Source organism: Astatotilapia calliptera, chromosome 2 (genome assembly GCF_964374335.1).
Source record: "Astatotilapia calliptera chromosome 2, fAstCal68.1, whole genome shotgun sequence".
Classification (NCBI taxonomy): Eukaryota; Metazoa; Chordata; class Actinopteri; order Cichliformes; family Cichlidae; genus Astatotilapia; species Astatotilapia calliptera.
In genome coordinates, this window is record NC_137423.1 from 6,712,526 (window position 1) to 6,784,614 (window position 72,089).

A 72,089-nucleotide genomic window follows, 5' to 3' on the forward strand; every position below is an offset into this window, starting at 1 on the left:
TGGTGTGAGTTGTTCTTAGCAGCTCACCCGTGTACACGTTTGATAAAGAAAGTAACTTTGTCTCATTGTGTCTTTATTTCTCCTGGGTCTTTTACAGAGTTTTCCCCCAACACATACAGTACGGGAAGTCTTCTTATGCTGTAATTAACACAACCAGAAACTGTTTTTTTTTTCTTAATTGGTGAGTCGTGTGACTGAACATGTTCATTGCCTCATCTGTCACGTTCAGGGATTTGGCTCTGGCTGAGTTTCAGCTGCTAGTGAAAAATTACTGAAAAGATAAATAATGAAGTGAACGCTACACTGAAGGGGTAAAGTGCAAATGCTGAACCTTTAATCATTTCGTCCTCACCGTCCTTATGCCCATCTGTTGTTTCATTGCAGTTAAGTACTGCAACAACTTGTTAATTAAAGACTTTTTTCTAAAGAGAAACTACGGCTTTTGTTTTGACCTCACTAATGAGACTTGCAGTATCCTTTTCAGAAAAGTCCAAGAAGTTGCACTTTGTAACTTTGCTATAAATTATTGTCAGTTATCAGCTCTACTTGGATTTTGCTGATTTTTAACAAACACTACTACCAAGTTCAGATATTAAATATTACCACCATTCATTCTATATTTATTGAATGGTGCTTTTTCTTTTCTTTACTATTGTATGTTTTGCATCTTATCTTACCATACCTTATTTGTTATTTTTTCTGTATTTTTAGTTTAAATCTGTTTTATCTATTTTATATTTTTTCTTAATTTGTACTTAGTGTACTCTTATCCTGCTTTCATTTTCAAGTTTTACTTTACAGTTTGATTTGATTTTATTACTCCTTGTTTTATGTCTTATTATTGGCTTATTAATCTGCATTATAGCTGTGTTATAGGTGCTATGCAAATCAAGTCTGTCTGACTGACTGCACCCAGGTTTGTTATATTTAGTCGCAGTGTGGCTTAGTGTGGCTTGGAATGACATTATATATGCGTGTGAGTACCCACAGAGACAATGGGTTTGACAAGGTAAAAAGAACATTAATATAGAACTCTTGTTTGAAATCACATTGGTTTAGAAAGTAGAAAGAGCAGAAGAAGCAGTTTAGTCCCGACAACCTCTGATTTTTAAACAAATGGTGCTAACTGGTAAGTCATCATTACTGTGATATGTACAGTAAACACATTGCAAATGACTGCCTGAAGTGGAATCAAAACAGAAAGTTATTTTGTTTACATGCACAAAGCAGTCACACTTAGCAAACTCGGATGTTTGACCTTGAAAAGAATGATTTCTTTTCTTTTTTCCCACTGGGCACAGCATATTAAATGTGTAATGCCTGTCATCAGAATACTAATTAAAGCAGAAGGACACATGGTCTGTATAGCTATTATGAACATGTCATTACTTGCTTATTAATCACGAGTCATAAAGTCCATAAAGTCTTTGTGATTGCCACAGTGAACACTGTTATCACACATTTTTCTCATATAGCGCAGACATATTACCAACATATTAGTGACAAATGTCTTTGTGTGGCTTAAACTTAACATTAAATGTATAATGTTAATGTTTCCTATAAGAGGGAATTCAGTTTTTTTAAGCATTACTGTTTGATGTTGCTGTATGCAGCTACATCTCTTTTCTACTGCTCCAATTGTAGGCTGCCACAGTAAAATCATTTTACCCTGTCCACAGCATCCTCTTGTATCAAACTAACCTCTCTATATGTCACATAATGACATATAATCAGCCTACGTATGTGAAGATAAAACCCTTGATTTATACATCTAGCAAACAAATTACAGAGATATTATACAGTCTCCAGCATTAAGGGAATTATCCATCCAGCTAGTGACTTTTGTCCTCCAGGGACCAGCATGGGAGTTTGTGGTTGTGAACTTGTCCTATGCAGACCCTTGCAAACCACTGCCCCTTCCACCAGGGGGCAGTGTGCAAGACTGTTTTTTCTGTTGCTCATTTAGCTTAACACTAGTCATGTGAAGCAAAGTGAAGTGTCGTGAAAGTGAAACTGTGATTTGGGAGAAGTATTCAACCCATACCTCCTATGCAAAGTGGGTTTTAGATGTCTACAAGCAAGGTATGCTGTGGTTGCAAAAACCTTCACTCATTGTAGGCAAAGTGAAGTGCAAATCCTATGCATTGCTAGTAAAATGCATAGACTGTATCTGAAAGATGGACTGAGCTACAGTGATGCCACACCTTTTTGGTTATTGTCCAGAGCTGTTAAATCAAGCTAAAATACTTGATTGGCAGAGTGCATCACATAGACCAATGCGCTGATTAGTGCTAATTAGCATAGCAACAAGACAGACTTCTTAAATGGTCTGCTAGCACACTTGGCTGCGCATGAAGACTATTTAGCATTAAGTGTTCCAAAAGGTGCCAGCAATGCTACAAAATCAATGTGAGTGCAGTTCCCTGTTCAACTTGAATTTACGTTGAAGCCAAGCAGGTAGGTAAGTAGTAGCTACAGCTACCAGTGTTAGAACCTGTCTTTCAGTCAAAGTGGCAATAACGCCAACTTTAAGCTTTAATTAAATGAATGAGTTATATTAAAATCCAGTTCCTGTTCAGTGTTTTATTAGCTACAGAGACAAAGATATTCATATGAACATATCTGTTGTTAAGTTTGATATTTTAAAATAAGAGTGGAGCTTAATTAGCTTAATTATTTTAACCTTGAACATTTGCTAAAAACTACCAAAAACTCTTGAGCTCAGGGGAAATACAATGATAGAGGGAGATTTGTCTCCAAGTATGACTTTTTCCTTTTTATGTCATTTATTTTTTTTCTACTGTACTTTGTGTGTGTGTTGGTTTACATACATGACACTAAACTGTACAATTAAACTAGTGATAGCTGGATTTTAACGTTTTAATGAACATTAAGGTTGCATCTTGAAAAGAAGTCTGAATCTGCAGCACACGGCACATCTGAGTCATCAAAGATGATTTCTTGTGATATCTGACCATAAATGTCAAACATCAACCAAAAGCTAGGTTTTCATCTTTTTACTGTTTCTGACTCTGAAGAGAAATAAATATAAAACTTATATTTATCAGCCAGGAAACCTTTGCGAGATGCGTCTTTTATCTTTTGTATGATAAAACTCATATCAGTGTTTACTTTCCGGTTGCGTTGTGTGGCGTCCCCATCAACACAGACACCTTTATTTCTATCCTTTCTTGCATGCTGAAATTTTAAATGCTAAATGAAAAGACAACACATGCAAACATTAGCTTTCCAAAATGAATCTGAGATGAATGGAAATAGGATGTAGAAAAATGGTGACATTTGTTACTCTCGCAAAAGACTTTTCTCTGCATGACTGAACTATACCTCTGAAAATGTCGCCTTTATCATCATATTTCCTTTTTTTCAATTCTATCTCCTATAAGCATTTAGAAAATAAGCATTTATTTGTTGTTTACATCTCAGTGCCCCCATGACTACTGGTGTGTGCAGTCACTTTGCTAATACATTTTGAAATTATCAGCGTGCAAACTTCAATTAGAGAAGTCTTTTCTTAACGTGATTATTTCAAATTAAATGAGCTTCATCAACCAGCAGACAGTGGATAAAAAAAATCTGCATTTCTGCCTTGGAAAACTTTTGAAAGTTTAAGTCTGCTTTTTTTTCTGCTTTCTAAGTTAATCAGAAGATTCAGATAAGCAGAATAATAGATGGTGATGGGATTTTTGTGATTTAAAAAATCATAACTACTTTGGACAAGAAGAAGCAGCTGCTGGTGATTTTACACTACGCTTTCCTTCCAAGCGTATTTCCTCCATCTTTAAGCCCAAAGTCCCTGGCACAGATGTATCAATCCCCTTCCTGATTCTCCCCAACTCCATTTTGATTGTTTCCCTCACACCCATAAAAGTAAGACTTCAATAAGCACCTGGACAGACACAGGAGATTCCCTGGGATTTTAACTCCAATCTCTCTCTAATCACAGCTTCACCTTGGTGTGAAAGCTCTCTTCCAGCTCTCCCCCTCACCAGTCGCTAACAGTATCACACTATCACTTTATTGCTTCTCCATGCTGATCTTACTCGAGGCAAGCTGTACTTTTATCCAGCATCAGTAGCAGATGTCTCTTTGTCTGTCTACCAACAGATTACCCTGGACCTGCTTTTCCTTCCATCTCTCACCCTCCAGTAAACTTCTGACACCAATATCAGCTTCATAATCCACTTTAGGGTGAGTTGCTGGGAGATCTGAGCCATTACACCCCTCAAGCTTCACTATCTAATCCTCCCCGTTTGGATCACCTGGTCTACAATGCACAGGGTTTTGTTTTCTGAGCTCATGCTTTGTCTGCAGGCCGCAGTGATGCTACAGACTGCCCTGCATTTAGCCAAGTTGCTTTGTCTTTTACTCTCCATTAGCACTGTCTGTACACTTGCTTCTTTGCATAATCTCTGTGTAATCTCTTAATTTGCATCTATATTACATGGTCTTGATAGAAAAAATATGTATTTATGATCCCCCAAACAGTGCTTTTTCACAGGCCGAGAGAAACACCAAGAGCTTGGGCTGAGTTTCATTTTTATTAAAGACTCATGGGGACATCTAGTGTTCACAGAGAAAAGGAAACCAAGTCTTTCTGAAATGTTTTATTTCTCATAAAAGAGAAAGAGATCTCACAACCTTATAATTCATTTTAAAAAGATTAAAATTGTTTTAAAAAAGATACACATGTTAAGAAATGTGAAGGTGGAAAAGTAATTCCATCATAACAGATTAATCTTTAATGAGTTAAACCAGAGACAGAATGTATTACCAGATGTCAAAGAATTCATCGAGCTTTGCTTTGTCAGGCTCATAGATGTTTAAATTTTAATACTTGGGTTTAAATTTTTACTTGTGAGGCTGCAGAAACATAATGATCTAATTTCCAATGTTAGAAGCATTATCCACCATGTAACCTATTTATATTTGTTTAGGTCAGTACAGATTGTTACTATTGTCTTTTTGGGATACTGGCTCAATCTAAGGCAGTCAGTTCTCTTTGCTTCTATTCTTGCATCTTTTCTTCAGTCATATATTTCTGTTTCCTTGTTGAAATTAATTCATCTTTTTGAATAGCATTGGTTATTTTGTGTGTCTCTGTAGGCAATCTATCTACATGTCTCTTTGTGGTCATTTCCCATCACATTTGAATCAGTTTGCAGTACTTTGCAGGCAATGTGCAGATATTTTGTGGTCATTGTAAAATGAGGATTCTGGCTTAGGATCCCAAATATGCTCATGTCAGCCATCCAGCCAGCCAGCCATCTGCCTATCCTGCTTCTCCCTGTTTGATTAGATCCCATTAATAAAACCACTCCAAGCAGCTCAGCTACCCAACACATTTTCAAGTCATGAATCACTGCAATCAAAAAACTCACAGCAGACCAAAACTCTCCAAGCACCTATTTACAAACCGCCAACAGTGAAGCTTGGAATTCAAATGGCCACAAAGTGGTGTTTGACACAGCCTGGGGATGACTGAAAAAGCTGGATTTATGTCTCAAAAGAATCAAAGTCCATGAGGGAGACACCCCGGTGAGAGGATGTATCTATGTTCTCTGTCAAGAGTGGCAGAATCACAACAATTTGGCTAGATGGTGCTGGCTGTCAAATTTTCAGTGGCAAAGAGGTCTACAGAAAACTGATTTTACATAGTTTTGTCCACAGCTACAAGACATTATGAGAATTGGATGCAATTTAACAAAAAACCCCAAAACAAAACACTTACCTTTTATCTGCTACAGAAGAAACTTGAAATTTGATTTCAACAAACAATTTGAGTCCTCCTCTTCAATGCACTGTGTAAGCAAGGACTTGCAGTATTATTGCTTTGTGAAGGAAGTGTTTTTAAGAAAAGGGGAAGAGATACAGACAGGTTATCAAATTAAATGGATTACATGAATAAATTGATAGAGATAACAATGCCACACCATTGCTATTGGAGAGTACACTTGTTGCTATAATTTGGGACTTCTTGACGGCTCAGACAGACAAGTTAGATAATTACTGTGCTTTTATTTTATGTAGATCACTTTACTATAACTCCCTTTCACTCGGCTTTAGGCTGGGTACCAATTAGCGAGCATTTCGAGATTCTTCCTCACTTTCTGTGTTCTGACAGGCCAGGCACCTGTCTAGATTAGAGAATTAGCGCAGCTCTGTGTCACCAGCAAGTCTCTAAGATTTTCTGATCAGAGTATCTGAGGTGTTTCTTGCTCCGGGCTCAAAAGAAGACTTTGAAGCAGTAACTTGTAGAAACTTGGGAAGTATTATACTTCACTTCACATTTGTGGATGGATTTTATGTAATACTTGTATTTCATTACCATTCCAGTATTTTGTTATTTTTTTTACGTTACTTACATAATGACAGTGAGTCACTGAACAGACTGGTAAGCGTGAAGATGATGTGAATCATGTATAACACCATTTGCTTTCACTGGCAATGTGTTTCAGATTCTGTATTTCCACAGTATGCTTGCTATGTTGATGACGTAGGTGCATTTACACAAATAAGTCAGCACATTCACATTTCAACTGATGTACGGTCATTTTTGTCATAGCTGCTAAAACAAACCTTATTTGCCGTCTGTGGTCTGATCCAACACCGTAGTTGGTGGTAATAGTAAGAAGGTTCTGTCACTCCTATCCAGTGTTGGGGAGTAACGGAATACATGTACCGCCGTTACGTATTTAAAATACAAAATATCAGTAACTGTATTCTGTTACAGTTACCGTTTAAAAAGGTGGTATTTAGAATACAGTTACATTGTTTAAATAAATGGATTACACGGTGGTATTTCCCTGTTTCATATTGTCGCGGGTCAGGACTGTTTGGGTTTTGTTTGACAGCTATGTTCTGTTGTAACATGTAACAAACAAAAACTGTTGTGAGCTGCCACCCTTATAGCGCCTTTGGGCTTTTTGAGCCTTGACCTGACTTTTAAAAAAATAATTGGAAAAAAGCACTATGCTGCTAAAAAAAAAAAAAAGTACTCAATTTTCCTCTACAAGGGCCTGATATCCACTTACAAGGACATTATGCTGCTACTGTTCTATCAAAATTTTAAATGAATATCCTCATATGTGGCTCTTAGTTTTCCTAAAAACAAAAATAAGGTAAAAAAATAAAATAAAATCTGGTAATTCTTTGTTTTTACATTCATCGGGTCCCAATATGCCCAAATATCAAAGAGAAATTTAAAATGCATGCCGTGGAAGAGTTCAGGTCTTAGGAGGTTGAAACTCTTGAGGAAATTGGATAAGGTGCTAACAAAAGAAGTGGCAGATCCCCAAAAAATATCTACACCTGAGCAGTATCTTAAGTCTTGGCCTCAAACACCATGAAAAAAAGCCTGTTTGCAGAAGCCTCAGCAGGAATGGTCTCAGTGGAAGAGTAGCTGTCAAACTTTTGAAGGAATGGAAACTGGGAGAAAAGGCAGAAGCATTCAAAGTTATACAAGAAATTGACAGAAAATCACTGGTAACGAATTATATGGACTGAATCCAAATGTGAAACTTTTGATTCAAATTGTCATATATGTATGAAAATCAGAGCCCTGACCTCAAAACTATGGAAGCAGTGTGGGATCATCTTGACAGAGAATGGAACAAAAGACAGCCGACATCCAAAGAGCAGCTTTGAATGCCCTTGGACTTTCAACTACTCCTGAAGACTACTTGAAGAGGTTAAAGGCAAGCTTGAATAAGTGAAGTGTGCTGAAGAATAAAGGTGGTGATACCAAGAATTGACTTTCAAGCTTGTTAGAACTGTATAGATTTAGTTTTTAACTTACATAATATATTTCTTTGTACGTTTGCATGTTTCAATAAGCAACCACCCCCATTAGCAAAATAATGAGGGGTGGGTCAAGACTGCACTCTATTTTATTTGTGGTATCCTGTTTTCACTAAGGAGAGCTGAGCATTACTACTGTGCATAAAATGTTGTGGTTACTGAGGTAGATGAAGTGCTATAACTGTATTTAAGTGCTGTATGACCAAAATGTGGCTTGTAGTCTAAAGCACTTTGAGTGCTGGGTAATGCTGGAAAAGCACACTGCAAATTTTGGCATTTGATTTGAGACAATGTCACCTTTTAAATTACTCTGTTATGCAAGGAATGTACAGTGTATAACATCAGTGTCCAGACCCACAGAGATTACAGCACTTCAACACAGTTTTAAAAACACAAAAATTTAACAAAAAAGTTAAACAAATGCTGCAGCAATTTAAAAATTGCATCCAAATGCTGTAGAAACCATATTTTAGTGTAAAATGCTCAATTGTTCTGACGACTGAACGTACGACTCTCTAACATGGAAAACGGGTGTCAGATTAAGAACACCAGTCTTGCTATAAGCAGCCCTTTAACACACCTGTTGTTAAATCAATAGATTGAGGTGGGCAATTCAACTTGTCACTGCAAGAAAAGCACAGGTGTTCTGTTATAACAGTCGATAGAGCCCTGCTCTATTCAAGTGTCTCAGTACGATGTGACAGTGTAACAATAAGCCAAAACACCAGTAGCTTTATTGTCTGCACCTACACTTGTTTTATCTTCACGTGTCTTCACAAGTATTTCATGTGTGTGTTTAACTTATTCAGAATTACTATCACATGCTGAAGAATAGCAAAGGCATTCAAACATTATATCGCTCTGTACTGAACATACATCAAACAACATTTTTCTTCTTTAACAAACTAACCTTCCCAAATAGAAGGTACAAGAATATATTTTCTATAACTGATTTTGCTGCATGTATAAATACTCATATTTGTACAAATTTAGCCTGCATTAGACCAATGTTTCACTCAGACAATCTAACCTTTCCTTTAAGCTCTGTTTTTTAACACGGCAGAACACGTAGGGTGTCAAGTCAAAGTATAAAATAGTTCAGCAAGAAATGTATGCATTAAAATGCATGAGTAATGGCTTTATGCATAACCACAGAATTTATATACAGTATTAATCCTCTTCTGAAGGCATCGGTGTGCTCAAACACGCACAGAATACATTCCAGAAGGTAACAGAGCACAGCCACTTATGAATGTGATCCTGTATTTTTACAGGTAGCTTCAAAAGCAAATTTCACAAAGTGCTGCACTACAACGACAAACGCACGCAATCAACATTACTCGACAAAACATGGCACGGGGATGACAAAAGACATCACAAAGTCTGAGCTTAATGTGTGAGGTTAGGAAGGTTAAAAGAGGCCAGCAGAGCTGAGCAATATTGGAAATGAAAATAAAATCACTTCCCTAAAGCAAACATGTAAATTGAGTAAAACGAAGTTAAAAAGGTAAAGACCCTGAGCTTTTTTTCACACTGTTTTTCTGTTGGTTGAACTGTGAATTGCATCCCCTTTAGGCTGTTTTGTACCGGGTTAACTTAATGGAAGATTCATGTAGTGAGAAGAATCGCTACATCAGAGACCGTAAGGACACATTTCATATATCCCGCTACGTTAGGACCAGTATATGTCTGTGGAAATTATTTTTCTTTTTATGGTCATAGAAAAAACAACCTCACCTGCTGCTTCAATCCACAGTTTAGATGTGAGGAAATCTTTAGGAACAGAGCTGTGGATTGTTGCAGAAAGTAATGCACATTGTCACGCACAGTGGGGATTGTTTTATTTCCACTGCGGACTTTTCAGAGCACTACAAGTTGATTAAGTTATCTATACAGAATAGATCAAATGAAATATTAAGCAGTACTGGGCACAGCTGAAAACACGAGAATGAAGCAGCATGATTAAAATCTTCTACTGCCGCTAACGTTATTTTCCCCCTAAAACAATGGTACTGTATAATACAAACATTAGAGGCTTGTACAATGAGGCTTAGAATTAGTTTAATTCCAGGTTTTTCCCATCAAAAAGGTATTTTGCTGCATATTTGGCATAGATGATAAAAATAAAAGTAGCTACTATGATGTCACATATTGCTTACTGAAATCCTGCTGTGAAACAGATGTGAAGAGGGAAGAGTGGAGCTCACTGAGAACGTAGAGACAATTCACGCCCATCTGGCAGTTACTTATCAATCACAAGGTAGGCCCACCCTGAAGCATGATCTCCTTTATTGTCATTCTGGATTCTAATGGAGACCATAATGCACATAATGAACATCATGCTGTATTTAAAAAGTCTCAGGAAAATGAGCTGAGTGCTGTTTTTTTTCTATAGACTTCTACACAATCAGACTTCTTTTTAAAACATAGAGGTCTCATCCAGGTTTAAGGCAGCGGTGATGTCACTCCTGAGACCTGGATGTTAAGTCTATCTGTTATGTACAGCCTGCTCCAGAACAGTTTACATCCAAGATGGTGGATCAAAGAGTATAAATGAAGTGTCTCCTGAGGAGTAGAAAGTGCTATACAGACATTAAAGTGCTTTATAATTTTAGCACACTGCCTAAACATTTAGAATTTCTCTAGCCAACATCAATGGGGGATGCAGATTCTAAGCAGGGGGAACCTTATTCCTTACTTATTTTTTTCCTGCTGACTCCAAGCTATGTCAGAGCTATTTCTTTGCTCTCTAACGCTCTATGACATAAATCTAAAAATGGGGGCATAAAGCCTGGTATGCAACTTGCTGACCCTATGTTAGATTTGCAAGAAAGCTTGTTTATTTTTTTTGAGTTATTTCTGATGATATATTTGTTCTGTTCTTAAAACCAACAGGATTGTGGCTGACTGAATGGTGCTAAAATGAACGTATACACCATAACAGAGCATCTAAGTAATATAACAGGCACTGGAAAAGAATCAAAAGGTAAACATTAAAGATTATGTTACTTACACATTGTTGCCAGCTTTGGCCAATTACCATATGTTGCTAACGCAGGACTTTAACACCACTGTGTTAAGGCAATTACAACACCTACTGTGTTGTAATTGCCTGGTAGTCATTAAGTTAAGGCAGATAACATAAAAGACACTGTGGGTATATTAAACTTGCTTAGTAGTTCAGGCCCAAGGACAGACATCATTAAAGTTTAAAAGAAAAAGTTGCCATTTCATTCATTTTGGAGTTCAATTCTTATTCAGTTTTATTTATACAGCGCCCAATCACAACACCAGTCGCCTCAAGGCACAAGAGTTCTGGTCTTATTTGTCTTCCCAGTGCCGTAGTTTTTCCCCAACTCCTGTCCTTGCTCTGAAACTAGCAGCCTATCAGTTATCATCTCTCCTCTCTGGACAAGCACCACCACTGCCCCAATAAACCCCATTCTGCAACAGCAGTTGCTGCTGTTGTCATTACTGTGTCCACTTCATGCCATGAGATACCAAGCTGCTGACAAATACTCAACCTGGCACAGGTTCCTTTGATGCAGCTCTAATTCTGTTTGTTTGTCGAATGTTGGGAAGCTGCAGGATTTCTTTTTCAGGTCTGAACTAACCAGATACTGGGTCATAATTATCATGTGTTCTTTTGTATCAGCCAGCTATTGAACTTGGTCAGCCTCACTGACTCCCATCACCCACACAGTTTCTCCTCATCTCACATTGGAGGAGATGTGTGGGTGTGCATGTTTGTTTTAATATATTTTCTCTGGAGAGAGGAAGACAGGCAGGAAAGGAAGGTGTAATTCGTTTGTTTGCAACACTGGAAAGGTGTGTATTTGCTTCTCTAACCCTCTTTTTCCTGTGTGTGTGTGTGTGTGTGTGTGTGTGTGTGTGTGTGTGTGTGTGTGTGTGTGTGTGTGTGTCTTCACACACACACACCTATGTCAGACTAGACAAACCAAGCACTTATTCCCAGTAGCAGAGGTGTGTGTCATATCCAGGTGAGGTGACAGATCGGGGCTTCACTACAGTGACAAGGAAGCTAGGGCCATCTTGTTTGTATAATTCATGAGAGGCAGGGATGTCTCGTTGGCATGCCGCTTTGGCTCAGCACAGGCAGCACAGCAGCAACTAATGGAAAGACAGAGCTCAGTCCTATGTTGTAAACCTTGTAGCCTTATAGCAGCACCTAGTGCTCACTATATAAAATTAAATGGTTTAAGAGATCTGCAACATTTGCAAGTTTTTTTCTATTATACAATTTAGTGAAAATGATGCTATTTTTTTTTTCAAATGCAAAATATAAAAACATCAGCCTTTAATTGTTTCTCCCCCTTGTAACGTATCTGAAATTACTGCATTAATTTTATACAGAAAATGGAAATTACCAAAATTTTAGCATTATAGGTGAATTCACGCAGAACTGCATTACTGCACACTAGGCTTGCCTGTAATATATTCATGTATGATAAAACTCAGTAGACATTTACTTTTCCTTAATGAAAACCTATTCTCAGAGCAGCCTGGGCTATTAGATTACTTAAGCACTTGTCATTTAAAAACATCTTTGTGTCCATTATAGCTTTTGGGCACTGACATTTTCAAGCTTCAGACAAGATGAATCACTCTGTCCAACTAAGATTTTGCTATGAAGATAAAGATTAAGATGTGTATTTTTTTTCTTTTTTTTTTTTTTTTACAAATAATCCAAACCATCTAACAACATTTTCACTTTTAACCTTGTGTGATAGACAAACTGTAGAAAAGACTTTTAAAAGTGGTTTTTGAAGCCTTGGGTTTGGTATTTTGGCCATCTACTTTTTTCAAACCAGACGTGAACATTTTTCTACAATAAAACTCAAACAATGAGACTTGAAAGTAAAATCCCATTCATATTCTCCATAGGGATTTTGGTTAAGGGCACCAATGTTGCGACTATCTAGCGTAGACTCACTATGAGCTATGAAATTTTGAAATAATGCTATGTGTGCCTGTATAGTAAAAAAACAAAGTCTTTATGTTTTTACCCTTTTCTGAACAAAAACATGTTTTATTTACACACAATGTCAAGGACAACAGCTATTCTGTTCTACCTTTTATGGCTTGCCATGTACATGTAAATAGTTTTATTGGTTACTAAGAACAGAGCTTTTGAAAATCATCTTTTTCTCTTTTTTGACACCAGAATCTCTGCTGTTGCATGCACTCTGTTGTTACTGGCTGCTGATTGGCTAACATTTCTTTACAGTTAAGGTTATATCACCACCTTTTTCCTTCTTTTTCTTTCCTTTTCTTTTCTTTTTTGCATCTTCATTGAGACAGAGATTTTTCAAATTCTAAAGAGAAAATCTCCATTTAAAACTCCCATGTGAATGTGAATGTAGTCTTTTTACAAGCAACTGCTTCATTTGGTGCAGCTATACAGTTAACCTTTTAGCATTTAAATAAGCGAGCTTTTAAAAATTCAGCCACACTCTTCTGTAATTATAAAACATGTAGCATTTGTTAATTTCCCAAAAAACAAAACAAACCTCCCAAACACAGTATTTGATTGTAGACTCACTGTAAAATAAACAAAGAACAAAAAAACAAAACAGAAAAAACCCAATGTCTATAGCTATAGTAGATAGCGGAAAAACAGCCACTTTTCTTTCACTTAATTGTTTAAGTGATAGTTAATTACTTTGGTGTCGTATATATGGTAACAGGGTTGGGGAAAGAAGTCTGTCTCAACTGGAAAAGCTATAAATCTTGTGAAAATATAGTTAAAAGATCAAAATCTACACACTTAGTGGGCCAGATTAGAGTCTTTAATAGGCCATTTATGTCCCCCGGGCCTTGTGTTTGACACTTGTCCTCTAGAACGTCACCTGCTGGGTTCTGGACTAACATTTTGAACTCTCAGTGTTAGCTTTTTGTCCATAAAAAGGAACCACATTTGAAGACAGGGAGATTTAGCAAGGTGCATCCAGAAACTGTATGTTTTCATCCAGAGTCACTGGGTTCAATGGTAAGACACACACTTGCTAATTATTGCCAAATGACAAAGTCATATGATGATGCATGTACCCGCTGTGGTGTGACCCATCGAGTTTTCAAGTCCCTGATATGAAGCCACATGTTCATTCACTAACGTTTTTCCAGCGAGTAAGCCTAAAAAGTGTTTTGTAAAGTGTTTGATTAGGTAAAAGAACAACAAGTCAGACAACAACAAGGCCATTTTTTCATAGAGTTCAAACAGAATCCTTTTAGCAGCCTTTCACCTGCCGTCGGCCGTTAAAACAGCTCAGGTTTAAGGCACTTCTGCCTTGAATTCAATTTTAAAACCTAAATCTAAATCCATCATTCATAATAATAATATTTTTTAAAGACTTTTGCTCACAAAAATGCACCAACAGCAGATGGTCAGGTTCTGTTCAGTAACTCAAATTAGCAGAGAGTTACCAGGTACAGCTTCCTATCCTTGGAGGACAAACTTTTACCTGTAACATAAGCATGTTATTTTTTAAAGTCATTATTATTATTAAGTTTTCTATACTCCTTTTCAGTGTATTGGCATTGACCACGTGCTTTTTATTGCTGTAAAGTTTGGCTGTGGGAATTGACTCGCTCTCCAGTGCCTATTTCAAGAACTGCAATTTTTGGTTTCAGCTCTCAGCTTGTTTCGCTTCAGGATTCACTTTGGAGTGGGTGATTTCCTACAGTCGTTGAACGCAGCATTAGTTCAACCAACTTGTTGCTCATTCAGAGAAACGCCTCCTATTCCTCCTCCTTCTGCTCTTCTAAGCTCAATCCCTGTAGCTCTCTCGCTCTCACTCCTGACGGGTAACTGGAGCGTGAACATGGCTGCTAACCGGGTGATCATTTACGGTGGGAGAGGCGCTCTGGGCTCAAAGTGTGTCGAGTATTTCAAATCTAAAGGATGGGTGAGTGGTGACAGCTAACGCTAGCATGCTAGCACTGATAAACGGTGAGCTAACTATATTTCTCTTTCTCTGTGCACTAAATAGTGGGTCGCCAGCATCGACATGGTTGCAAATGAAGAGGCTAATGAAAACGTGATCGTGAAGATGACGGAGTCTTTCACCGAGCAAGCAGGACAGGTGCTCTGCAGATCTTTCTGACTCATCAGTGCAAAAACTGAAGCGTTAACAGACAGGAGTAGGGCTGTTACTGCGACAGCTAAAGTCAGACTTTTCATATGACTTTGGTATAACTCTAATGACATTTGTTTGTTGTTTTTTAAATTTATTATTGTTATTTTTATTATTATTACAACTATTTGCATTGTTCAGTAATAGTAGAGTTGCTAAAATGTGTGTAAGCTAATGCTGCGTTCAGGTCAACTGAGAAAGTGGGGATTTCGGTTTTTGTAGTAGAGAGGTTATGATAGAGTCAGATTACTGTGATGATTTTTTTTTTTCTTATTTGTTTAGGCAGCATTAATGGTTATCTAAACTGTACTTCTTTTTCTTGAACCCCTTAGTAGCTTTTATAGTTCAAATCTGTTCATTGAGAGCGTCTAAGGGTAGAGAGGTATAAAAACCCAAGGTAGGTAAAACTATTAAAGCTGATCTGAGCGGTCTTATTTGACACACAGAAATATATTTATCATTTGATGCATCTCTTTTTGCCCATTTTATGTGACCTTGATAAAAATCGGTAGCATCCTTTCTCTCTGTATAATTGCTTTTGGTAAGATATTTTTTGCACTTTATAAAATGTTTTTAGAAATCTAACAGTACACTGACTGAGTGAGGATAATTTCTACAGCTATCCTCCTTTGTTTGTTTACCAGAACAAAGACTCTCCAGCTGATGCTTAGTTGACATTTAAATGCCATTCAGCTCGTGCGTCTGCCCAGTGGCTTTATGTCATTGTGTTAGCAGTTAGCTCTCATTTTGTGCAGGTGACGGCAGATGTGGCCCAGTTGCTAGGGGAACAGAAAGTGGATGCCATCTTGTGCGTGGCGGGAGGATGGGCGGGAGGAAACTGTAGTTCCAAAGGTCAGAGTTCAACCTTTTTTTTTTTTATTATTATTTGTTTTGGTGTTAATAATCAGCCAGCTTTCCTGCAGTCTCCCATGCATAATTGTGAACTTGAAAACAATTTGCTTTGTAATTAAATAAAGTCTAAGGGATATTTGTGATTAGACTTTTTCTTGAATCTCATTTACTTAGAAGTGTTTAAATCTTGTTCTGCGGGGCCAAAAGCTTGCCAGATTTTTGTTCTGCCAGTTAGCTTTTTGGTATTTATTCCATAGCTGTACCTGGCAGCAAAGGGAAAGCAGCAGTTCTCTTGAAGTGCCAGAATTGATGTGCACTGTGCAGCTAATAAGAATTTTGTGGTTGCCGCAAATTCAGCCATTTCAAACATTTGGAGGACAAGGCACTCGCTTTCTGGCAAAGATGAAAAGGCTGGCATTATTGAAGCTACTCAAAACAGCTGGTCTACCCGGCTCAGATTAACAACTTAGTGTATTAAATCTTTACAAATACCAGTGTTTATAAACAGCAATTCGCCATTTAATAGATGAGTTACGTGCCAGCAATGATTTTTGGCAATGAAGGGTTATCAGGCAGTCTGGTAAGACTTCAGGACGTTTCTGGTCCAAGTCAAGAAATAATCTGACACAGTAATCCTGTAAAAATGGTAATTTGATCTTTTTTAATCAAGTTTTTGTACAGATCAAACAAACCTTTTAGAGGTACTCGTAGCTTTCGGCACTGCTTTGAAGAGCCAGTCTAAGATGTTGTTCTCTGTATTCTCCTACAGACTTGTACAAAAATAGTGATTTGATGTGGAAACAGAGCGTGTGGACCTCAACCATCTCCAGCCACCTTGCTGCCTTGCACCTAAAAACAGGTGGACTGCTGACTCTGGCTGGAGCTAAAGCAGCCCAGTCAGGCACTGGAGGTGAGGCACACAGTTTTTGTTGCGTGTTTACTGTTCTCATCATAGCGAACTGATGGCCCGCTCCTCAGGGTTACAGACTTTGACCAGGGTAATTGACACACTGATCAGAGGCGCACCTGCTCACAGCAGTGTGTGCGATTGGGGGCGAAATGTGTCGATAACATTGATCCAAGAAGCAAGACAGAATCGCTGATGAGCTCTGCGGCAGCAGTGGTGCTCACTGGTTAGTGAGTCTGTTTCACAAACAAAAAGTAATTGGTTTGATTGCCAAAACAGCATGTTTGTCTACTATAAACCTTCCCCTGTATTGTTGAGCAATCGACTCAACCGTGACCTGCTTAATCGTTTTAAGATATCTGGGGCAAGAGTGAATAAATAAAAAATAAGGTTAATGAAAGTAGATAAATTAGACCAAAAGTAAATTTAAATTTAATTTTTTCCAAAAAAATGGGAAATGGGTGTAGCGATTTATTGAAATGTGCAAATTTGGATTAATCGCTCCATACAACATGTTTTCACTGCAGTTTTTTTTGTAATCTGGCAAACCTTAGCTGTTTCTCGCCATTTGCCTTCCTTCACGAATAATATCTTCTTGACATCCAGCCTTCTACTGAAACAATTTCTCATGAGGCTTCAGTGAGGAGTAGATGGATTCATTGAAGGGCTAGATGCATTCTTCAGTTCCTGTGTCAGGTTTTTCAGGGATTTTTTTTTTCCTGCTTCTTAATGATATGACTGTCAGACCCTGTTCAGATGCTGTAGGTAGTATTTAAGATGTACCACTCCTGTGTTTTGGTTAATAGTTCTTCAGCATTCATCTTGTTGGTGCAAAATCACATTTTATATCTGTGAAACTGTGATATCTTTGGCTTTGTTTTTGTATATTAAATTAATGAAATTAGAACAAATTAAGTTTGTTTTTTGCGACAGGGTGCTAGGAACAAAGTGTCTAAAATTAACGATTTTATGCCTAAGTGTTTATTTACATACTAGAACAGGCCGTCCATGGGGTTGTTTAATACTCAGCCACTTAAACAACCAATTAAGACAGAGTCCAAAGAAATCACTTTATTCAACTTAATTAATTAAAGTCTACATCTATGATTAATTGGTATAGTCAAATACTTTGTTAGTTGCAGCCTTGTTACCATGTGATACTGGTCCAGCTCTTCAGCTCATGTAGTGTCCATAAAGGCTTAAATCCAGGGCCATGTGATTTGTAAAAACCCCTCCTGTGACCAAGCTGGCCATGTGATGGGCTATGATCCAATTCTACAGCTACACAAAGCCCTGGCTCAGCAGCCCACACAGAGCCGAAGAGCTCATTGGCTGCCGGCTTAGGAAGACAGTGACTCAGCAGTTGTTGGTCCTCACACAATGTCCCCATGCAGTGTTCTAACTTATCAGACTAAAGCATTTTAGTTGTCCTCTGTAGTGCAAGCACTTAGGTAGAGCTCTGCATAGTAAACATGTGGGGAAAAAAATCTTCAAATTCTAAATAAACACAAGGCAATAACAAGTACCAAATGTTAAGAAATGTAACAAACTGGTTTAAGAGGCACCTACACTCATCCTTTTTTTTTTTTTTCTTTTTTTGAGTGCTTTGATCAAACAAGATGAGTGGAGAGTTAATAAGCCAAATCCAGATCATCTATGAAGAGGAAACAGGAAAGGATATTAGGATGAGTAATTGTACTGACTTTGACTTTGTTGTTGTTCATCAAAGTTTAATGGATGAAAAGGCTGTTAAATGCTGCAGGTGTGTGAGCTAACAGACCAAATGAAGGGAATCGTTTAATACACTGAAAATGTACGTTGATTTTGGGTTGGCCAAATGTTTAAAGTAGTTAAAAGTTTTTGTCATACTCGTTGTCTTTCAGAGGGATTTACGATGCAGCAGATTTTACAAACCCAGGCTTTCTTTGTGTTTGCTGTCTTGACAAAACCTAAAACCCAGTCAGAGATAACGGGCATGACCCTCATAACAGGGACCACAAAAAAATATGCATTTTCTGCATCATCTACATGAAAATTCCCTTTTTGTACATTTCCAGTTTGTGTAGTTTGCATTTCTGTAACTTTACTTTAGAGCTTCATTTTGGTGGTGTTAGTAAGGTCCAACATGTGTAAAGTGTTTTCCTTCAGTAAAGAATATATACTGCATTTGGGGCAAGTTGTGAAAAGAAACTAAAAATGTGGCACTTTCGGCCAATTTCAACCCAAAACTTGGTAAAAAAAAAAAAAACCTGCTCACGACTTGGTTCTGTGTTCAGCGCAAGTTACCAAAGTTGGGTTTAGGCTCAACATACCCCAGTAGCACATCAATCTTGTTTCTTAGCTTCTTTCTCTGAGGAGCAAACCCAATTTACTAGAAATCTGAAAGAAAAAACAAAAAGCCAGCAGGTGAAGAAAAGGTTGGAAATTTTATGACTGCCCTTTTTGAGAATTTGACCCCACAGTTAAGCTTAAGAGCAGAGTTTGAACCCCAGCCAGTTCAAAAGGAATGCAGAGCTCTTTGCTTGGCCTCGTGAAATTTTCATGGTTTGTGATTATCCTCCCAGATATGCAACTTGTAGCCTTTTAAATTCCTTGGAGAACTCCATTCTGGCCTCATTTAACATTCACTAGATGATAAGTCAGTAGTCAAACCAGTCTCTCATACAGAACAGAGATGAAGACACTATGAAGAGACTTCCAGTGGATGCAGTGGTAATCCTAGAGTCAGTATATAACTGGAAAAACCTTAGTTGGCACCTATTGCATTTGTTTTTCTGCAACCAGTTGCAGCTGCTGTTAGATAGAATCACTAAATTATCAGCATGAGATTTGGAGTTTAATCATTTGGTAACTATTGAGTGTGTCTGTTACAAGACTAAATAATTAAGCTTAGTTATTGAAGAATAAAGCAGATGAGAGAGGTGATCAGCATGATGGCGCAGCGGTTATCAAACGTCTAATGCAAACTATAACAACTCAAAATTGCAAATTCGCAACATGTTTTGGAACTATTATATTGCAGATAATAATGTGAGTCTGCATAGTGTAAATTCTATTTTTTCCCTTCTTTCCAAAATGTTTTCAGGTGAATGTATATGTATTCATGCAACAGAGCCAGAAATCAGATTTTTGTTTTTTAATGATGGGCTGAACATGTCTGGTTGTCTAAATTCGCATTCTAATCTGGTCAGTATACAGTGAGTGGATGCATTTGCAAGACTGGTATTCCTTACTAGTGTTTGCTCTTGCAGGAAAAACAAAAGCTTGAGAGCAAAGTCATGCCACCACCCCTCGTTTCTATTGGTTGGGGATTTATAAGCCTCTCATAAGATCATTTAGGGGGAAGAGACGCTTACTGTTTCCAGATGCTGAAGAGTCAGAAAATTCGTTCTCCCAGGCTGGGCTCATGTACAGATTCAGTATGCAAGTAAGCAGACTGTCAAGCCTTAAGTCGATATTAACATTTACAAACCATGTAAAAGACAGGGAAGCATTTGAAAGTCTCAAGATGTTCCTCACATAGATTCACAGACGTCTGGTCTGTCCACTTGACCCCTCTCAACAAATCAGTACCGTCCACTTTCTGTGTAACGATTATATTGTGTTGTGCGTTGCCTTTTGCAAGCTGAATTTTCTCCAGGATACTAAAATAATAATGTTTCCACTGCAACCCCCAGGCATGATAGGATATGGCATGGCCAAAGCAGCCGTCCACCAGCTGTGTCAGAGTCTCGCAGCAAAAAACAGTGGGATGCCTGCCGACACTGCTGCTGTCGCTATACTACCGTGAGTACTGAAATAAAACACAATCAAGGTGTACAAAAGCAGCTCTAGCATGTGCTGTCCTTAAAGGAACAATCAACAAAAAGTCTTCTCTGCTAGATTAAAACTAGAAAAGTCTATTGCTCTCTTCTCACCCTCAGATTAGATTAGTTGTATTTACAGCAGATACAACTGGAAAGCCAGACTTACAGGAAACAAAGTTATCAGTATTGAATAATTAAAAGCAGTCCTTACCAACTTTCATCCCCAGTCTGTTTTTCAAAGATTTTAAAACTTAGTCGAGATGATCCTGAGCACACTTTATGTGTAAAATCTCTGGTTTATCCCTGCTAGCAAAAAGCAACAAACTGAAGCTAATAGAATTTAATAGCTTTATATGGCCTAGCATGATTTTATTAACCTTTTAAAATAAGAAGCTACAATAGTTTTTAATATATTTTTAAGCTTTTTTGACTGTACAATTCACACAAATGTGTTTTCCTCAAAACACAAGTTGCTCTTTTTATTATGAGAAAACAAGTGGCTTTAATTATATTATACAGTTACTGTTCATTACTGTGTGTAGTGAGTTTGTAATTAGAATTTAAATGGAAATGAAAAGGGAAACGTGGCTCCCTGGGTTTTGCTCAGAAATAAATCTTACACTTGCATGTCTTACATGTCTTCTTTTTCCACACTGGGTTTTACCAAGGAATTGTCTGCAGGTGCCTCTGCACTCCTGTTCGTCCTGCTGACATGGACTAACCTTTCAGATCCCACCTGAATTTTTTTTATGGGGTAAAAATAGTTGATTTTATGGTAACACAGAAACCCCTAGATTTCCTGTATTAGCAAAAGCATGTACTGTATGTTATGACAAAAAAGATTTTTTTTTTTTCCTTGGATAGTGTGCTGGTGTTCCGCTTGCAGGGTAATACTGTATATTGCTTCTTCTAGTGTGTTTTTAATATTTTTAGGGAACAGATTTGTCTCTAATCCATATCCAGCAGCAGACTTTTATTAATAAAACAGGACTGACAAACCGGTAGGATGAATTCAAGTCATTTTTTTGTGCTACAGACGCAGGTTTAAAAATGTGTTCTGTATTCACCATAACATAAAAGTCATGTATAGAGCTGCTTTAAATACACCAGCACGGCAAGCAGTCGGTGAAAGGACTGAAGATGAAAGCTATAAAATTAGCTGTGCCACGTATTCTTTGTCATGTTGGATAGATAAGTACGAGGTGAGGATAAGATGCAGGAATAAAAGATGAATAAGGGTGCCCGTTCCACGCGGTGGATCTGCACATGAATGCTTTAGATGAATGACACACAGCTGTATTTGCATCATTGCGCTCTCTCATTAGTTATTGGATATAAAAGCAGCTTTTGCACTGTCATCATGAGAAGAAAGAAATGTCTTGTTAGGGGGTGTATCCACCCCTCGCGCTCTGTTTGGCTGCATTTTCCTCCAGTATGGGGCCAGGCTGCCTCTCCAGCATTCTGTCACATCTGTTTAACATTAGCCCCATGACTTGCATTTCTGCTGCATGCAGGTCTCTGATGCTGTGGCACCACCATATAGTAACCCGAACATTTCTGCAAAGCACAGTATAGAATAAAAATGTTGTTTACCCATTGTATGGCTTTTGCAGGAATACACAGTCTGACAATACAGGATTGCCCTGGCAGATGATAACACGCCCAATGCAAATGTCCTCACTCAAGCACATAAACTGCAAGCCTTATTGTCTGAGCGATGGCTGTTTCAAGTTTAAAATAAGCCTCCTGTGCCTTTTGCCATAATTCCTAAACATTTTTTTTCTTTAAGCTGAATGTTGATGTCTAACTTATACGGAATAATCGATTTTCCTGTAAAATGCAGTTTTAGTATGCTTATAAAATGACTTCAACCCCTCAGAAACTGCATGTGATATATAGTATGTGTGGAGATGCTGCAGTCTGCACACTCTGCTTCCTCTGTGCTGCTCAGACGCAGCTACTCACCCTGATTGTCATCTGGCTTCATTTGGCAGCGTTACCTTGGATACGCCGATGAACAGGAAGTTCATGCCTAAAGCAGATTTCAGTACCTGGACACCGCTGGAGTATATTGCAGAGTGAGTGCCAAAGCAGTCTTTTTCTCTTCTTTGTTTTTATTTAGATTGGGGGTGTGTGTATATGTTTTTATCAATTTTCAAATGGTGAAATGTTCAAGATGTTCAGTTTTATAGGAGCCCTATTATGCAAAATTCCAACTGCACTCTATTAGGGCATTCACATTTTAAATTAATATACTTCTTAAATGCTTTGATATCGTTCAACTGCTGTACAGCTCCTCTGCGTGTTTCTGTTCACAACGGCCCCCCTGCTGACTCTCAATTGTTCACACTGTTATTAAGATGGTGTGGGCAAAGAAACAGAATTTCTTTCTGATTGTTCAGCATTGGACTAAGAAGCTCTTTGATTCTCAGGGACTGACACCGTAATCGTCACATTTACCTTTGATGCTTGGGATCACAGAAACACTTCCAGCTATCAAACTACGTTACATTAAAGTGACTGGAAATACCTGAGGATGTCTAATTATGCACAAGAATGAGGAGGCATGAACACAGAATACAAAGTGTTTTGCAAGTAGCTGCTTAAAAAATCTGTTAGGACAGATTTGTTTTGTTTATATGTATGTTATGTATTCTGACATCTTCATGAACTGGAATTGGTTTCTTTTGAGGATCTGAAGGTTTGGCTGCATATGAATATCATTAACCCAAAAAGAAATAAAATTTAAAATATAGAATTGCACCACAAGATGGCAAAATAGACTTCTTCTGGGGGGTTTTAAACAGCAATGAGACAATTAAACTTCTATTAACAAATAGAACTTTGAGCTACATGAGCCACTCTGCCTTTACTTAAAGCTTTGATAAATTTGTTAATTTCTTTTAATCCTTGGTGTACAACTGAATGAATGCTTTGGCTTTGGCTTTGGCTGCGTTTATGTCTGTGTCGGCCAGTGAAGATTAGATGGGATTTGATCCACTTTGATAATCCCGTAGGAAACAGATGAGGGTCTGGAGACAGAAATAGAAACAGTCTATGTGACCCGAAATTAATGAAGGTGGCGGTTAGTTTGTTTTAGCACCTATTGTTATTCTGTGCTTACCTTTCTGGCCACTGTTCATCTATTAAACCAAACTGATTTCCAGTATAAGCTATTTTTACTTAGATTTTATGTTACTGTTTTAAGTTAACAGACTAGCTCACGTGGTATTTGAAGGCATCTTTGGTGTTGAGTTATCGGTTTATTTAACTAAAAAAAACCCCACAAATTTAGGTATGCTGATCAGTTATTTGGCGTGTAACGGGGGATAAACGGAAAGAGTTGTAAATGTATGCAAAGAATAAGGTTATAACTACAGACAGTATATTAAAGAAAAATATAGCTTTGACATCGACCACTGATCAGCGATATCCTGTAATGAAGCTCTAAGCTGACTGTTTTCAACATAAGATGCACATGTATTGAGCGAGTGGCAGATCTGAGTGAGAAACTAACTCTGTGACCATTGCGTTGTATTTAACTGCAGTTAACAGTAGGGCTGCCACGATTAGTCGACTAGTCACGATTACGTCGACTATCAAAATAATCGTTTGTGGCAGCCCTAGTTAACAGTACCATTTTAGGCTGTGAATTTGCAGTCATAGAGCAGGATGTCGCCCAGGGAATAAAACCAGCCCACCAGAGGGAAAGCAAAAGAGAACTGACGCTGCCAGCATCGTATAAAACAATCAGGGGAATATGATTGAGGTGTGGCTCATCTTCCAGACACATCTGTGCCTCCTTGACTCCAACAAATAAACTGGAAAAAGCAAACACACTTACTAAGAACCAAAAGGTTCAGCACATTGTACATATATAATATATATAAGAATGAACATGAAAAGGTATTGAAGGTTTTATTCAACTACTCAAAAAGTTCTTCCTCCTTTCTTTTTTTTCCCTCCTCAGAATGTTCTTCAGCTGGGCCACCGGGGTGAACCGACCATCTTCAGGAAGCCTCATGGAGCTGGTGACCTCCGGAGGCGAAACCCAGGCTGTTGCTGCTCAGTAGAGGACAGAGCAGGTGGGGGGTGGGGGTTAGTAGGGAGGAAGCGATAAAGATGGATGGAAACGGATACAGAGGCTTGAGGAGAGAAGGGTGAGAGATAGATGGAAGGAGTGATGAGGTGTAGAGGTGAAGAACAGAGCTGGAGACAGAGAGGAGCTAAATAAAATGGGTAGGTGGAGCAGAGATGACCAGATGGGTTTGTTTTGGAGGAGGGGGGCTTTCTTTGCAAATACAGCCTCACAGCGCCATCTAGCTGTCAATCATTGTAACTATCTGACTGTAACAGCCAATCCAACTTTGTTCAATCTCTAGTAACTGAAATATTCTTCACGGATGGACCATCAAGGCTTACCTAGCATATTTGATTTAATCTCACTGAACAGTGATGTGAAATTGTGGTAACTGAACATTCAGAGTAAACAGTGTTATAAATATTTTAGGCTTATTTCATCGGATGCAAACAAGAGGTAATAAAATATACTAATGTAGCTTTAAACTCAAACTAAAGTGATGTCCTTCCATTTCATTGTCATAACATTTTTAATACGGGTAATTGCTGAAAATTAATGAGCAGTGGCTTATCTACCCTGTGGTTTTTTGTTTTTTACCACATTTTAAAGTTCATTCTTCTGAAAAGCACATTGGAAACTTCATAATCACCTACATTAGCCATAGCAGTTCCCTCTAAAATGTAACATGTGACAGTGACCAGTGAAATGTGTGAGCTCCATAGACCTTTTTAGTTTCCACTGTTTAGGTCCTCTACCACTGCGGAAACTCAGTCAAAGAAAGCCGCTGTCTTCTCTCAAACGGACAATAACGCTTTAAAGTGGAGTGGCCTTATTTGTTTTTTGTATGTAGCTATCAAGTCAAAGTGTCCTTGCCATCTGCAGTATGAAAAAGGTGCTCTGTTCCTGTTGTGGGTTTTCTGAGTCATGTGTTGTAACTGTCAATATTCACATTAAATCAATCCAAAAAAAATTGTCATCCTGTTTGAAAACAGCAGTTGAAGTTTAAGATGCTTTGGTGTTTGTAAAATTATATTTGTTTTTTTTTTTTAAATCTAGTGAGACACAAATAATAAAGCTCATGTTGCAATAATTACAGTTGATACTGTATTTTCAGATGTGAGGCCCACTCGAGTAGTTTCACAGTAGTTTCTCTGGTTCTTTGTCTTATCAGTTACAGATATATAGACTTTCACATCCTGCCCTAAAGTCATATGTGAGTGTAACGTGTTTGGCAGAAAAGAGACAAGTTAGAGTAAAAAATTAATTTACTTGATTTCTTTCCTTCAAGTAGCTGTGGATTATTTTTTAAGTGACATTTGGTAAGATAAGGTAAGCTATACACCACTCTTCACAGATCTGGGGAAACTCATTAGTGATAAAAGTCTAAAATAAATTGTTTGGCTTTTAATTAGTGGGGAACTTCTTAAAAAAAGAAGAAGAAGAAAAGAAGATAATAGAGTTGGTGTCCCTCAAACCAGTGGCACTCATGTATGGGGAATAATTGTAGCAAAGAAAATTAAAAACAATGCTCAAAAACCTTCCACTAAATGAATCTATGCAAGGCTTTCGTGGTAGGTTTAGAAAAGTACCAAAAAGCCTTTATTTTAGCGAGTGAGCATGTATCGGGCCTTCTTAGAAGTGTGCAAACACAGTGGTGAACAAACGTATTAAAATGTAACAAAAACAAAACACAAATATTGTAGAAATCTGCCAAAAACTTGTTTAAAACTAACAGTTATATTAATATGTATTATGTCATAAACCACAAACTTTATTCATTTCAAATTTGAGCCAGCATACTGAACTTCTCTGAGAAGTCAAAAATTAATCAAGGTTAACATTCAACCACTAAAATTTATTTTTCTTTTCAGGAAGTAAGAAAATAACTGCAATTTTTGCCTTTTTAGAAAAGTAAATTCATTGATTCAATTCAATTTTATTTATACGGTGCCAAATCACAACAACAGTCGCCTCAAGGCGCTTGTGATAATGATTGATAACACCAATTATATTTTAGCATGAAAAAGTGTGATTTCCATTAAAGAGCTGTTGCGTATTGGTGGAGTAACAATTACAGAAGCAGAAAAACTGACTTTATTGCCAGTGCTTTTAAGTTAGAGCAACTGTGTCATAAATATTACACTGGGACATGTGGTCTAATAAATTTGCACTGTACCAACTTCCAAGGTGGATTCCTTCTTATTATTATTCATATACATATTAAAAGCAGGTCCTTCACTACCCTGTTCACTAAAATTCTAAGGCAGAAATCAAATCTCATGGTTATATGAGGACAATTCTTGCTCTCCTTTTACATGCAGGACTCTTGTCTTCAAATAAATAAGTGAACATAAAATTGATCAATGTATAAAGTCTGATCAAGTCTTTAGTGTCAGGATCAATTCGCAGTTTTAGATTTCTCATTTGTCATTTGAATTATGAATTATTTGCCACAGAGATGCCCACTAGATGGTGCTGTTAAATAAAGAGTCCCACTGCTTTACTGCCACTCTTGTGTTTTTCAGTGGAAGTCATATTAATCAAACGGATGAGTTAACACCCAGAGCTGAATATGCAGTGCCATGCATACACAGTATAAAAATAACTTACAGAAGGACCCTTTAGCATTCACTCTCCTGCGCACAACTGATTTCTGAGCATCCAGGCCTTTCACCTTGGCAAATGCAAATCTCTACAACAGTGACATCTGGGAAGGCATCAATTTAAAACTTGGATTATGGCAAATAGATTATTTTACAGCCCCATTCCTCTTAGCGCAAAATGTTGTTGTTCAACCAACCCATATATTCACCCTCAGCGTGGACCAGACCAGAATGCACATAAATAGACTACGGGGCAGCTGCTGGGCCTTAGTCTTAAACTCTACTATTTCTCCCGGATGGCCACAGTTCCAGGGGACTATATGGCTGTTGACAAGCACGCTGCAATAAATCACCATGCTGAGGATTAATAGGAAAGAGCAAAGCACCCCAGCTCACTGTAGCTGATATGTATTTATTCTAGGTGGCGTAGCAATTCATCTCACTGTGCACGGTGTGTGTCCGTGCGTGTGTGTGAGTGTTTGTGCGAGGGGCCCAAGGCGAATTCAACACGTCTATGCATACATTACCTCCCATGATGCCAGTACTATAGAGTGATTGCCCATGGGGATCGAGTCAATGTTTATCACAGAAAGCGTTTCAGCTGATCAAAGATTACCGCTGAGACAGAGCATGTTGTTCCTGTTTCAGCTGGGGCAGATAAGTTGTCACCCAGCGCTACAGGTGCTATTGTTTTGCGCAGTGTAAACCTCTGAGAAGCAAATTATTTGTATGTCACAGGTGCCGCGGTGCTCTAAAGCGAATTTATCCGCGGTGCTCTTCCTCTAAGCTGCGGCGGCACGCTTTTCACATCCCATCTGATAGCGCGTGTAAATGTAGGTTGACCAATGTGATTTAAGAAAGGTCTTGTTCACATAAACAGCAAACAAATTCTAATAAGGTCAGCACGACCATACAGTGGAATGGGGCAAAGCAACGTAGTGAAATGGAAATATGCATCTTCCATCACTTTTTACTATCAGTATACAACAATTCAACTGACAGGTGAAGTAAATAATGTGCCATTACAATCCAGTGTTGCGCTGGCAAATCTTTGATCCTCACATTCATGTGGGTGATACTTTGAACTATTGTTGGGAACCCAGCACACCCCTTCATGGCAACAACGCTCTCCAACAGCAGCAACCTCACCCAGCAGGCTAAAAGCTGCTCAAGAAAACAGAGAGCCCAAGGCATTGATCCAGTTTCCAAACTCCTCAGAGCCCAGTCAGACTGAGCGTCCCTGAACACCCCTAATCTGCAGCACGCGAGGGACCTACATGACATTAGGAAGATGGTTTCGATGTTGTAGAAGAATGCACTATATCATCATCTTCTTCTGTTGCTTCTGCTTTAGGGGTTGCCACGGCAGATCATCTGCCTCCATGTTACCCTGTCCCTCGCGACCTTATCTGTCAAGCCAACCCTCTTCGTATCATTCTTCACTACATCTATGAATCTTCTTTGTGGTCTTCTTTTCTTGCCGCCTGGCAGCTCAACATTCATCAGCCTTTGTCCCAACATAACCACTATCCCTCTGCACCCATCCAAACCATCCCAGCTTCACCTCTCTAGCTTTCTCTCCAAAACTCTAAACCTCAGCTGTTCTCTAATACACTAATTTCTAATCCTGTCCCTCCCAATCACTGCCAATTAAAATCTTAACATCTTCAGTTCAGCCTCCTGTCTTTTCTCTCCTGTCAGTGCCACAGTTTCGAAATCATACATCAAAGCTGGTCTCGCTACCATCTTATAAGCCTTCCTTTTCACTCTTGCCCGTATCCTTCTGTCGCAAATCAAGTTTTTAAACATCAATGGCAGTTATTCTGGGTTAATATAACTGTAGATATCATCTGGCAATAGGATCACACCAGCCTCAAACGTCCATCTTTGAACCCAACCTTCATTTTGACCTCAACTTTACACCTGCTAAGTTTTGTGACGGCATATGCATTATTGTGAAAATAATTCACTGACAAATGAAGTCCACAGACAGCCATAAAATCATCCGCCAAAGTACTCAAAGGAAGTATTTTTCCTCCTTAATAATGAATGTCTCTATTACCACTCACTGTCCACCGTGCTTAATGCTATACTTATGTGATATTAAAAGAGGGAGAGTTTCTGTTCACCGGGAGGAAACCAGGTGCAGTTTCTTGAGACCACAATGGCTGTAGTGTGTAGTATGGAAACTGAACACTGAAAAGCTTTAATCGCCATGACTAATATAGAACCGGTATTTGTAACATGAGCAGAGAAAACCTGCGTATTTGAACGGATGAAGAAAAAAATCCAGAAACCAAACTACCAACTAAATGGTCAAAAAGAAATGTGTCGGCTGAAGAGTTTCCTAAAGTGTATTACAAAAACACTGACGTTTTAATGATCACAAACAAAAATCATGCTACGTAAGCAGAACGTGTGAAGCAAGCTTTGATATCAGGAAGTTTGGCGTGAAATGAAAGTGGGCACAATTTGTCAAATCAGCGAGTGAAATTAGTGACTGAAGTGACATCTTCTGCTCTAATATGTATTTTTGGTTATGGTTATGTATTTTAATTACAAAGAGAAATATTCAGTTCATTTGGATTAGATAATTTTAACATAATGTTATGTCTGTGTCTCAAAATAAAGAAATAAATAAGCACTAATAATAAACATAAACATAGCATTGTGGATTTATTAGTACTACAAGAATTAAATACTTACTGGTTTCATTTGTAAAGTTTATTACTTTGTTCTATTATGTGATCCAAACAGGCACACAATTTATTACCAGTTAAAACACATAATTGTCAATAGTAGGCCGAATTTTTGAGTGTTTATATTTTCTGTGTGTGAATTAAAACTTGCGTCTCATTAAATCTAATGTAGAATCTTTTAATTCCAACAAAATGCCTCTAAAAAGTCTAAATGACTGCATGCTTTGATTCATTCAAACAGGGAATAATGGTTGTGTCTGTCTCATATGCGGCTGAATTCAGGTCCACATGCTGCATATGAAACCATATAATAGATTACAGTGCTCACAGAAAACCTGTGATAGCATTAGCGTTATTGACAGCGGATTGAGGCTTTCAAGCACTGGCTGTCTCGGTGATTCAATTCATTGTGTTGAAGCAGGGAGAAGAGCAGCGTCCAGTCCTGCTTAGATGAAACCCCTCGAGGTGAATTTCCTGATTAAAGCCCCTCACTACCCATCCCCCTCCCCCAAACCCCTGCAGTCGTGTGAGCCTATCTGAACGTTTTTGTGCCTGTGCAAGCGTGCACACCTACATGTGCTGTATGTGGGTTATATGCACATGTCTGCGTGTGTCTGTGGGTAGTGCATGTGACATAACATGTCTGCGTACGCAGTTTTTGGATACATGCCAAAGAATTGCACACGGTGTAGTGTGTGCACATGCGTGTTTGCATAGTGTATGCATGGATTTATAAGGCTAAATTCATGCATATTTGTCTTTATTGTCAACTTATTAGTGTATTTTTACATAAAAAGTGTTGCTTCTACTTTCTGTAAGGCACTAGGGCTTTTTTATGTGTTTGTGTGTTTACATGTCGCTGTACCATATGTGCCTGGGTTTGTGTGTTTTTATGTGCACTGGTTATATAAATGTGTATTTCTGTGTGTTTGCTTGTTGTAGAGGTTATGTCTGAGATGACGGGGCGCCATGTGGAAGCCATTGAGAGCTGGAGCGGCAGTGAACATGGAAGGTAAGGCCAGATGGTAGTGGTTAGTCCTTGGCTGCTCTGGGTAACCTGACCTGCAGGGGAGGACCCCTCTGCCTCACGAGGACCAGCCGCCACATGTGTTGCGTGAGAATAAGTCACCCAAAAACCAGGAAACCGCCTCGCAGCTTCCTGACTGCCTGTTCTCAGCAGTCCGGGGATGTTTTCTTTAACTGAGGATCTAAAACAACAAACTAGAAATGGGATCAGACAGAAACAGTTCAGAGACAGGATCAGGGAGGATCTAGAGGTCTGATGGCAATGTTATTAAGAGTCTGATTCATGTTTTTATCCTGTATACAGTATACCTGCATTAACCCATTATATGAGAGTCATCTTTAACAAAATACATGCAATTGTAAAGAGAACACTACAAAGTAGAACCACACCAAAATGTCTGTCTCGCAGGTTCTGGAAAGAAGTATCGTTTAGATGTATTTGTGCTACTACTGCTACATTTCACTGACAATGCAGTATTAATAATGACTAGCATAATAATATATCATATAGACATATATGATATATTCACATATATGTCACAATACATTTATATGGGTTTTTTGTATGCTTGTTTTTATGTTGTTATTTCTTATTTATTTATTTGTTTGTTTTTTCCCCCACATTTTCAACAAAGGTATTCATATACCGATCAGCCACATTATTACAACCACATGCCCACTGCTGAGTAGGTCTCTCTCGTGCACAGATCCGAGCCACCACAGTGGGACACAGAATCTCTGGTGATGTCCTAGTGGTGTCATTGGCTCACATTGAGTCCTTTGGGTTTATGGGGTCGAGGCATCCATACATTGGGCTTGTTCTTCCACATCCCATGGATCCTTGATTGGATTGGGATCTTGGGAGTCTGGAGGCCAGGTCAAAGCCTAGGGCTGGTCCTTAAGCTATTCCAGGGCAGTTTTTGCAGTGTAGATGGACATATTGTCCTATTCGTGGGGGGGTGGGGCTACTGGCTGGGAGATCGGGGATCTGCTTGGTCTGCAGTTAGGGTGAGCGTTAAAGGAGCATCCACATGAATGCCAAGACACAGTGATTCCCAGGAGAACTGGGATTTGCAGCAGTTTTCGCTTCACCTGGTTTTGATGTTGTGGCAGTTCAGGACACTGTGCATACTGCATATGCAAAGACCAGTCTTTAAAAATAAGAGTAAGATGAAACTGCACTAAGGTTAATAAAATGAGCACAGAATAAGGAAAAAAAATGGCAGAAAACTTAAATGCAGTGATATAATGGTATGTTTCTGGCATGGCTTTCCCACTCCAACATTTAATTACCCCAATAAATATTCCCACAAATGCATCTTATCATACTTGGCCATATTTTTTAAGTAGAATGAGTCAGTGTTTTCTCTCAATACTCTTCACTTGGTTTTTAAGCTGTCAGTCTTTTTGTGTTACTGCATAAAGAAATTTACAATCATCCAATATATTCAGTCTGAAAAAGCTGTGTGGTACGTACTGAAGACAAATGTTGCTCGCTCTTCTAAAATCAGTGTTATAGTTTCACCCAACTTAGCCTCTAGATGGCACTAAGTCATAAGTGAACCTGAGATGTATGGCAGAATAATTAAAACGTGAGTGATAAGTTTTTGATTTAATTAAATGCCCCTCAAGCCAGTAACTCACAACATAGGGTCGACGTGGATAGAGAATTTATTTTTCAACATCAGGTCCTCTGTCTTTTAAGATCAAGGCAGCTCGAGATGGTACTCAACACCTGCTCAGTGAGAGGTGAGCCACTGCTTGAAAAATCCATGTCAATGAATAAATGATAGGCTGAATGAAGACCTGCTCCAGATATTCTTTCAATGCACACAATAATGAAATCTCTGAATTACTCAACATAAAAGCAGAAGTAATCACACACGCACGTGCACACAAACAAGCACACAGACAGGAACAACAGAAGCTTTGATTTGTGATTACTCTGAAGTTATGTGGGAACATGTTTTCCTGGCCTGTCAGCGATGTCACTTTCGTAGGAATGACAGGCTGACAGGGATGGCTTGCTTTGCACATACTTTCTGTCAAACCTCTACTTCGTATTATACTACTATTTTCTGTCTCTGAATATTTCCTGACAGTATTTGACAAATTGTATCCAACTTTCTTTTCGGAGGGCTACTGTATGTTAGGAAATCTGTATTTACAAGAGCAGAATGATCAGGATTTGGAGGCGATATTTTTGGAGACATATGGGACCGAGGAAAGTAAAACCTGCTGCTAAATCTGTACATACGCTACACGCCATTACTTGTCGTCTTAGTTTTGCTGTGTTTTATGGTTTTCTGTTCACACATGTTGCTGTTATCTGGCTCCTACATACACACCAACCTGCTGCTTTTCTTCTCCTTTTTACAATTGATCTCCGTGGGTGTCATATTAACAAAGCAAGTTTTATATAATCTTGAAACTATTTTCTAAGCTAAAATTTATTCAGTATGCAGTGTTCAGCTTAAGTATACTTACTGCTCATTTTATTAGATAGCCTATACCTTGGTAGTACCAGGGTGGACCCTCCTTTAATTCTTCAAGAACTAACTTTAATATTCATGTCATAGATTCTACAAGGTACTAGAAGTATTATTTTGGGATTTTGGTTCATACTGATATGATCACATCACAACGTTGCTGCAGGTTTTTTTGGCTGCACATCCATGAACTGAATCTCCCGTTCCACCACATCCCAAAGGTTCTCTGTTGGATTGGAGGTTGGACTGGAGATCATTTAAGTACAGCGAACTCACTGTTACATTCAAGAAACCACTTTGGGATTATTTGGGCTTTGTGACATGATGCGTTGTCCTGCTGGTAACTGGCATCAGACGCTCAGTATATTTATGTTGCTGGTCATAAATGGGTGGGCATGTTCAGCGACAACCCTCAGGTAGTCTGTGGCTTCTAAACAATGCTCAGTTGGGCCAAAAAAAACAAAAACAAACTCCCCCAACAGCCAGCACCACTGGTGCTGAATTGGTCTGTGCTTTCATGTTATTTACAGCAAATTCAGACCTTATCATCCAAATGTCACAGCAGCTATCAAGTCTCGTCAGACCTGGCAACATTTTTCCATCTTCTGTTGTGCAATTTTGGTGAGCCTGTCTGACCACTTTTTACTGTCCTAGCTGACAGGAGTGGTACCTGATATGGCGTTCTACTGCTGTAGCCAATCCACTTTAAGGTTTGGCTAGTTGTGCACTCAGAGGTGCTCTTCTGCACACCTTGGTTGTAATGAGTGGCTATTTAAATTACTGTTGCCTTCCTATCAGCTAAAAGCAGTCTAGCCTTTGTTCTCATACCCCGTGTCAACAAGGCATTTCCAACCAGAGAGCTGCTGGCTGGATTTTTTTCTTTCTTTTTCAGTCCATTCTCTATAAATCCTAAATATATATTCAGAAATACAGAAAATCTGAAATACTGAGACCAAGAACATGCCTCATATTCATTGTCACTAAAATTACCCTTCTTCTTTGATGCTTAGTTTGAACTTTAGCAGGTCCTCATGACTGTGTCTATGGCTACGTTCACACTGCAGGCGAAAGCGCATCAAATCCGATTTTTCTGACCCTATGCGACCCATATCCGATCATGCTATGACAGTGTGAACGGCGCAAATCCGATATTTTCAAATCCGATCTGGGTCACTTTCGTATGTGGTACTGAATCCGATACATATCCGATGTTTTAGAAAGCGACTGCTGTTTGAACGGTCATGTCGCATTAAATCCGTCTTTTACGTCACCAACACAAGACAGAAGCCAATTATCAGCGCCCGATAAGACATCGCGAACGCTTCCTGGCCATCCCATGTAGATGTCAGTGAAACTGTTGGGAAGACAACGTTGGAGAAACGTGAACATTTTATTTGTACTGTATAATCTGCAGATTCTGACAGAAATCTGCAACTATCCTTTGAAGCACCGCTCCTCTCTAAAACAGCAATAAGGATCATTATTAGGTTATCTACATTATTATGTAAATAACAAAATAACTCAAAGCAAAAATTGGGAAACGTGAAGTCCGAAGTCTTTATATTAAGGGCCATCTGTCAAACAATACTGTTTTGCGCATGCAGGCCGCTTTAAGCGTTCACACTAGAGCGCCTTTGCTGTCGCATTTTATTTGTAGTGTGAACACGCAGACAAAAAAAATCGGATTTGATCAAAAAATCGGAATTGAGCATTAAGACCTGCAGTGTGAACGTAGCCTATGTGTCTAAATGAGTTGCTTACATGTGGTTGTAAGCAGGTGTACCTAATAAAGTGTGGACTATTTCCTATATATAAAAAACACCCAGCTTGCCCCTGCAGGTGGTTTATCCTTCAAGCTCGGGTCCTCTACCAGAGGCCTGGGAACTTGAGGGTCCTGCGCATTATCTTCCCAGGACTGCGCTCTTCTGGACAGAGATCTCAGATGTTATTCCCGGGATCTGCTGGAGCCACTCGCCTAGCTTGGGAGTCACCGCACCTAGTGCTCCGATTACCACGGGGACCACCGTTACCTTCACCCTCCACATCCTCTCGAGCTCTTCTCTGAGCCCTTGGTATTTCTCCAGCTTCTCGTGTTCCTTCTTCCTGATGTTGCTGTCATTCGGAACCGCTGCGTCGATCACTATGGCCGTCTTCTTCTGTTTGTCTACCACCACTATGTCCGGTTGGTTAGCCACCACCATTTTGTCCATCTGTATCTGGAAGTCCCACAGGATCTTAGCTCGGTCATTCTCCACCACCCTTGTGGGCGTCTCCCATTTTGACCTTGGAACTTCCAGGCAATATTCAGCACAGATGTTCCTGTACACTATGCCGGCCACTTGGTTATGGCGTTCCATGTATGCCCTGCCTGCTAGCATCTTGCACCCTGCTGTTATGTGCTGGATTGTCTCAGGGGCATCTTTACACAGCCTGCACCTGGGGTCTTGCCTGGTGTGATAGACCCCAGCCTCAATGGATCTTGTACTGTACTGCCATGATTAGTGCCTCTGTGCTGTCTTTCAGTCCAGCTTTGTCCAACCACTGGTAGGATTTCTGGATATTAGCCACCTCCTCTATCATACCGTGCAGGGGCCTGTCCTTCCATGATGGTTCCTCGTCTCCCTCTTCTTTCTTGGGTTTCTGCTGCCTGAGGTATTCACTGAGCACTCGGTCAGTTGGGGCCATCTTCCCAATGTATTCTTGGATGTTCCTTGTCTCATCCTGGACTGTGGTGCTGACACTCACCAGTCCCCGGCCCCCTTCCTTCTGCTTAGCGTACAGCCTCAGGGTGCTGGACTTGGGGTGAAACCCTCCATGCATGGTAAGGAGCTTTCTTGTCTTTATGTCAGTGGCTTCTATCTCCTCCTTTGGCCAACTTATTATACCAGCTGGGTACCTGATCATGGGCAGGGCGTACGTGTTGATGGCCCGGATCTTGTTCTTACCGTTCAGCTGACTCCTCAGGACTTGCCTGACCCTCTGCAGGTACTTGGTGGTTGCAGCTTTCCTAGCGGCCTCTTCATGGTTCCCATTTGCCTGCGGGATCCCCAGGTACTTGTAACTGTCCTCTATGTCTGCAATGTTGCCTTCTGGTAGCTTGATCCCCTCAGTTCTGACTACCTTCCCTCTCTTTGTTATCATCCAACTACACTTCTCCAGCCCGAACGACATTCCAATGTCATTGCTGTATATCCTGGTAGTGTGGATCAGTGAATCGATGTCTTGTTCACTCTTGGCATACAGCTTGATGTCATCCATGTACAGGAGGTGGCTGACAACTGCTCCGTTCCGTAGTCGGTATCCGTAGCCAGTCTTGTTAATGATCTCACTGAGGCGGGTTCAGGCCTATGCAGAACAGCAGTGGGGACAGAGCATCTCCTTGGTAGATCCCGCACTTGATTGTGACTTGTGTTATGGGCTTGGAGTTGGCCTCTAGTTTTGTACGCCACATCCCCATTGAGTTCCTGATGAAGGCTCTTAGGGTCCTGTTGATCTTGTACAATTCTAGGCATTCCAGTATCCAGCTGTGGGGCAATGAGTCATAGGCCTTCTTGTAATCAATCCAGGCAGTGCACAGGTTGGTCAGTCTGGTCTTGCAGTCCCGGCTGACTGTTCTGTCTACCAGTAGCTGGTGTTTTGCGCCTCTGGTATTCTTGCCAATCCCTTTCTGTGCCCCGCTCATGTATTGACCCATGTGCCTGTTCATCTTAGCTGATATGATGCCTGACAGGAGCTTCCATGTAGTACTGAGGCAGGTTATTGGTCGGTAGTTGGATGGGACCGGTCCCTTCTTGGGGATCAGGACTGTCCGGCCTTTGGTTAGCCATTCCGGGTGTCTCTCGTCAACTAGCAGCTGGTTCATTTGTGCTGCCAGATGCTCGTGGAGTGCAGCCAGTTATATATATATATATATATATATATATATATATATATATATATATATATATATATATATATATACATATATATATATATATACATATATATATACATACATATATCCAAAAACAATGACTTTTCCTCAGATGGCGTTACAGTTTGTACATCATTGTACAACAATAGAAAGAAAGGAAAGATTTGATTATTGGTTAATTGTTTAAAAACTGGACACTATATGGCCTAAACTAGTGCTTCACAATGAGTTAACACCACCAATGTTCTTAATAACAGTTACATTTCTATAAGACTGAGTCGCTTTTTCAGTAGAGTTTAGTTACATTTGAATTCATATTACCTCGTGACATTTCAAGCATTTTTAAGCATTTATTGCCTGCGCTGCCTATTCTGCCTTCTCTGCTTGCTTTCATGACCGCCATCAGTGGTGGGTGTTGAGTTACCCCCATTGGTTGTTTTGACAATATTCATACTAAACATCAGCCCCACACTAATTATCTATTATATATGCATCTAATTTAAATAGCTTTATTTTTATTATTGCCAGTAAATCAGACAACATGAACATGTCACCCTGCACTCTTAATTAAAACTGACACATAATTAATAAAAAAATAAAAAAAAAGAAAAGGTCAAACCCGTGAATGAATGAACCATTTGGTACATATGTTCTCTAGTACACACATCCCCTCCCCTCTAACACTTTGACCCCATGTGTTACTCGGGGAGATGAAGGAGGAGCAGGTCCAGAGTCTGAGAATCAGGGCCTCGGGGTATCTGAGCTAACACCAGCTCTCTGTTTTCTTCTGCAGCTGTTATTGCCAAACAAGGTTTCCTTTGTCACACATTTGAGCTACTGATGCTGGGACCTTCTGTATTCTGAGTTGTTGGTTGCTTGCATTGTTGATAATCTAGTAATGGAGGTTTCTTGTACTGTTGCACTTTGTTGGAGTGTCTTTGGATAACACCCAAAATGTAAATGCCCCTGGCCAGACACAGCTAAAGTGATAACAAACAGAGGGGACAAAGGCAGGCTACCATTACAGGCAATAACCTCATTATTAGGCCTGCAGCAATGATGGGGTGAAGCTAAAGAGGCCTGGCATTACATATGATCCATCTAATCACAGCTGTCACTTCTGGGACCAGGAATACCTGATAGGTTCTTGTTCCTAACAGCTCTGACACTGTTAGAAAGCAAGTGGAGCATTTGTTTTCCAAAAAAAAAAAAAGAAAAAAGGATCACCACAGGTCTTTAGAACACTACATGAAAAACTGTGACATGATCCTATGGGAAATGATACATGTGTACAAAGAGTTAAATGGCAGTTTAAAATAATTTTTCCTGAGTTCAACAAGTAATCCCTCCATCCTACTACAGACACAATCCAAGTTAAAGAGGTTATTTATGCTTATGTTCAATAATAAAATAATACAGATGTGCCAAATAGAAAAAGAAAAAACATTATGATGTTAGTGCTGAAACCATTATCTGCAAAATTATGCATACACTCAATGTCAGGTATGGGTAGGTAATAGCTAAAACCACTTGGGTACTGCTGTTGAGACCATTATTAATAAGATTTTGACTTTCAATAAGAACTATTTTTGTGATTTGGGATCAGAACAGATCTCTAAAATAATTTAAAGTTTAAATAAGTTTGGCATCGAAATCGTATAAATGTATTCAATTCAATTCCGTTTTAATTATGTACTGCCAAATAAACAACAGCAGCTGCCTCAGGGTGCTTCATACTGTAAGGTAAAGACCCCACAGTATTAGAGAGAAAATCCCAAACAATCAGATGATCCCTTATGAGCAAGCACTAGGCAGCACTGGGAAGGGAAATCTCCAGCAGAACCAGGCTCTGGGAAAGGCAGCCATCTGGCACGACTGGTTGGAGGTGAAGGAAAGTTACAAACTACTTTGATGTAATAATCTAAACTTAACCCATTATACATTTGCAAAGCAGCTGTAAAACTGCATACATGTTCATAGATTACATATAAGAAAATGAATTCACTAAATTTCCCAGCAAACCCATTCTAGTGATAAGGAGCATGAGACACAACAAAATGACAGGACGTGTTTGCAACACATCAGATCAGTTCTTATTAGCTCACACTATTTTTCCTATGAACAATACTCAGAGCAGATCCAAGTGGTGGCCACAGTTCTCACTGCCATGAAACCCTATCATCATTACTCATTGAACTGGGGTTACATCCAGCAACTGCAATTTTTTTCTAGCCATCCTTTTCCTTTTTTTTGCTTATCCAGTTCAGGCTCATGGTTGGGTTGAAGCCTATTCCAGCTGTCACTGGTCAAGAGGCGGGGTGCGCAGGACTAACACAGAGAGACATACAACCATTCATTCTACATTCATACCTGCAGCCAATTTCAGAATAACCAATTAAATAACATGGATGTTTTCAGACTGCTTAAGGAAGCTGGAGTACTTAGAGACACAGGGAGAACATGCAAAGTCCTCATACAAAGACCAGTGGGTTTGAACACAGGACCATCTTGCAGAGGTTACTGTGCTCTAACCACCATGTTACTATGCTGCCTCCAATTTTTCTAGTTAAACTTTGTTTTTTGTTATTTGTTAAAAACATCTTTGCCACAGGTTCATGCCATACCTACCCTAAGTAATAGTATCTACCTGGCCTCAACTTTCAAACTGGTTTGGCTTCTCCACTGGTACTGCTACCAGCTGTTGGTACAACTTAGCTGAAGCTCACATAATATTACTGTCATCATACTGTTAGCCTATGGTGTTATTACTACTAAATTACCTGTTACCATTGCGATTGCCATTACTTCTTAGGTGATTTGAGGTACTCCAAATGGTATTACTGCTTTTGCAACTTGCAGGCTCTATTTTACAAAAGCTGCTACTAATTATTTTGTTCATCCGGTTACAAAAAAAAAAGTTACAAAACAATATAAGTGAAAGACCCATTTCCCTGTCAGTTACAGCATCCAACAGTAAGCACTGTAGGCCCATTGAAGTCAATGTGGGCGGATACTGCAGGCAGGAGCCAGTCAAATCCAGGTCATTGGGGGTGGGAGGGTGCGTGTGTGTGTGTGTCAGTATGAGTGAAGGGGGTGGGGTGGAGGTGGCACTAAAACACTGGACGATGTGACCGAAATCCGAGTTTCCATACAAGCAACAGGATCTGACCAAGATAAGCCTCTTGGGAGTTGAGCGATCCTCTCTCTCAGGGTGGATTATGTGCACACTTCCCTCTCTGTCTACTGTACACATCTGTCCATATGCCTGTCTGTTAGTTTACCCGTTTCTATCTCCATTGACTTCCCTGGATGGCGTCTAGTGCAAAGAAGCCAGCCCAAAATGATCCAAGTTTGGGATTTTCTGGTTCTTCTAAGCCTAAGGTCTTCATGAAAGCACATTCTCCTCAATGCCCCCCAACCTCCTGAACATCTGTTTCTCATTTACATCTTGGATGGAAGTGGGGTGGGGGGGATTGTTAGAAGGTGAGCAGCCAAGAAATATCCAAGTCTCCCGCATGTGGCTTTTCTTCTTAATATAAGTAAAGTCTTTCTAAATTCTAAAATTTAAAAACACTGACACCTACTCAGATTTACAACAAATAAGCGTGCCTTTTAAAAGTGACAGCTAATGTGAGACCTTTGTTGACAAAATAATTACACATCTGCAGTGTGAAACTGTGACATTTTCAAGTAATTACTGAACAATAAACTACACCTCTAGCTGTAACTCAATTTTAAGATGTCTCAATTTTAGTTATGACTAAAGATGATTACAATACAAACATTTTCAAGTAATATTTTTAATATTCAATTAAAATCATATTGAGAATTACTTAAGCCCCAATCCCACCAGCCGCCATCCCTTAATGACCTTTTTGGGGGTTTTTTAGGGTTTTTTTTAATTGGAAATGTTACAGACTCACCTTAAAAAGTTGCAATCCCCATTCCAAAAGCGTTAGGTTGTTGTGTAAAATGTAAAATGTAAAAAATAAAATAAAATAAAGGAAAAAAAAGAATATGAATAAGAACAGAACATCGAAAACATAACATATCAGTAAGACATTTTATTATTTGTTGAAAAATATCAGATCATTTTGAATTTGATGCAAGGATTTTTTGTTAAATTGATGTCTTAGATTCAAGGAAACACTAAATCACTTCTTATAACCTTTTGAACCACAGGTTTACAGTTGTTAGCTGTCGTTGCTGCTGTCTTTAACTAGTGAGCTGATTTGTTAGTTTGATGATGGAAAAACACTATAGCTAAGGTTTTAAGTGTTCGTCTCATTCATTCTAAAATGGGAGCTCCATTAAAGGTCATTTTTAAATATTCATAGGTGCATAGGACATAAAGTAAATAAATGAGTAGCGCTGCTAAAGGTACCAGTTTCAGGCAAAAATATTTTCTCCCTCTTTGTTTTAATATCATAAACCTGTTTAGCTACCTAATTTGGTTTCATTTATAGATTATCAGCTGATAATGACTCATGTTTTGACCAATATAGCTTAAGCCACAATATAACTTCTGCTAACATTAGGCTATATAAACTAAAAGGACAAGAGAGTGGATGTGCTTCTTACAGTTACAATTATTAGCCCATTTTAATGAATTCCCAATGCCCCAAACCAGTGGTGTAATTTATTTGAATTTCTCGCAACATTAGCCTAAATCATTAGCTTGAAAATATCTGTAAAATTGTCTTTAAGTGGCTTAAAAAGTAACAATGATGGCACTAACAGGTCTGAAACTATATACAGAATTTTGGGGGAATTAATATTTTAAGAAATACTTTAAAAAAGGCTGTAGCATTACTGTGTAAATACAAAACATGTCAAATATATTGGGTGTATTTTTAAACAGAGCTTTAGTAAATAGAAAAGTGGATAAAGAAGGAAATATAGCCATATAGCCATAATCCATAAGGTACTTTCTGTTAACATTAGCCAATATAAACAAATAGCACTAGAAAGTAGATGTGCTTGTTACAGTTACTATTTGTAGCGATTTATTTCCTAATGCTTTTATAATGTTTTGGACGTCCCAAGTTCCTGGTGCAGCTTTTTTTAATTTCTAGTCAGAGTTGCAGAGTTGAAGAGACACATATCAAACTATATTTTAAAACATTACCAGGCTGTATCATTATTGTTATCAAACTTACAAACAGCGTTGGGGAGTAACAGAATACATGTACCGCCGTTACGTATTTAAAATACAAAATACGAGTGACTGTATTCCGTTACAGTTACCATTTAAAAAGGTGGTATTTAGAATACAGTTACATTGTTTAAATAAATGGAGTACATGTTTCATATGTTAGGCTATGCCCTCTCTATATTTGGTAATTCCACGCTGGTGGAAACCCAAACAAAACACGAATTAAGAGGCTCTAATGCCCGTGTCTCAATCTCAGCCCATGTCACCTCCATTTGCGGCCCGCATAATGACATGAAGAAATATTTTTCAAAATTATTATTCAAAAAATGATTTAATATGAAGGCAATAGCCAGAGTGTTACAGGCATAGGCCTAAAGAATGTAGCCTCATGGGCAGTGTAGTCCGTGCTGCAGGGAGAATGGACTACCATACCCGTTATGTGTCTGTGAGTGTGAGGGAGGGAGAAAAAGGAGAGTGGAAAAGTACGAGTTGTGACCAACCAGAAATGGGAGAAGCATGTAAATATAATAATAACCACTGCAGCCAAAAAGAGTGCCTGACGAGCCCAGTTGTAAATAAGCTATTAAACAATAAGTTCCATTGGAGCAGCCTTTCAACGCCTCTCTCTGTCTCTCGCTAGCAAAGTTGGCCCAGACAATAAAGTAAAGCTAGTTTTCAGCTACGAGCCCGACACGAACCCAATGTATTAGCCAGAGGTCCCTTTACTACAGTTTGGAGCCGCAGACCTGTTTTTTATACGTGCGGAATAGTTTTCTATATGAGATCGCTGCAAAAAGTGCAGCCTTACCTAATGTCCACCCTACTGTTACTCATTTTATATTAAGATTTAAAAATCTAGTTGGTATGGCGAGTAGCCTTCAGTAATAGTAATAAATCACACAGCAATAGTACATTCATGTAGTTGTAAACAGCATGATAATATATTAAGTAATGCAAAGTATTCAGAATACGTTACTCTCATTGAGTAACGTAATGGAATACGTTACACAATACATTTTGGGGCATGTATTCTGTAATCTGTAGTGGAATACATTTTAAAAGTACCCTTCCCAACACTGCTTACAAAATATAAAAAGTTTGATCTGGGCTCTAATACCATTTATTGGAAGATATAAGTGTACGGTCATTTAGAGTCAACGTTATACTGTATGTGACTAGATAATTACATGTCAACATATACACAATAAAATCTTTTATTTATTTGCAACAACAACATATTTTTTCATTTGCCATCTTCTCAAACGAGGAGAGGGGATGAAATTTAGTTAAAATGCCATCATCTGATATGTAACACACAGTTACAGTCTACAAAAAATTAGTGGTGCATGACCTGACTGTGATGCAAGCTACTGCAATGTACTCTGAGCCTGCAATTCAGACATGATTGTTATTTTTCACTGCAACAATGACTGTAAAAAACAAACAAACTTTAGACTAGAAAATAATAGTTCCACTGAGTTTTGTTTTGTTTGTTTTGTTTACCATATTTAAACAGCTGCCATCATGTATTTGCATGTGACATCTAACAAGTCAAAGAGAAAGTTGGAATTATCCCTGTAATGCTATTAAGGAAGAAATTCCTTTAATAATTTGTATGTATGTATAATATAAACATAATAACACATTCTTGTACTTTTTTCATTACAGTGTAACTTTATTAAACATTAATAAAAAATATATTGATATGTAAAAGACTACGTTATATAGTTATATAGGATTTCTGGTATTGATATTAGTTGCGAAGTAATACAGTGTACATGTAAACATTTAAACTATGTATTTAGAATAACAAAACTAACATAAATGTTATAAGTAGGTTCCTGCTCATTGACATTATAATTCTTATTATCTTCATACTTAGAAGGCTAAATCAGAAAAGGGAAATGCATTTGCAGGGGACTGTTTAATTATACATCAGTTGGTAATATAGTGTATGAAGCAAAATAGATCTTGATAGCAAGATAGCATGTATGAGACTGACTCAAAATAAAACTTAGACAGACTTATGGTAATAAAACAATACACCAACCACAAATTACTGGTGCGTTTTTGATTGTTAATAGATGGTTGGTGTGTTGTATAATGGAATAACAATCCAAGGTGCATAAGCAAATTATATAATTTAAATGTTGTTGTTTTTTATCATGTTAAAGAACGCTATAGATCAGGGGTGGGGAATTAATTTTCCCAATGGGCCAGGTGAGAAACTGCGATTGTTGTTTAGGTGCTGAACTTAATTCAAAGTCAATTATTGATGTATTGATGATGATGATGATGAAGCTCTAAATGAAGTTGTCTGTCTCAGAATGTCTCCAAATGTAACAATGAAGGAGCCAACATATATGCATATGGTCTCCCATATGAGGTCATACCCAGTGTTGGGAAGGTTATTTTTAAAATGTATTCCACTACAGATTACAGAATACATGCCCCAAAATGTATTTTGTAACGTATTCCGTTACGTTACTCAATGGGATTAACGTATTCTGAATACTTTGGATTACTTAATATATTATCATGCTGTTTACAACTACATGAATGTGATTTATTAATATTACTGAAGGTTCGCGGCTCCGACCCATAGTAAAGGTTAAATAAAGGTTAATAAATAAATAAATAAAGGGACCTCTGACTAATATGGCGGGGTCGCTGTCGGCTCGTAGCCGAAAAATAGCTTTACTTTGTTGTGTGGGTCAACTTTGCTAGCGAGAGACAGAGAGAGGCGTTGAAAGACTGCTCCAATGGAACTTATTTTTTCGGATGAAAACACGAACACGGTGTACAGTTGAGTCTTAATAGCTTACTTACAACTGGGCTCGTCAGGCACTCTTCTTGGCTGCAGTGGTTATTATTATATTTACATGCTTCCAGCTCCCGTTTCTGCTCGGTGACAGCTCGTACTTTTCCACTCTCCTTTTTCTCCCTCCCTCGCTCACAGACACATAACGGGTATGGTAGTCCATTCTACCTGCAGCACGGACTACACTGCCTATGAGGCTACATTCTTTAGGGCTATGCCTGTAGCATTCTGCCTATTAGCTTAGCACAACAACAACAACAACAAAAAGGCGCTCTCTCACCCAGGAAACACACAGTGGGGGTCACCCTATAACCATGGCAACCGTAACGGAACAACAGAACAACAGAACATGTCAAACAAAACCCAAACAGTCCTGACCTACGACAATATGAAACAGGGATATACCACCGTGTAATACATTTATTTCAACAATGTAACTGTATTCTAAATACCACCTTTTTAAACTGTAACTGTAACGGAATACAGTTCCTCATATTTTGTATTTTAAATACGTAACGGCGGTGCATGTATTCCGTTACTCCCCAACACTGGTCATACCCTCCTATAAAATATTACATTAAAGTATTGTAAAATTAAGAAACTAAATTCAGATTTTGGGGGGAATAAAAGTGTTTTATTTTAAGTATTTTAGCTAAAGAATAATGTTGTAGATGTAAACAAAAAACATGTCAAATTATATTGAGTGAGTATATTTTTAATCAGATCTATAGTAAGGGTTTCTAAACAATTCAGTTACTAAAGATGGTGTGGCCTATTTGACCACACAAAGCCTTTTTCTCTTATGTTCCTAAATGAGGAATTTCTTTGAATTATGACTTTAAAGTATCTCTCATGCTTCATTATTCATGTTAATTTATGCAACGGAATACCCAACTAATAAAATTTTGGAATATATAAGTGTCTTGGTCTGGAGTAATGAGATATGCCAATAATAATATGTAAATTTGGTGAATTATTGAATAGGCATGACTGTGGATTTCTTATTAGTTTGCATGTTTATCTCTAAAAATCCATCAATTTTTCAGAGTGCCTCTTCTGCCCCATCCAATAAGTAAATCTAATCAAACACTGAAATCAATAATTCAGGTGTTTATATGCTGCTGTGTGCATGTATCTGTGTGTTTGTGTGTGTGTGTTGTACAGTAGATTTAGTTTCGTCTGGTCTTCAGTTTGAGAATTTCTAAACTTTGCAACTGGCAGCTTTATTGTTAACTTGGCACAGTTTCCACTGTAATAAACTCCTGTCTGATCTGAAATCAATACAGTTTATCAACCACTCAATGCCGATTATTGCTAAGTGCATATTTTAATTACTCAACCCCATCAACAGCTGTTGCAAAGGACTGCAGAACACTAAGAGCAGCAGTGCGTGTATTTTGGTGAATGTATGTGATTACAGTTATTGGTTATCTGGTTTGAAGGAAAAAAAGCTCTGCCATATATGTTTCTTCTTCTTCTTCTCTTCCTTCTTCTACTTCTTCTTCTTCTTCTTCATTCCCCTGCCTCATTTGCAATGATTATGTTATCAGGGCAGCCAGGCAAAAGGGTGGAGCAACCATAATTTCAGAGCGGGATTAGGTAGAAATAACGAGGTCACCAAGTTACAGTTGCCATGGCAACGACACATCCAAGAACACAGGATGCCACTGCTTAAAAAAATAGAAGAAACAGGGCCCAGGATTTTTCCTCTCTCTCTCTCTCTCCCCCTCTCTCTGCCTGTTTTTTCATACCCCTCCCTTTCCATCTTTCTCTCTCTCTCCCTCATCCTCTCCCTTTCCACTCTGTTATTTTTTTTTATTATTATTTTTTAGGCAGTGAAGAGCAGAGGGAAGCAGTTCACTTTCACTCCCTCTGTTTTCCAGAGCCTTTTGTTTCCGAACATATTCAGAATAATAAATTCACTGCTGAGTGCATTTGCATCTTTCTGGTATTCATTTTTGGTGGGAGGTCTGTTTCCTCTCATTTTAACGTGGCTGCACCCTTTCTTTAAAGCTCATTAGGGAACACCCCTCTCCAACCTTTCCCCCAAGCCCCCTTACCTCCCACAATCTTGTAAAAAAAAAAAAAAAGAGTCAGACTCCTGGTTCTACGCATTTTTCGAGCTGATTTATTTTTTATTTTTTTTGCGGGGGGGGGGGGGGGGGGGGGGGGGCTATGTGTGAGGATCGAAGTCAGGAAAACTTGAGAGATAAGAAAGAATGGCTCCTTTCTGAAGGGAAACGAATGTATCTGGTGCCCTGGCCTGAACATTGATTTGGACTGGAGCTGCCAGAAGCTTTGGGCTTTTATTCAAACAGATATCCATTCCCATGTTATACCTGGCTGCTGGTAAGACCAGAGCCCAGAAAAACCGACTCAACACTATGCAAAGTCCAATAATCAGCAGGACTGGAGATAGCACCCAGTCCAGCGCTGTAATTTTGAAGCGCTATTGATCGTCATTGGGATGATGCCGATTACACAAAGCCTGGAAAAAAAAAGGCATTGTGGGGATTGCAGATGATACAAGGACACTGGCAGAGTCTGGCAAGGTAAACACTGGGGATAAATTAAGCAGTGAACTGTGATGTTTGTGTCCAGTTGGCTGTTAGTTAAAAAGTCTGGAGGATGATGACAGTAAACCACAGCAGACTTTTACCTCTCTAACAGACGGCGATGAGGACACAGCCAGCTCAGGAGCAGTCTGCAGTTTATTCTGACTTTTTACATCTTGTTTAGCCACTTACTCTTTATATTTAAAATGATTATACAATTATATTTATGTATATATTTGTCTATATGATATCTCCAACATTCATTTGAAGTCATGAAGGATATGATACCTTCTTGCAACAGATTTCTTATTGTTGTCCACTCCATATATACTTATCTACAACTGGAAAGTTTCTTGTGAAGGAAGGAATCATATTTTACAACAAATTTAGTGGAGTAAAAGGACAGATATGTCTTTCTTAGTGTCTTAGTATTTTTATGTCATATTTTAATGCAGTCAAATTAAATAATACAGGCTACATCAGTAGATAGCCCTGTTATAGACCAGCCCTATCATACCCCCCAACTCCTCACCCCCATGATCTGCATTAAATGAGCTCAGTAATACAGAGATTTCTGCATTGGCTGTGCAAGTTTCTCTGAAGCACAAGTGAATACAGTTTTTTCTGATATCCTAATGAATTCATGATGTGTTTTTGTTCCTACCAACAGAGGCTGCAGTTCTAGAAATATACAGCACATAATGGCTGTATAATAACAAACAAGTATACAGTGCTTTGCATGAGTAGCAATAGCAGAGGTAGCAGAACTAGAAATAATTGACAGCCTTTTCAATACTTTAGAAGTTACAACTAATAAAAACTGCATTAGGAATAGCACTACAGCAACAATAGAACAGCCAAGACCAGTAAGGGGTTAATTTTATAAGTAGTTTAAGTGCTGATATGTGTGGCAGCTAGTAGGAACCTCTTAAAAAGGTCCAACTAACTTTTTTTAAACTCTTTGACCACACAAAATTGAAGTACGTTAATTTGAAAGTTTAAATTCACATGTATTGGATTTCATCGTGTCATGATCACATGCCTGATTTACAACCATTTTCTTACTTTAAACCTAATTATGGTGTATTTTATCTCTACTTTTATCCGCATTAAGAAACATATAAATGGAAAGCTGCATCATATTTATAAATGACCTTAAAGGCAAGTTAAAATCTAGTATATAATCAGTATATAATATTATTTAGTATATAATATTGATGATAAATAATCAGGCAAGTGGATTGCTATGAGTTCAAAGGCAACCCACTTCTCTTTTTGAAGACCTGGCCATACTTATAACAAATTGTCAAAACCCTTCCTACTTAAACTCCCTCACAGGACTTCATTTCAATCTTCCTGTGACATTGAAAGGAACTGTAACTGCATGAATTAATGTTCAAATGCTTAAAACATCTTTGAAATTAAAAATCTCATCAAATTTCCAAGAAATAACCTTGTACAGCTGAAGCGAATCAGCCCTGAGCCGCTCTGAGTGTTGTATTATGAAGGTGCAGGAAGGTCAGCAGGAACGCTACAGATCATCACAGCTGCTCTTCTCCTTCAAATGCTGCCTCTTAAAACACTTTATTTATCCAGCACTGGAGCTATACCATAAACTTTTTCTCCTCTACCCTAATATTTTATTCTCTCCCACTTTAAATTTGATTCTTAAGAGTGTCGAGAGCAGCTTTTAAATGCACGTATGGGTTTAATCTGAATTAGGACCGTTGCAGTGAGATTTTCTGTTTTGTATGAATAGTAGAGGAACATTCATTGTGTTTGGTTTCTGGAATATTCTCTCTGCCTCACATCAGGTAGCAGAGAGAGATGGGCTGTGCGTGTATCTGTGTGCATGCGTTTATGTATGTGTGCTTTGTATGCATGTGTATTTGTGTGTGTGTGTGTGTGTGTGTGTGTGTGTGTGTGTGTGTGTGTGTGTGTGTGTGTGTGTGTGTGTGTGTGTCGAGGAGCAACTGTGTGTGTGTGTTTGTGTGTGAATGTGTGCAGGCGCATGTGTGCGAGGCTGCTGCCATGCCTACGAGATGGGGGATGGTAGCAGCACAGCCAGCTATTTTTCTTTCTTTCTCTCCTGAACATCAAGTTTGGTCTCCCATCAGCCTCACCCTCTACAGAAAATGCTTGTTGGTAGAAGATGTGGTACAGACAACTATTGATAAGCCACAATGTTATCTACATAATTATCGAGTAACTTAGTACAGGTGTTGATTGATCCACGAAAAAATCATACGTGTTGATAGACCAAAATGTGGCGCACAGATGTTACTAATAATAGATAGTTATATGGATGTGGATTAACTTACTAGAAGATACAATATGCTGCAATTTTTTCATAACAATATGCTACAGTCAGGTTTTATTGGGAAAAGTTGTTGATTATCTTCTGCATGAAAGCTACAGATGTTTAATTATTGAAAAGCAGAATGTGGATGTATAAATACAGGAACTATGGATTTTAGGACACAGATTACTTTTGTACACTGAAAATATTAAACTGCATACTTTTGTATGTTCTTATCAGGGTTAGTAGTAATAGTCTACGTGTAATTGGGCTTACAAAAAATGAAAAGATATCTTATTCGTGTATTAGTAGGTAATGATCCCACTGTCAAATATGACTAAATTATATTTGGATTGCTTCTTTAAAATGTCAGTTATAAAGTTATACAGCATTGCTGTTAATTCGTATGACTTAAAGCATTTAAGCAACAGATATAGTTCTGATTCTGTTTGAAGCACAATCTGATTTTGGTTAAAAATGTTTTTAGATGGAAAAATGTTAAATGTTCTATTATTTTATTTTATTTTGAAGCAATCCAAATATATCATATTACATAACACGCTTGTCAAAATAAAAACAGAACATTAATAATTACTTAGTACTAATAAGTAATTGCTTAGTAATTAGTATTTCTAGATGGTAACTGACTACATTTCAAAGTAATCTGACCCAACCCTTGCTCTTACTGCAAGGGTTGGATCTCCCAAACAACAACTACTTTGTTGCACACTATAAGGTAATTGGTTCTGATTGCATGACATACATACATGACAAAGTAGTAAACAATTATTTTGATGTCAGTAAATGAAACCAAGACTTTTCGGATTCTAACTAGTGTTTAGGCAGCTGCTGACAAAGTTTTTTGATGGTTATTTGTACAGATACTACATGGTGACTGGCTCTGAAAAATGAGCTGGATTGGAAAAATTGGCATTAATAAGAGTGGTGCAAAACAGTAAACCTGTGAACACTATTTTGATGCCAATAAGTGAAGAAACACTGACTGGAATCTCCTCACCTGCTGACAGCGTTGAAATTAATACATGAAACCTGCAACATTGCCGGTGTTAACACTCATCACCGTACCAGTTTTTAGGTAATTCCGTTCCCATCAGAGTTAATTTAACACTTTCAGATAGTTTTGAACAGCCTCCAAGCCATATCCACTCTGAGTGCATAATCAACACGCGGGATAACATCCACTGAATAATCAACACTTGAACAAAACTGGGAAATTTCCTGTGTGGACAGGGGACATGGGATAAGGCATCCCCTGTTATGTGCACAGCAGTTTGATTTATTTGTTGTGTAAGAAAAGTTTTCCACCTGACTTGTTGTGTTGTGATGCCATACAACAAGCAAGTTAATGAGCACACTGTTCCAGTCAAACTGAACCTGAAATCCCTTCAGTAAATGTTTGCCACATTGTGGTGCAAAACACTGGAGCCCGGTGTCCGAACACAGCAAACCATCACAGAGATAGATTCATGCGTGTTTATTTATGCAGTAACTTTCACTTTACTCTCATAAAGATACTCCTGTGTTGCAGGTTGGATAATTAGGAGCCTGCACATTGTGCACTTTGGCAACCACTGGCTCTAACCTCTACATGACCTCTCTGTGTCTCTGGAATGTTGGCTGCCATTCATGCTAACTTCTAGCTCACCAGCCGTTGGCCAGCCTTACCACCGCCACACCAGCGACTGCAGCAAACGACTGAGGGGCATTTTGTCGACACTTGGCAGTTGGCGCAGCTTCCTCACTAAGAAAACATACCCAAAACATCTGCAGCAGAGTGAGCAGAGAGAGGAGAGGGGAAGGAGGTTGATGGGGGAGGAAGGGGAGGGATGGTGGTTAGAGGGATGGGGAGATGTGGTGGTGGTGGTGGTGTTGGGGTGTGGGGGGGCAGAGATGTGGGGGCGGCAGGCAGCAGAAGTACGTCTGCGCTGCAAATCTGACGAGGACTTTTGAAAGGCTAAATCCCAAAGAGAGCGCTGCTGCCTCGGCTTGCTGCACTACAAACAGCCAGAGCTGAGACGGGCTGGGCTTTTTCACTGGAGGTGCTCAATGAGAGAGAAGAAAAATAATTATAATGATAACCTCTGTATGCTACACCTGACAAATGTTGCAGATGGAAAATATTTCCAATGCAAAAAAGTGCAGGAATATTTTATATGTAAAGTGTCAGTGTTATTATTTGGAGCATTTTCATGGTGTAAATGTTACCTTGGCTTCAGCATTTCATGGAGAGGCGCTCAGTGAAGGTTGTATGTAGTCTGCATGGCTTTCTTTCCTTTCCTTTTCTTTTTTTTTTAAGTCCACCATTTCCACAAATTTTCCACCACTGTCATGGTGTGGTTGGGGGTGGAGGATAACATTTAGTTTGAAAAAAAAAATCTCATTTGCAATTAGGGGGTGTTTTCACATTACACCTCATATCACCGCCTTTAACAATATAATTTTTGTGGATAATTTCCTAGTTGAGGGAGGAAGGAGGGAGCCAACAAATGCAAACAGTCGTGTTTATGATTAGGTCAAAACCACACTGAACAAAGGCAACAATTGCCTTAAAGGTTGCCTGACAAGCCAAGCTCTTCCACATTTAGTTCCAAGCAACAGGCCTGGGTCTTGTTTGTGGACAATTCATTCCTGAGTGACACTGGTTAACAATCTGTGTAACTGCTAATCCCGTCTGTAATCTACACATAAAGGCAGTTAGATCTCTCTCTGGAGATCCGGTCTAGATTCTATTTACATCCTGGAACCATAGAAAATGGGATTGAGCCTTTAATCGGCTAAAACTCATCACAAAGAGAAAAATATCATAATCACTAATGCTGAGCATTCTCTTTACCTTCCTTTATATTGATAAAAAATGCAAAAACATATTATAAGAAACATGTTTCTACATTTTTTCTCAAGCTTGTCTACATGTATGTGCAGGCTCAGGGTGAGTGTTGTTTTTCCTGAGTAAATACAACCCTGTTGGAGGCATGAATCATACGCAGTATTGCTGGGCAACATGATTCATCAGACCTCTGTCATTTTGTCCACACAGTCACATCTACAGACATTCTAAATGACAAAAAAAGGGAAAAAATACAGGTTAAAGGTCACTTAGAGAAAATATTTAGTTCATTTTGCTCCAGTGTCATTATGTCTGCTTATTCATCTATTTTCACTCACTTTGTTCATTTACTGCAAAACTTGTTTGCAGCCACTCTATTTAATTTGCATTAAACATGAAATAGTTCCCTGCTTGCTGGAAAAGTGATGATGGTATCCAACTGAAGCCATTCCAGTGGTTCAGTGTTTGCCTACATACTCTTTCGTGTAACACTGGGACACCGATAGATGGAGCTGTGGGTTTGAGGTGGAATGAAAGAAAGAAGGGGAGGTGGAGAAGGAAGGGGGGGGGTGAGGGGGGTGACTTTCGCAACATTTGAAGTTGAGACAGAAGTGTGGAAGAGCCACTGTTTCTAAATCTACGGGACAACTCATTAGGCAAGGCAAGGCAGGTTTATTTATATAGCACAATTCAACAACAAGGTGATTCAAAGTGCTTTACAGAGACATTAAAAAACAAAAACAATAAAAAGCATGATTTAAAATTGATTTTTTTTAAAAACAGTAGATAAAATCAGAACACTAGATAAAATCTAGTGTCCCCACTGTCCCCACTGATGTCCCTGTATTCATAACCGTGTGTGTTTACATTAGCTGGAGTGAAATGGAGGCTTTTGTGCATCACAGACTATCACTGTGTGTCCCCAAAGACTGTGTCGCAATTAACTTAATGATGGCTTCTTGATGATTCAGGGGGAAAATAAGTGTTTTTCTTAGGTAGTGGTCACTTTATTTTAAGGGATGGGGAAATGTCTCAAGAAATGCACTCTTGGGACCACTATGTGTGTGAGGATGTAGGATGTGTGTTGATTTGCAGCACGTGTTAGCGTGCATGCACGTGCACCACTGTAGCTCTGCGTGTGTGTGTTTGTGTGTGTGCGTGTGTCTGTCAGGTTTCCTGCTGCGCGGCGCGGCTGGGAGCCCTAGCGAGGGTAAAATTCCATTCTCTCGGTGGAGCAGCATTCTGCATGAGCCAATTCCCAGGAGACACTGCTCTGCATGTCCTCCAGACAGCCAAGCTGAGGCACAGGCTCAGGCTCGCTTATTAACTGACCTGAGGGGGGCGGTGGTGGAGGAGGGAGGGAGTGAGTGGGGAGTTGTGGTGGTGGGGGGGCAGAGATGGAGAATGGAGGAGGAGGTTGTGGGGGGAGCGGGGGAGCCCAGGGAGGTAGGAGGTGGAGGAGGCGGTGGGTGAGGAGGGAGAGGGGGAGGTGGTGTTGGGAATTATGGGTTTGTGTGTGCATGTGTGTGCGCGTGGGAGTGTGCGTGCGTCTGAGTGTGATCAGGGGTGATGGGCTGTGGGGATACGAGCGCGCGCGCGCGCGCGTGTGTGTGTGTGTGTGTGTGTGTGTGTGTGTGTGTGTGTGTGTCAGAGGCAGAACTGGTTGAAAATTTTAACTCTTTGCTCGCTGAACTGCTTCGCTGCAAAAATTCAGCATGAGAGAAGAAGAGTGTGGATGTCTAACAAGCTGCACTATGTGTTTGTATCCTTGTATTCAGCACAAGGACATGTTACCGCCTTGTTAAATAAGGCTGTGGGCATCACAAAAACCTAGTTAATCACTTTAAATATGTAGTTTGACATTTTCTGACCTGGAAAGTATATCATTTTATCAGCTAAGCATGTTTTCTTCAGTATTTTTTTCAGTTTTTGGTGGCAACAGACTTCATAATGGTTTCCTGTCATGCCACTTCAGCACCGTAGCTCAGGATGCTACTGCAAACATATTTCTACCCTGCACCTATGCACATATTGGCTTCTTCTGAAATAGAACTAAAACCATTTACTTCATGTATTAATCTATTTACACTAATTTGTCATCCCTGTATGCAAATATTAGTTTGTAGATTTGTGTGTCTTCCTATAATTGCTTGACACAACTGTAAGACTCATTTGTCACCAGTATGAGGAAATAGCATAATTGAAAAGTGCTTTTCAATTACAATTTGTTTAACTTAAATAATGAAATAAAATATGGTGCTTTAAAGTTTTACTTCTTTTTTTTATTATTATTCCATCCAGCAGCGAAGAGGAAAGAGAGCGAGGGGGGGAAAAATCACTCACGGCAAAATGCAAATGAGCCTGGAAGCTATTACGATGCTAATGAGATTCCACCATAGAAGTTGCTGCTCCAGCATCCGGGGTATATTTCATCCATATTTGGAAAACAGTTGTGTGCTCAAAATAGGGGACACACTTCCTAGTGTTCACAGTTGAGTTTGTGAGTTTTACTTTCAGTGGGGTCTACGAACAGCTTAATTCTGGTCAGTTAGATAGGAGAAGCATTTTCCTCAGGTGGTGTTACTTAGCTGGTTACAGTAGTTTATTTGTGTGTTTCGCTATGAAATTCTGCTCTATTTTTATCAGGTCTTTTGTCTCATCACACCTTGTCAATCACTAGTGAGCTCCTTTTATTAATACCACAATCAGACTCTTCCCGCCGGCTTCAAATTACTCCCAAACATTGTGCGTGTTGGCACATGTTTCACGTTTCAAACGAGTGTGACTGTTTACACCAGCAGAAGCTTCATCAAACACAGCTACAACTTAACATTTTCACGCTTCGCTGTGAAACAGGATAAGACGTGGTGCTGGGTTCTTCCGAACAGGAGCAGCGTCGGTGCGTTCAGGTGCAAAACCTGTAGCACAGCTGCGAAGGTGTGTAGTTTGTGCGTTAAAGGCAGGTAGGTAGGTAGGGAGATAGGGTGAGTTACCATAGTAACACCAAGAGGGAACCCAGCAGAAGCACAGTGTCTATATGTGTCCTGACCCATTTCCATTCTCATCCACAAGTGTTTTGTCTCCCTCACTTGCTGTTTCACAACTAAAAGCATCTCTCCTTCTACATCCTTGATGCATCTGCTGTACTTAACAAATGGCCGAGGCTTGAAACATCCAACAAACTCTCAAGGTACATTCGGTTTCCTTTCAGTGAAGTTCAATTTAATTCAATTCAACTTCCCTGAAGGTGAAAAAAACTTGGCATGAATAGGATTAAAAGTTAATACACAAAAGTATGTGAAACAAAGTACAGGATACAGAAGTCAAATACAGTATTAACAATGTTTTAATTCACTGACCAGCACTAAAATATGTCCTCCTCCGCAAAGACAACACATACATCACTTGTGTTAATTAATAGCTGGAAAATAAAAGAGTCCCTCATGATTAATTTTGAACTAAACTTTCTGGAGAACAAAGAAACTGTAGAGCTTAAGGTCAAACATTCAAACATTCCCACCTCTGAACAGTCATCCTTCTGTGTTGAGTCAAAGGTTGTCAGAGGTTATACATAAAACAGCATTTATCTTCTAGATTCTTAGTGTAATATGCTGTAAATAAAATTAAATAACAGATACAGTCACAGAAATATGGCGTCAGCTCATTTACACTGAGGTTGTTTAGAAATAATGGATTCAAAACTCCATTTAGACTTGTTGTAACCATGTGATCAGTCTTTGAAAATAGTATCTGAACATCTTTAACGCCTCTACCTGTAGCTTGGTTTGAAGAAGGGGGAGAAAGATGACCTCAAGTTTTTCTTTTTAATGTGGTCAAACTATACCGACTGCATTTCTGATATCTAATCACAGTGCTAGCTTAACCACCTTCGAATGTAGTTTGTCCAGTCTGATCACATTCTGATGCTAATTCCGAGTTTATTTACATGTTGCATTAGCAGGCATTTCCCCCTATCCAAGTAAAATATCCAAATACAGATGACAATTAAATTCCAGGCGTAAAATAAAGGCTCTGAGTCAGCATCGGTGCACTGTGTTAAGTCACACTTTCCATTTTACTTTCTCTCTCTGTGACTCTGCAGTCCCAAGTTGTTTACATTTCTATTGGGATCTATACACACAACACAGAGATTTACTACAATATGGCATCCAACTAATGCAAAATAAGTTATAGCACGCATGCTGAGATACTGTAAATAATAGAAATATAAACTATTTTGAATGATGATTGTTATTTTCTGTTATTTCCTTTGCTATTTCAGTACTTTACATTTAGCTGTGTCGCTTTCTACTATGTGGATGTATGGAAGGACCCAGCAGATAACAAAACAGGCAGCAATGATAATAACTATTACACTGATTAAGTTAGACACAATGTGAAAGCAGGACCTCAGCTGAAAGTGGGTTGCAAAGCTGCTTGTAGTTGCTGTGGGTAGGCTAAGGCAGCTTAAATAGCACATACTATCTAGATATGTGGTATCAGCTGAGCCATCAGCTGATGTGTGCTGGGAAACACTGCGCATCCTTATTTGGAATAACTTGAGCTGGTGAACACAAATTGCAAATGTGTTTTAGATCATTTGTAGGCTAAAGTTGCCTGTTTGATCTTTTGTTTTAATGACCAACATGGATGTTAGCCACATGCATTTTAAAAAAGTTTAGACCTGAGAGACGGTCATAGCACAAAATGAAAAACAATAAATAAAATAAACACAAAAAAGTAGTAATAACTCGTCATGTCATTCATTTGCTTTTTCATGATTTTAGTCTGATAGGATAGCATTGTTATTGTTTTATGGCTTTTAATGAAATCTGATTAAACCTTACTATTTATCTATTAATAAAAATTTAAATGGATCATATCAACCTGCGGCTGCTTGATGGCACTGTTTCCAAAGACCTTTATGGTGAATTAGGTCATTTAAATTTACTGAATTATTTTTTGTGATGTTCTTGTGGATTTTCAAAAAAAAAAGGTCAGAGCAAAAATGTTTTTTTCATTCTGTTTAGTACTTTTTTCAGTAATAGTCTTTTGCTCACTACACCACCACTGGTGTAGGTTGTGTTTACTATCATATGTACTATACAACCAAATTAATACTGAAATATGTTAAATGAGCTGTTCACTTCAATGTACTGTATTGCAGCCACACTCGAGTGGTAAGCGCTTTAGGCGGGCAACCAAATCCTGTTAGAAATGTCAATTGAAAAGGTCTTGAGATATTAAAAATGTAGTTTTTAATTAAAGGTTTATTAATAGATTTTTCAAACTTTTTTTTTAATTACCCAACCGGATGCCTGAGGCATTTGGATTACAACTTTTATCTCACTCGATTCAGACTGCCTCTCCCCATTCAGCCATTTTGGATTAAAAGTCAGACTTCATAAATGCTGTTCATTAATTCCCAGTGTGGGCAGTTAATTTGAGATTTGGTTGCAACGTTATGTCTGGCCTGAGTGTCTGTTTATTTTTAGATTCTTGTGGCTACTTTGCAGCACAGGCCTAATCTGTCACGCAGGCGAACATGGAGGAAATCTTAATCAGTGTGCCAAGAAAAGATCGTCAAAGCACTGGTGTGCCTGGTTTGGAAATTCAACATGTTAGTAACACATACTGTCACAGTAAACGATATTATTGAAATGTGTTGCATGGATTGTACTGTGAAAATGTTGAAATAAATTAGAGCCCATCTGTGTTTTGCTGTTTGCATATAGTGCTCCTTGCCATATGATATTGACCGTCCCTGTGTCATAATTTGCTAACTAGTTATGTTGTGAATTATAAATAGATCCTGTGCATATAGCGATCACCATTAAACTCTAGTTGTATTCCCTGAATAATAAATATATAAGATAGACAATGCCTAATTGGGATTATACATTTCCATGCCAATTCAAACCAGCAGAGATGTAACCAATTATTGTACTACCTTCATCTGGGATATTTTAGAAGTCACCAACTCAGAGAAATGATAAAACAGGCAAAAGTGATTGTGAACACACACACACACGCCCAAAATAACTCTGATGATTTTCTAAAAGCTTTTTAGAAGATCTTTTAATAACATTTTAAGGGGAATCCACGGTCTATGGAAGTCAGACAGCTGACGGGCTTTTGAACACAGAGTCAAGAAAAAGTGTTGATTAAAGTTCAGATGTTTTTAACTCCTTCGTTGCATGCATCAGCTGGAATCTTTGCATTGAAACTACATATTGAAAACACAACATAACATTTAACAACAGTGCCATTTATTCTGGATGTTCTTTACAAAAAACATTAAACACAAACTATATGTGCAGAATTTGCTTTTTTATGTTAAGGCATAAGCAGGGAAATAAGGCGGGGCTATAAAAGCTAAGCAAGCAGCTGCATATTTGCACCACTAAACCACCACTTTAAGTAAAGCAAGTTCCTCATTATCAGCTAATTCTGTGTAAAAATCTTATAATAGCATTCATAACGTGCAAATTCTGCAAGTATTAATTTAGCATAAACCAGCTGGCTTTGCTAAATTTAATGGGAACTTGGATATTATATATATAAATCGTGGTTGTAACAAGTGTGTTCAAATCCCTGTTTTAAGAGCGTAGGTTCTTTATGCAAAAAAAGAAGTTGTCTGATTACTCCCAAATCCATTTCCTGGCTAAATGAGGAACTCTGAAATCACAAGGAGCTAGCTTGAGCCACAAGTAGAACAAGATGTGCTGGAGCAGATGGTCTGACCCCCAAAGAGTTCCGATCTCAACATTATGGATTCAGATTGGGATTAGATGAAGACATAGAAGACACCAGGGCCATCTCTTGTTCCTCTTTGTCTTTTGCCAGTAGCCTAAATCCATTCCCATCGTCACTGTGGCAAGTTCTCCAAACTGCTGTTTTGTACTACTGCCAGTTTAAAGCCAACGGGTGGTCATGTCAAATATTCATTTGATTTAGATTTCTCTGTTTTCTGCACATTGTGTGAAGTTAATTGATTAAAAAAAACACCATAGTCTATACTCATATTCTAATTACTCATATTAGCTGTCTCTCACAGTACAAACACTGAAGGCTATTAAACTGGAAATTTCATCCATCAAAATATCCTACACACTGTGTCTTTAAACCAGATGGATTAGCAAGCCACTGTTCACATAGTTACTGAAAGAAAAGACAATCCTGACATGTTCATAAGTTCAGCTTTTGCTTCATTAAGAATTGGAGGGACATTGAAGCAGCAGGGAAAAAGAAAACACTTTCCTACCTTCCTTTAATCACAAATGATGCCACTTGGTACATAACTAGTCGGGGAGATTCTGTCATTAGCAGCACTGGCCAGAGGCAACACAGTCAATACAATGTTATGAAATCATGCTACACATAAAATGGACTGTTTAGTGTGCAGCCTCATCAGCATTTGTATGCTGTCATCAATTACCGTGAGGCTTCACACCTTCAGTTCTTGGAGCTCAGACAAATTATGGCTTAGGATTTTTAAAAGATACATTTTAGTTCCAGCCAAGGTCAATATAAAATGTATTTTTAATTTCAGAAATAAAACTGGCTGATTTAAATATAATCTCTTCACACATTTTCTGTAGGGATATTTTAGCCTTTTACCTAATATTGTAGGGTCTTTATCGTACAATAACGTACCTGGAGACATCTGTAGTCTTGAACTGGCTCTACATAAATGAATATGAACTGAATGCTTTAAAAAAAAGAGTTAACTGTATTTTTATAAAATCTGCGGCTTTTACTGCAAGAGGCAGCTTGCTGCAAAGAATATAATATGAGATGATACTGTTAAAAATGAAGATGCTTGACCCTATGCTGCAACAGACTCTCACCTCTTTTTCAGTCAAAACATGACCAAGAGCTATATTTGCAATCGATATTGCACCTCTGTCAACAGACAGCATTGTTATTCTAGTCAATATATTATATGTGAAAGAGCAGGCATTGGTGTTTTAACTCTAAATTTCGCTCGTTTTTGCTTTAAATTTAGTGTCTTATATTCTTTAGATTTCTCTTTACTACCTCTGTGTGTGAAGCATGCTTTAAATGCCCTGCCTTTGCACTGTTGTTGCAACTGATGCCCATGCATTGCTTCATGCATCTGAATCCTACCAGCACTAGGCTTTATTCAGCCAGTGTTGGCAGGCATACTTAAAATCTGATACGTTGGGAAATACTTTGAAGAAATATTTTAATATTAGGTAAAGAATAGAGCTTTTTTGTTAATAACATGCGCAGAATTACTTACGAGAGGAAATAACGAAACACATACACACATGAACATAGAGATCTTACTTGAACTTTGCAAGAGTGCAAAACTGAGTGTAGGTCTTGAGGGAACAGGAAACGACTTCCCTCCTCCCCCTTCAATCCTGCCCCCCCTTCCTACCCACCGTTCCTCCCCCTCCTCTCCTGCTCCCCTTCCTCCCTCCTCCCTCCTCCAGCACCACGCTATAGCAGCGAACTAGGCAGGCCAACTTGCAGAGTGCAGCTCAGCCTCGACAGCGGCTGCTTCCAACTGGGGGTCTTCGGAGAGCATCGCACTCCCATGTGCGCTGCTGTGCCCGCTGGATGTTGAAATCGCGCCGTGCCAGGAGCCACCATGTCCAACCCAACCCACGACCCGTTCTACTCTTCTCCCTTCGGACCCTTTTACAGGAGACACTCGCCCTACATGATCCAGCCCGAGTATCGGATCTACGAGATGAACAAGCGGCTGCAGGCGCGCACAGAGGTGAGCCGACCGGACGTAACCGCTACACGGTCCCGTTTAGGTCGAGGTACCGGTAAGAGGGTGGCGGGTTGGAGAGGAGGGACGAGATGCCGGTCCGGGAGAGAAAGATGAGCCGAGAAGGTCCGTCAGGCAGGAGATACGGATATAATGCCAAAGTACCAAACATTCCTAAGGTGAAAGTAAACAGGCTCTGTCTGTAGTCTACGTTACAAGAAATAGACGTCCTCAGAAGTAAATTGTTCTAGTCCTAAAATTTTAATTTGAAGTTGGGAAATGCTGATTTGTGGAGGAGGTCCTTTTGCTTTCACGTGGCCAATTAACCTGTTAAAAATTCGCGGCTTTACTGTCATCCAAGTAAGTCACCTGAGGTTGGGATGAGCTGTAATAATAAAAGTAAGAAAATCAACAAAAGTAGACTTTAAACATTTGAGGTCTCCAGTTTAAATATTTTAATCAGGGCACCAAGCTAAATCACGGCTGTGATTGTGGTTCTAAAATGTGGCACATTTCTAAGAGAAAGTTACGTAAAGGCTAATCATAACAAAGTTTGAAAAAAAATCCCAGAAAATATAAGAAGTCCACAAAGACTATGCAAATAGGCTATGCAGACTGAGGCAAAGTAGCCTTTTCATTGGATTTAATTAATTTGCATACATTTACATTTTGCCTGGTGTTTGCATATTTGCATATGTTTCTTCCATGTGGAGTGGAGTAGAGTTTGTCCACTGAAGTGGAGCGTTTCTGGTCTGCCTGTTCAGGACACAGATTCATCACTGCGGATTAGATTTTGTGAATGAAAGTGGCCCTGATTGCACATTTATGATTGCATGGGGTGAATTCCTTTCATGTCAGTCTGCTGATGCTTCATCTCATTGGGTGCTAAGTGTGTGTGGCATACAGTGTCATTCAGACTGAACTTTTGGTGATCCCTTTCTGAGTTGTACTGTATTGGGAGCAGCTGTCTTCAGCATCTGTTCTGTAATCACAAATGTGTAAATCTGCAGATAAAAAGTTCATCCAACATGTCAAGTTCTCCTCGCAAACAATCATTAGAGGACAACAAAAAAGCTAAATATGATAAATATCATCTTTTAATAGCCTGGCTACACATTTGTAAATATAAATATTACGGCTCAAGCAAAAAAAAATTGTCATAAATATACTTTTTTTTTTACCAGTACTTTTTAGTTGACTGAATAATTCCGTCAGTGGTATGTTAGAATTTAGAAAAAAACTCTCATTACAGTTCCCCAGAGCTCAAAGGAACCTCTTAAAAATGCCATGTTTTTTTTTTGACCCACAGTCTAATACCCCAAAGATCTTCAGTTTACTATCACAAAATGTTAAGAAAAAACAGACAAACAACATTTGAGAAGCTGGAAGACATTTAAAGCAATTAATTGCTATTTGTCAACCAAGCAACTAATAGTTTTACCTCTAAATATTTACTGTTTCAAATAATTTGACTTCTTGTTGCCTTTTGAAGCTTTTAGACTAGAATTTGAATCCCACGAGACATTTTAAACTGAGAAACATGCCCATTAAATTATTTCATGTGATGTTTTTACTGTTATTTTAGAAAAACCTTCAAAGCCGGCTGAGTTACTGCAGCAGCTTGCAGAATGGTGCTGACTTTCCTAAAGAGGAACTTGCAACTTTAAGCAGACCAAGGCAATGTTGCTGAGATGCAATGGCCCAGTCTGATGCATTATTCATACGAAGTGGTCCAAACCCCAGTGGACCTCAACTCCTGTACCACACATATGCACACGCACCAAACGGCACACGCACTTACACATGAGCAATCTCAGATTCATACACAGACATTACAAGACATTTATTTTAAAGCAACGCCGGACTCGTATACAGCCCGGACAAACATGGCATTGAGAATATAGACACACTGTACAGGCACATAGCAATTTACACCATTACCTCTCCTCAGACTAAATTATATAATTGCATGATAACATAATTAGTTGCTTTTTTTTTCTGCCGGTGTTCATTGTATGTTCGCTTCCTACTTCATCTTTTTTCTCACTTCACTCCATGGTGAGGGTGTATCATATGTCTTCTCTTTTGCGATGTTCTTATTGTTCAATTAAAATGCAGGTGGTGAATGTAATGAGGAAGGAGTAGTGTCTTATAGAAGCGAAATAAATGCTTCGAGTTTTGCAATTTGTTTGCATCCAGATGTGTAACGCAGCTCAGCTCAGGCTTTTAACAAAATTATGTAGTAATTATCCTTATGAATGCAAAGTAGCCGCTGTCATTTAAGAAGAAAAAAAAACTTATTGTATACGTGGTAAAGGAAAAAGGTTGTAAAAGAAATCTCCCTCTACAAATCTACATATACAGCATAATGTCTATTTTGCCTTAACTAAGACTGAGAGTGGAAATATTATACATTCTTCATCAAGCAGACTCACTGGAGCCTTTTACTTCCTGTAAAGCGCGGTTAGCCGGTGCTGGTGTCCTAATGATGATGATGCGTGCCTGAAGGGTCATTCTATTGCTTGTTTTATCACTGGGCTGCTTGCTACTCAGTCCATCTCCTCCAAGACAACTTTAAAAGTCAGAATACATTTAGAAACAAGAGCAGTGCAGGGTCATGCTGGTGTTGTTACAAAACAGGAAGTTTGGGATGTCGCTCTCCCTCTTAAAAGAATACAGCCAAATTGTCCTGCTGGATAGTTTAAGGAATATTTTATCGAGATTTTGCTGCTAGCAGATTTTGCGGATCCATGTCCTTCAGAGTTTAATAGCCAAACTGCGAATAGTTAACTGCTGTTTTATGGAGGGAGTTTTTTAGTTTTGAAAATGTATTGGTTGGAAGCCCACAGATGACACTGTTCTAAGAATAATTGCCAAAAATGTGTTATTTCTTCCTTTAAATATGCGTCTTTGTCTTCTTCTGACCTTATTAAAACTATATAAAAAAAGAATGAACTGTTCCCTTTGCATAAGGGAATCCTACTACACCAATTAAAGAAATATTCATGTGTTATATGAGCCATGCATGAACAGAAATATGTCATTATTTTGCTGCCAAAAAGTCATCACAGGCAAAGAAATGGACACTGTGTCTTCCCGCATTTTTACATTATTTGTATGGGATCAGTAGTTAGACTTTTTAACAAATCGTAATAAAACTAAATTAACTTACCGTCAGCACTGATCACTGATATAGAGTATACATGAAATCTCTTGTTTTCAACCTGCTAGAGAGATTTGAACAGATGTAATGTGTCAGTTTATGCACTGCATATTTGCATTTTATGTCTGTGGCCACTGTCTCCAGGATGAAAACCCTTCTTAACCTGTCGTGAGAAGTAGAAGGGGTTTATTGTTGTTGTTTTGATGTACAGCATATGACACCGAACATGTAAAATCACCCAAAAGAACATACGATATTGGCTACTTCTGCTGGATTTTAGTATGAAGTGACATTATTTGACTGGGGCTGCTGCTATATTTTGTTGATCCTGTCAAAACGATTTCAAGCTTGCAAACAGCAGTCTTGTCAGAATTATCACCCGAGTAAAGATGCTTAATATCGTGAAAGAACTGCCATTGTTAAGAATAAGAATAGCTCCGAGCGTACTTAATATCGCGCTTGCTGGCAGACCGTCGAGCCAAAATGACTCACTATAGTTTGCATTCCTGCCGTTTTAAGTAGGGTTTTAATAGGGGAGCTGACTAAGCCTCAGTGTGGCATCACCTTTAAAAAGTGTTGAAGGATTCGTCTGAAGTTAGTCTTCTGTCAGAAATACTTCCAGTTGTCTTATTCATGAGTGTGCGTTTGAATTTGCTTGGCTCATGGTGCAACTGCAGCTCCCACTGGCAGGCGCAGGACTCAAGGACTTGACACTTAGAGGAGACTTACTTACCTTGAGAGGAAGTCTGTACGACTTAGTGAAATCTATAGAAAAAACCTTCATGCAAGGGAAGAAAAGCAAATTGATAAAATTACACGGACTATTTTTATTCCTTGGGATTACTGTCTAACATGCAGTATTGCCTCATGGACTGCAAAGGTACAGCAGCGTCTTTTATCAGCTTTGGTTGTGTTTAGTGCATTAGAGTGTTTGTTATCAGTTTCTCTTCTTCTGTTTTGTAGTTTACTCTAGGCTGTACATATTTCCATATTTATGGGTTTGTTACCTGCAACCCCTTAAATGAAACCATATGCATTGATTTGTTTAGTTTGGCTTCAAGGTGCACTTTTAGGTAGAGAACACACACACAGATATATATGCATGACATTTGTTTTCTTTCTCAATTATTCAGTCAGTTGATTAGAAAAATTTCCATCCAATGTCTTTTCTTTAGTTTACTGTAATTCAGAAAAGGAAATCGTCCCATCGGTGTATTGTTTCAGCTTCAGTTTGCTTTAAAAATGAATAATTAATTAGCTAAGTAGTAACTAAATACTATGTAGAAGTTTTTCAATACTGAGCTAATCCTTTCATCTTTGCTGTAGTGATCATGGATGTAGTGCCAGTAACTATTATACTGGAGAACATTTTAAGTTTAAATAATGAATCTCTGCTAAATTCGTTTGACATAAATCACTTTTTTTTAAATTCAAACAGCGCTTCAGAACCAAACGCTGTTCTGTTTATCGTCACATATTTAAAGAAAAGCAGCATGTCGCCTCTGATTTGAAAGCTAAAAATTCATCTATTATCAGAATATTTGCTGGATTCATTTTTGATAATCACAAATCATTAAACTAATCTTTTCAGCTGTACTACAGTGATGATAATGTCAGACCTGCAACTGGCAATGCAAACTGTTCTCTTTGATTAATTAATGATGATTTCTAGTTTATAAACTGTCTGAAAACACCAAAAGGAGAGGGGAAATTTGCAACAAAGGTAATCTATTTAAATCAATTATTTTAACTAAAAAAGAAAAAAAGCAGTTGGATTAAGTGAAGTGTGAACAAAAGCAACAAAGCTGAATTGAGAATGTGGAAAATGATTGATTTTCAACACAGTTCCCCGTGAATTCTGATTTGTAACATGAATGCTGATAACAGATATGTCATGTTGTCAGCATTAGGCTTGTTAACACAGCAAATACTTTTATCTTTGTAATCCCGAGGAACTTTTTTATCCCCCCTCTCAGTAGCAGCCGTTTCACCTGCCATGCACCCAGAGGCACACATGGAAATAAGGAGGAATAAACGCTAACGACACAACCTGTCCTGTGTGTTTGTCTCGGATCAGGGCTCACCTTTGAACTGATAACTGTGCTGCAGCTAAAACAGTCCTGCTGCTCAGATGACTCGGGGTCTGCTTCTATCCCAACCTTATTACCTGCTCCATTCATACTTATTACCTGCCTGGCTGTATTTCTGCACGGGGCTGACTGCTATCCCATTACCTTCATTTTACACAATGTGAACCCGCTGTGACCTGGCAATCTAAACAGTCTTTGATGTGGATTTGATGCTATGCATACGGTGTGACCACATTGTTTCTGTGCTGTCGCTCGGGGGGGCCGCAGACCTCGTCGTACGGAGGCAGCTGCAGTGATTTGTGGGGGAATTTGACACTTAAGCGTATGCAAATGAGGCAGCGGATTAACATTCAGAGGAGGAGCTTGGTCGACCTCAGCTGCTGTAAGGCCATTAGCATAGAGGACATTAATATTCAGCGGCGGAGAGCGGAGACACAAAATAACACTGTAAGTAAAACTACAACACAGAGAGTGAAACAGAAGGAAAACAAAAGCATTTTAATGGAGGTGCGATAATAGTAGCTACAGGGCTGCGTTCAGAGACCTCTCTGCTGCTGCCGCTGCTGCTGACATTGGCTCTGTTGGTCACACTCTTCCTCAGCACATAGACAAGCAATCAGTAACAGTGATTGGCAGGCCATTCATTGGGTTCTTGTGTCTATTGCACATAGTTAGTCTCATTCTCATTATTCAAATGGCCCCACAGACCTGACTCATTGGCTCGACTTTGGAACTGGAGGAACTGGAGTGTTCATTATGGCCAAATCCCTTGTTCCTGTCAGGAGCAAAGTGGATCTGTTCCCATCAGCTCGACGTGTCAGATTGACATGAATAGGTTTATGATGTAGAGGTCAAGTTGGCACTGAGCTGTAAGGTTCACATAGAAGGATTAGAGATGAGCCACCAAGAACACACTTGATGATTTCTTTTAGTGAAAATTGGCTTTCACATGTTGCTTTCACAGAAAAAAGACATAAATTGCATATAATGATTGTTTTCAGCACAGATCGCGCTCCTTATACGACCATTTGGTAAATAAAAATATCAGAAACTTGTGAAAATGGACATGGGAAGACCTTCAATTTATTTATTCATCCAGGTCTTCCACTGATATTTAATGTATTATAATTTAGGCCAAAGTAGCGAGTCATCATATTTGAGGAGCAAAATCAAATAGATTTGGCAATTTTGGGCCAAACCGCACTTTGTTTCTACAATGCAGTTTCCCAATAATCTCATTCAGTTGTTTACATTGTCTTCAAGTTATCTTGAAATGTATTTTCAAGCTTTATTGATCATTAATAATAACATAAGGCAAGAGTTAGTCAGCTTAAATCAATAACGGAACACCAGAGTTGTCTGCCCCTTTTTTCTTTTAGTGTTATTGATAGATTCACAAAAGTATACATAACCCCTTCCCCACAGCAGAAAGCTTTATTCCACTGGCAGCTGAAAATCATCTAACTTTCATTCTTTAATCATCCAAATTATTACAATATTAAAAACTTTGTCCAACTTTAAGTAGTCCAGGTTGGTAATTGTGAAAATTCCCAGTTTCTTTTCTCTTTCTTTGTTGGGATATTAGAGGGTTACTAAGTAGTTTCTAACCTCACACATTTTTTTAATGAAAGAGAGAATTAATTAGACAGAATTAAACCTGAATTCTTTCTAATGACCAGCAGGGGGAGACTCTTTCGCTTGCAAAAAGTCTTTCTGTTGTACCGAAGTCTATGGGAAAACAGCTCTTCCTGCGTGCCCTCGCTTAACACTTTTGTGATGACTTAAATCGCTCTGTCTGTTTAAAATCATAGTCAATAAAACATGATGTTTATTTTTGTAAATTATGGTCACCATTGGAGACAAAAAGAAGTTCTTTACCAAAAATGAAGCGATAAATACTTGGTAACATTTTTGCAGTGCATGTGTGTGAAACCAGCAGAGAGTAATTACCAGAGAAGTGTCGAACATCGTGTTGCCCTTATCTGAACCATTACTGCTGGATTTATCTACCATCGGGAAAAACAAGCCAGTGTCACTTCAAGACTTTAAATGTGACACAGCTGAGTTTTAATCACTTTTTTAGATGATTTAAACTGCTGGACAGTCTGTAAAATCAATTGTTAGAAATTTGTTCCACATCTGGTCATTTGGTTTGGTGAAATCTGCGTCTTCTTCTTACATTGTAAATGTTTAGATGTTTATTCTCTTTTGCAGCTGAAACCACCCTCAGTGAAGCGTCGCATCTCAGTTAATGAGATGTAAAGCACTGATTGACAGTGTTGATTTTAATGATTCAATTATCAAATACATGGCAAATTAAAGATCATTTTTAGCTAGATAAACACATTATGCTGCATTTATGCTTCCTCCTACACATGAAAAAGGAAAACAAAGGAGAAAAAGCTAAATAGCTCAAATAAGTGTGCACCATTTGTTATTTACTTGGAATAAACAGCATTATTATTTATTCCTCTATCAACCAAATCTCTAATATGTGTTGTTATTGTGATTCAATGCCTTATTGACAACGAACAGACATCTGCTTTTGTGGATTCGTAAAATGCTGCGGAGCTCTTAACATTAAAAACAAAAACATTTTGGATTTTCATAATGTTGCCAGTCACTGAAAGGACTGAATCACATTAGCTTCTGCTTCCCTTAGTTAACGCCCCGCTAACATCCCCTTAGGTTAATTAAAGAATAATACTGCTAAAAGGTGAAGCAGCCAGGGTGATAGTTTTGAAAAGAAATGGTAACCTCTTCCTCAGAAAACTGGTCATAGCTGAATACCATTTGTCTATTTATTATTTCATTCCTTAGAAAGCTGCTGTCTGGTGTGAAAACATTGAATAGAGACACAAAAGGACTTTCTTGAGATGTCCACTGTCCACTTTTATACAACGTTAAGGATGAGAGTAATTAATGTGTTTTTTTTTTATACAGCCTGCAGTGTAAAAACACATTAATTATTTATTAATTAAATCTAATCATAATGTTATTTATCTTAGATATTAAGATACATTTATGAATCCTTGGAGGAGAAACTTTTTTTTTTTATTAATAACGAAATGGACGCAAGATCACAGGAGACAATGCATAACACCAAAGTAACTGTAGTAACTCAACAACATACAAACTACTGCATCTTAAGTCTTCATGATTTCTCCTGCCATTAAATAATGTCTATAAAAATAGGAATTATCAAGATTGTTATGCTAAGACCGTATTACAGTACATGTCAGTTGTTTAGTCTCAGTGATCAATTGTTATTAATAATTAATTATTGGATTGGGTTTCTAGGTCCCCTGGCTTTAGAGAGTTCTACGGTGAGATCCGGCTCATTGTTTAGTTATCTAGCCTGCAACTCTTCTGTTCTTATAATGCAGTTTTTGCCAATATCCACCAACCCACTGCACCTGCTCAGCACCAAGTAGCAGGCCAGTGGAAAATGTAAAAAAATAAAATAAATAACAACCCAAAAAACCCTAAACATAATGAAACTAAGTCTACAAATCTCCACATCTGTAAATCCATTATTCCCTGATTTGGCATTTATGTGATGATGGTGAAGAGTGCTCTCAATATGTTGGTCCAAAGTCTCCCATAGATGTCAAATTGGGTTGTAATCTGGTGACTGCAAAGGTCATAGCTTATGACTCACATTATTTTCACACACGTCAAACACATCAATGACCACTTGGGCCCTGTGGATGGTGGCATTATTTTTTCTCGAAGAGACCACTCCCATCAGGAATGTTTCATCATAAGCTAAGGGAGATAACTCAGAACGTCTCAGTATTGATTTGCAGTGGTTTGTCTCTCCAAGGGGACAAGTGGACTCAAAACATGAGAGCCCGATGCCTCTGACAGCATAACAGAGCCACCGGATCAAGTTTTTTAATTTATCACCTGTCTGTATGTCACAGTCTGTTTCAACTGACACAAGTGGTCAAAACAACAACAACAAATACAGGTTTTTTAGGTTTAATATGTCCATCCATTTTATTAATAGCGTAGCCAAAAGTGTGTTACCCATGGGGTCTGAAGCCTATCACATGTGACACAGGTCAAGATGGGGGGTACTCCCAAAGGGGTTGACACTCATTCGAAGGGCTAACAGTAGAAACAGTCACACACACACAGCCACCTTAGAATCACCACTTAAACATGACTTTGGGCTCTAGAAGAAAACTGAAACCCACTCAAATGAACATAAGACGTTAAACCTCTAAAGTGAAGTGCTTTTAAAGTAAGAGATATGGACTTCAATATGTAAAAAGCACAAATCTCATTTAAGAACACAGTGATATTCACTCATCAAACTTTTTAGATCACTAAATCACCAAGACTGAACTATGGGTTGAACTCTCCCTTTGGTCCTTTCCTTGAAAAATATTTCTACTGAATCATAAGTCAAGCTGAACTTTGAACAAGAGGAAAATATTGTATTTATTTAAAATGTGACATTCATATTTGTAATAATCTCCCTCTTTTCTTTTGGGGTAAAGCAGTGGGGTTATATTTGTGGGTTGTGGAAAAAGTAGTATAGCTGATGCAACTGACATTTCATAAGGTTATCTGCCTTAAAATCAAGCATATCAATGAATTAATAATAAAGTACTTTATGTGACTCCGCATTTCATTTTTACATATATTACATATATATATGTTTATTTACATGTTGATTTTAACATAATTTTTTTAATGTAAGTTGTTAAAGTAGACAAATTTGGATATGATGTGTGTGTATGAGTAATGCTATACTGCAAATGGGATGCTCTCAGAGGATGTTTCCAGAAAATCATATAAAGCGAAAAAAAAAAAGACCTCTGGTCAAATCGCAAGCGTCAGTCACATCCAGCAGGATGCTGAGACAATAGACCCACCTTTTTCCTGGCCCTTTCCCATGGTTCCTTCCAGGCTGCAGTGTTGCTCAGATAACAGGGAAGACAGACGGGTCTGTAGTCTGTTCGTGTCCTGTTGTTCTGCCTCCCTGATGTAGTTAGGCAGGCTGTCCTGAAACGGAAAGGTCACAGGTTGAAATTTTGAACTTGAATAACTTTC

The 72,089-nt window shown here is 38.7% G+C and overlaps 2 protein-coding genes across 7 annotated transcripts in view; both read left to right on the forward strand.

Annotated features, from left to right (window-relative positions):
• The first annotated feature begins 2,378 nt into the window (after nucleotides 1-2,378).
• Nucleotides 2,379-25,708, forward strand: qdpra (quinoid dihydropteridine reductase a). 3 transcript variants are annotated; one of them, XM_080304772.1, is made up of 8 exons: nucleotides 2,379-2,409; nucleotides 14,470-14,744; nucleotides 14,829-14,921; nucleotides 15,728-15,824; nucleotides 16,594-16,734; nucleotides 20,409-20,517; nucleotides 22,532-22,615; nucleotides 24,508-25,708. In XM_080304772.1, the coding sequence occupies exons 1-8, from the start codon at nucleotides 2,394-2,396 to the stop codon at nucleotides 24,608-24,610; spliced, it is 918 nt and encodes a 305-aa protein (XP_080160898.1). In that variant the 5' UTR covers nucleotides 2,379-2,393; the 3' UTR covers nucleotides 24,611-25,708. The 3 variants fall into 3 exon arrangements, with proteins under 3 accessions (XP_080160898.1, XP_026038788.2, XP_026038792.2); XM_026183003.2 differs by lacking the exon at nucleotides 2,379-2,409 and adding an exon at nucleotides 10,705-10,804; XM_026183007.2 differs by lacking the exon at nucleotides 2,379-2,409 and adding an exon at nucleotides 13,783-13,828.
• A 35,806-nt stretch (nucleotides 25,709-61,514) lies between these two features.
• The window catches only part of ldb2a (LIM domain binding 2a), a 110,732-nt gene continuing 100,157 nt past the window's right edge, over nucleotides 61,515-72,089 (forward strand). For all 4 annotated transcript variants that reach the window (XM_026183047.2, XM_026183056.2, XM_080304782.1 and 1 more), the window contains exon 1: nucleotides 61,515-61,778. In XM_026183047.2, coding sequence (XP_026038832.1) covers nucleotides 61,647-61,778 — 132 coding nt within the window. In that variant the 5' untranslated portion in view covers nucleotides 61,515-61,646. The remainder of the gene's footprint in view (nucleotides 61,779-72,089) is intronic.

Coding starts and splice junctions, on each gene's coding strand:
- qdpra (XM_026183003.2), top strand. CDS start 10,741: ATGAACGTATACACCATAACAGAGCATCTAAGTAATATAACAGGCACT. Junction 14,922..15,727: donor TCACCGAGCAAGCAGGACAG/GTGCTCTGCAGA, acceptor CATTTTGTGCAG/GTGACGGCAGATGTGGCCCA. Junction 15,825..16,593: donor AGGAAACTGTAGTTCCAAAG/GTCAGAGTTCAA, acceptor ATTCTCCTACAG/ACTTGTACAAAAATAGTGAT.